This window comes from Phyllostomus discolor, chromosome 6, assembly GCF_004126475.2.
Source record: "Phyllostomus discolor isolate MPI-MPIP mPhyDis1 chromosome 6, mPhyDis1.pri.v3, whole genome shotgun sequence".
Taxonomy (NCBI): domain Eukaryota; kingdom Metazoa; phylum Chordata; class Mammalia; order Chiroptera; family Phyllostomidae; genus Phyllostomus; species Phyllostomus discolor.
This window is the reverse complement of record NC_040908.2, coordinates 19,509,320-19,581,408: the sequence shown is the minus strand read 5'-3', so window position 1 is coordinate 19,581,408 and position 72,089 is coordinate 19,509,320.

The window sequence follows — 72,089 nt, the reverse complement described above, 5'->3', positions numbered from 1 at the left end:
GCCTCTCTGAAGCCCGGCTGTAAGCGTGGAAACCACCATCTCAAACGCGGCCTGTTGTCAGTACATCTGTGACTTCCTCCGAAACTGTCTCCTTCTGTGTCTCCTCTTTCTGCTAACGACACATTCATTCTCGCAGCCTCCCAGGTCGTAAGAACCGTTTGTCAGCACCGCCCCCCGACCCCCACCCCTCAGTCTACATATTTTTCAAAAAGAACTAGGATATGATTTACCTCCTCTTAAATAATTCAACAGAAAACACACCCCAACTGTAAATCCCCTGAAGTCATTTCTATCTTCACTTTATGATCACCCCAACATGGTAACCTCTTGGTCTAGCAAAACTGGGGGTAGAGAGGTTCACATCTGGAAAAGATCTATTCACTCAACACCAGCGCAGGGTTTGGCTCAAACTCTGCTTAAAACTTTTTTATATACCTAGTCAAATCATTCTTATTTAACATACATGAATAAATGTGATCATATCATGCATTTCTTTCATTCATTTTAAATTGTACTTTACATTTTACTTTTCCCTTTGTTCCCCAGTCCACCTATATAACTTCCTGCCTGCCTCTTTCCCAAGGTAACAACCTTAGATATGTCCTTTCATTCTTTTCTCCACGTTCATGTACTCATATACATATTCACATATGTGTGTGTATGTATATGTATATACACACATGCCCATATATAGTCTTTAGTAATATATTACAAAAATGGGATAACACATAATATTTTAGCTATTATTTTTTCTGTGCAACTTCACAGAAGTCTTCCAAAGCACCTAGTATAGTTGTCACTCATTGTTTTTAGCGGTTTGGAAGCACAATAATTTATTTATCCATTTTATTATTGGTGATTCTTTCCTATCCTGAATGATGCTGATGTAAACAACCTTGCAGATAATCCTTACAGACTTAAATAAAGTTTCCTTTATTTACAATAGATTATCAGGAAAGGGATGACTAGCCACAAGGGTATGTGTGCTTTTTTTTATAGATGTTGAGGGATTGCTTTCATGTTTCTCTTAGCAATTTATAAACATGCCATTTTTCTCACTCCCAGATGGCAAGATTTATGTTCATCTCAATATCTGCCAGTCTGAAAAGTAAAAAGTGAAATCTATCACTATAATTTATCACTTCCTGACTACTAATGTGTTTGTGTACCTTTCAGGTATTTTTGACCATGCAGAATTTTACAGCTATAAATATTTGTTTCATATCTGTTGTTGCTTTTCTATCATTTAGATTTTTCTTGTCAATTTTTGAGTCTTTTGTATAGCATAGATATTAGCTTTTTTCTTCTGCTTTACCTGTTTTTTTTTTTCCATATTTATTATTGGGTTATTTACTTCATTCATGATATTTCTGCCATGATGAAAACTTTAAAATTGTATATTTTTAATTAGTTTTCAGATTTCTTCTAGAGCTCTGATTGTTAGAATCTGCTGCTTGTCTTTAAAAGGTTTACACCATTTCCTAGAATTTTCTTACAAAACTTTTTATTTCCTACATTTAAATATCCTAAAGTAACTGAAGATTATTTTTACATGGAATAAGAAAGAGGCCCATTTTTTAAGTTTTTTTCTCAGGGGGCAGTTAGTTCTGCTCTAGTAAACAATCCATTGTTTTTATTTACCAAATAAGTATGTTTTAAATAACCCATTATTTTATTCTATGTTGAAATATGGCTCTTTTTCATACGTTAAATACTTATATCAGGATCTGCTTGTGGGTCCTTTAAGCCTTCCAAGGTTTCCACTTTGTCTGTTCTGTGGTCATACTATGATGATTTATGAGACAGGCTTTCTGGTTAGTAATACATTCCGAATCTAAGGCAAGTACTTCTCCGTATCCCCCCCTTGGGTATTCTCGAAGATTTACCCTTATACATGAGCTTAAAAACCATTTTATTAAACAAAAAACTTTAGATGCTAACTATAAACATATTAGATATATATTAAGTTTGGTTAGACTTACATTTTTATGATATTAAATCTTCTAAGGCAAGATCTCTTCTTCTATTAAATCTTCTAAGGCGAGAATAAATCTCGTTTACTATCCTTAGATTTTATAATGCCCTTCATGTAGTATTATGCTTTTCTTGTTAAATTGATTACTATATAATGTGTTGATATGTTGCTATCAAAATTAGACTGTTTACCCTCTTTCTCTTTTTGTGCTGAACTCAATCAACCTATTTTAGACTTGGCTTTCCAAAACCGCTCTTCCTTGTATAGTTTACAGATTGGAGTTGGCCAAAAATGATGCTGCATAAAATTTTGGAGGCAGGAACAAAATAGCAGCCGTTAGATATAAGCAGTTTCCAGTTTATATTGCTCTTACCCTGCTCTCCCTCCTGACCACGGGTCCTTCTGACAGACAGTGAAGCCTCCAGCACATCACTAGGACTCACAGAGGCAGTGGCCATGGAGAGCCAACAGTCATCCACTGGCATCTACACAATCTCCTATGAACTTCCACACCAGGCTCCTGCACGATTCCAACAAAAGTGAACAAACACACTTATTCTTCCAGGTGTGCAAGCTATGGAATACCCACACCAGTGTTACAGAGCAACGGGGGTAGGGGGGCCTCAAAGGGCAAAATACTATTCCCCTAAAGGAACCCCCCAGGTTTGTTCTGTCCACCGCCAAAGGAAAGATATCTCTCAATGCCTGAGATTCAGTGAAAAGGAAAGGAATTTATTATTCACCTGAAATAACACAAACTAAAGTTCCCCACAAATGCACACAGTCCTCCCAGCACCCTCCATGTGGTAAAAGGGAGCACTTCCAAAGCCTCGTGGTCCTGACTCTCACCCAAGCCGCATGGTCCCAACCAAGATGCCAAAGCTGCGTGGTCCTAAACAGACTCGTGGTCCCAAAACAGGGAGATGCAGTTCCAAAGAGAGACGCCAAATGGCTGCCTTGCTGGGTTTAAACCCCAGCGCCAATCTTCTTCTGCAGCCCCATTTCCGGCTCCTCCCACAATTGGCCACAGCTGCCAGCATTCTGGGCAGGTGTGTCCTGTGATGTGGAGCCAATTATCTCCAAGCTCTTCTGGATCCTATTACAAATCCCTATTTGGGGCTCCCCTCTTGGCTGCACCCTGTTACACCAGGGCTGGTCTGTCATTTTTCTCTGCTCCTTCAACTCTCCTTTTGGGACCTTTACTCTCTCAGCTCTGTCCACTGCATAATGTTTAATTTATTTAATCAATTTCCCCTTTCATAATACTCAGTACAGTTGACTCTTGAGCAACACCATTTCGAACTGTGCAGTTCCACTCACACATGGGTTATTTCAATAAACACCTGTACTCTCTTCGATCTGCAGTCAGGGGTATGCACATGCACAGGGCCAACTGCAGGCACTGATATATGCCGTTTTATGTAGGGGGCTTGAGAATTCAAGGACTCTCGGGACTGTGGGGTCCTGAAACCAGTGCCCTGCTGATACCAAAGGTAGTTTAGTTTAGGGGGAGTTAAAAGTTGCATGTGGATATTTGACTACATGGGGGTCAGTGCCCCTACCCCCCATGTCATTCAAAGGTCAACTGTAGTTTCACTTCTCTGATCGAAAAACAACAAATACAATAGGAAAATTATTGTTTTTGTATGTTTATATTCTACCCAGCCACTTTACCAAATTATCTTACCAGTTATATTCATTTTTTTGAAAAATGTCTTCTTTTCCAGTGTCCAATATAATTAAGAAAAAGAGATAGTTTCTTTTTTACAATGTATATATCAACTATTTTCTTTGTTAATTTGTTTGTTTGTGTTGATGACATTTGTTAGAATGTTCAGGTCCATGTCGAATAAGGAAAAAAACAAACTGTAGGCGGGTGGTACAGTAGCATGCAGATTACAATCTCCTGATACAGTCTTAGGAGGAATGCATTATGCTCCTTAGTCTCCTACACGCTCTGAGTCTCATTGGGAAGGAGGACTTGGCCCACCAGTGCAGCCCCTTGATTTCCTGGGTTAGAGTCTGACACATGCGTGTGGGTGTGTATAGGTATGTGTCTATGATGGCGGTAGTGGTGGTGGTGGTGGTGGTCTGTTCTTTGGGAGTGAAGAACCAGAGCATGTGATCCTTTAACTACCTTATACTGCTAACAGAATGAAGAATTTCTGCTAATTGGTAAAAACTGGGGCTTCCAAGAAGTCCTGTCTACCAGTAAGCATGATGACAGATACAGAATCAATCTCAGCCTGGAGATCAGGAGTCTCCACTGCAGGACATTCACACTCTTTTGAGAATCCCTTCGGGACAGCCTACTCTCAGGGGCATACACAATTTTCTCTAGACAAATAAATTCTTATTTCCTTGGAAATGGTATCTCCAATCTCTGGTTTCAACAACTCTTCCAACCTAATAATGCTTAACAACATGTTGCCTTCTGTTCCTAAATGACACAAGATTCTCCTGAATAAAGTAGCATATGGACCTCCCTATTTTTCTTAATCCCTCTACATAATCAGCATATAATTCTAATTCAATACTTTGTAATCAGTCCTTCATCTTATTTTTAAGTGGCCACAGACTATAATTATAACCATCAAAAAAATCTTTTCAGTCAATTAACAATCTACTGTACAGGGAAATTTAATCTCAAGAGACTGAGATAGCATAGGAAGAGGCTTTGTAGGTGCACTTGGACATCTGAAATAGATATGGAGTCTTGTCACTTAAGTGAGAAGTTCCTTCTATGTAAAAGCAAAGAAGGAAGAAGGAGGAAAAGGAGGAGGAGAAACAGAAGGAGGAAAATGAGGAGGAAGAGGAGGGGAAAGGGAAATAGGATAAAGGGAAGGAGGATGAAAAGAAGTAGTGAGGTATGACAGTGAGACTTCAACCAGAAAGACAGAAAACATTTCAAGTATTTATATCAGAGGGAATTTAATTCAAGAGATTGGTTACATGGGTAATGGAGGAGCTGAGAAATCAAGATAATCTCCCAAATTAGCAACAGCAAAGAGCCACTATACCCTAGAGCTGGGCAGACAAAGGGAAAAAGAGACAGCATCACCCGAACACTCAGGCCAGTGACTGAAACAGGAACGTGATGGTCCTCCAAGGGGAAGCTAGAGTCACGGAGGGTCCCAGCCCCATGAGAGATGCCACTGGAAGCAGAATGGCAAGAGTAGTTCTTCCTCTCCAAGTTCCATATTTCCACCAGTACTTATTTCAGCTGAATACAGTTGAAAGGCAACTTACATGGAGCCTGGGTTATGGAGCCTATAGGTGTCAGCTTCCCTGCCCCACAGAGAAGTGCCTGAGAAGAGCGGAAACTGCGTCTGAGGAGTAACACATCTGAGCAGCTCAGTCACAGTAGTAGGCAAAGTCAGAGCCCCAGCTGGATGGGAGCCAGTCACGTTTCCCTCACACCTGGGGCACATAATTGACAGCTATGGTCCAGACAGGGAACGAGAAGGTAACAAATTAGTTACTGATGAGAAAATTCTGCTTGTAAATGTACATTCACTAAATACAAAGGAGGGGAAATGATTCAGTAGTACCTACCAAGGGGCATTGTCATAGCAAGAATGAAATACAAATAAATAATTAAGCACAAGTACCTGGGACTTGGTTAATCACAGGTGGATGCTGCACACAGACAAGTACAAGAACTCAGCTGGCGATGACGCCCAGGATGCAAAGGGGACAAGATAAAAACTTGCTGTGCAAGAACAATTAGCTGCCTTCCAAGTTGGCCAAATTATTGGGGGATAAGAAAAGGCTAAGCTCCCTAGAGAAAATAAGAAATAAAAGTGCTTTGCTTTGTTTTGTGTTCAGCTCTCAGCTGTTCCACGATCACAAACATGCCCCACGAACGCCAAGTTGAAAGAGCAACGAGTAGAAGGGTTTAACCGGTCGTGACGTCTAATGAAACCACTAAAACCTCACTCCATGTTTATTTGTAACTGGCTTGCACTTGGTGCCTTTTATAAGCTTATCTGTCCCAGATTCCCAACCTTTCGGTCAGGCTGAGAACAAAAAGGCAATTTGTCTCTATGCTTCCTGGGTCCCCACGGTGTGGAGCATCAGCATCCCTCAAGACACTCGTGTTCTCTTTCATTTTGTTTGCGATGAGAGTCTCCAGTGGTGATGCACAAGATTTTTCATTTTTAAAATGCCACTCATACTTTAATTTGAGAACAACTGTATTTGTGGCCCGCTGGAGGTCTCCTTGGGGCCACCATAGAAGGAAGAAGAAGCAAGAAATAGGGCACGAAGAACAGAAAGTTCCAAGTCTCTACTCCTCTCTGTAACAATTTTGTATGTTAGTCTCTAAGATTTCAGTGAAAGAATTGTGGCAAAAGTAAAATATATATATTCTGTATATCCTCGAGTTTGAATTGAATTGCACGGTCCACTCATACACAGATTTTTTTCAACTAATACATGGAGTACCACAAATGTATTTTCGCTTCCTTGTGATTTTCTTAATAGTATTTTCTTTTGTTTAACTTTCTTTATTGTAAGAATACAGTATATAATACACATAACATACAAAGTACGCGTTTATGTTATTGGTAGAGCTTCTGGTCAACTGTAGGCTGCTGGTAGTTAAGTTTTGGAGAAGTCAAAAGTCATGTGTGAATTTTTGACTGCCAATGGAATTCTCTACTTTGTTTCTTATGGTCCATGACTTTTCTCTTTTTGGAGAATTAAACAACCTTTTAAAAATGCCTCACTGTTTTCCGATGTCTTTTTTAGCTTAAAATATATAAAAGTAATAAATTTTTGACAGCATGATTATATATTGGTTTAGAAAGTTGGGAAGTGGTGGTGTCCCTGTGTTGTTCAGGGGTCAACTATACAAGCAAATTATATGTAAGAATTAAATATGAAGTCATGGGTCTATAGAAAATTTTACTCTAGCATGGGCCCTTGTCAATGACTCCCACACTCTCACCTTGCTGTTTGCCTGAGGTCCCCTCTCCATCATGCTAGGTCAGAATCAGTCTTTCATTCCCTAGGGGTTCCCAGTCCATCCTGGCAAGTTCTAGATACCTTGGGGGAAATGATATTTTTGTACTTTTCTCAATTCCTATTTTCTCTGCTTCAGTGTTCTGGAGCTTCCCATGATTACTCTGTTACTTTCCACGGTTCTTCTAAGATTGTTGACAGTGATGACATCCATTCATTCTGTTCACATTTGTGAGCCCCTGCATTAGGCCCAGTATGGAGCTACACATTGTCTAGCCTCTAGAGATTCAATTAGTCAGTAATGTAATAGGTTGTTTAATACCTGTGATAATCTATGTGCGCATAAAAACTTGAACACATTTCCTCTTTTGCTTTGGCTTCTATTTCTTCAAAGGCATTATGGCAAGTCTCTTTCAGGGAAAAAGATTAGAAGAATAGAGGTTTAAATTTAATAATTGGCCCTTTTCTTCATGATTTGTAAACATTACATCACTTCTCTACACAGTTGATATAGGCTGTTCTTATTAATCTTCTTATTGCAAATATATCTTTAAATTTTTATACTGATTTTGGTATTATTTTGCATATTAAATTTTTGAAAACAGTCCTTGTATTCTTTGGTATCCCAGATTGGTTATATGCCACTCATTCCATATTTTGCACATGGCTGTGAATCAGTGTGTGCACTCACGTATTAATAAATGTATATTTGTGCCAGATTATCATCTGCTTGTATTGCCAATTCAGTAATGAAAAAGAGACTACCATTTCTCAACTTGCTAAAGCAATATATAATAATGTTGTCAAAAGTTTATTACTTTAATGTATTTTAAGCTAAAAAAGACATCAGAAAATAGTGAGGCATTTTTAAAAGATTGTTTAATCCTCCAAGGAGAGAAAAGCTACGGCTGTAAGAAACAAAGTGGAGACTTCCATTTGCAGAAGTGAGCCATGTGAGAACATAATAGGAAGAAACAAAAGAAAGGGAATTGGAACTGAATTTAAAAAAAGGAAATAAAACAAAGAAAAGGAATCTATATAGCATGGGTCACAGAAATTTTCTTTAAAAAGAGGTCAGTAGTGGGTTTAAGAGAGAAAGATAGGGGAACGTGCAACCCTCTAATTAAAAAGCAGGAATTAAATAAGACACAGTGTTAGATCTGTCTCAAGAGCAAAGAATGTCATAGGAAAAGATAAGAATGTGAGCTGGTGCCAGTTTGCCAATTCAAAGATAAAGAGACAATCGCGGCACAGAGTCAGAAGGCTTGGGTTCAGTCCAAACTTCACCCCTTATTAGCTGTGTGTGGCCTTGGGCCAGTTGTTCGAAGTATTCTCGGTTAAGAATCTCCTGCATTTAGACAGTGGAAGTTATACCTGCCTTAATGTGTGGAGAGGATTAAATAAAGCCAATATACATGAAGTTGCTTTGTAAACTTTAAAGACCCTCCCCAGCATGAGGATACACAACTCCTAAGCCCCATTATTTTAAAATCAGACCTTGCCTGCTTCAAACATTAGTGGATTGTTCATGAGTGTAATTCAAGAAGCACAGATTCAAGCAACATCAATAGAGCGCATGCGTACATCTGCAAGTGTGCTGAGTGCTGAGTATACAAAGACGAGCCATGCATGACTCTGTTCTGATCAATGAAAGCTCTGAGAAAAGAACAAAGAATTACAGAGTAGGATCAGGCTAGTTTCAGGGAGAAAGTGGCACTTCAAACTGATTTGTTGGATTTTGATTACTGTTATCAGTGGAGTTTGTAAAAAGCTGAAATAACTCAGGTAGAAGTCAGATGTGGTAACAGTGGTAAGAAGTGTTAACAGTGTGAGTCATATTTTAAAATTTAGATAAGGAGTTTAAACCACTGATATTTCTAAATATGCATTATAAGCTTGTTTGTTTGTTTGGTTGGTTGGGTGGTTGGTTGGTTGGCTGGCTGGCTGGCTGGCTGGCTGGCTGGCTGGTTGTTTAATCTTGTTCCAAAGCCTCTTTGGAACTGCACAGAACATGATGCATACACAGAAAGGGATGGTCATATATTGTAGTTGACAACTTAAGAACTTAAGAGGAACCATACACTGACTGAAGGAAAACAGGTACATATTATGACATTTTTTAAACATGTGTTTGTAAACCAAATGGTATTTTCTTTAAAATCATATAGACACTGAAAGAAACACAAGCACTATTTAAATAGGAGTATATATTCTTATATAGGAAATAAACTCTCCCATCATGCCAATAATGTAAGATTGGGACTGAAATTAAGTCGACAAAAGGAATGAATCAGGATTGTTCATCTGTCTCCTTAAAGCATGTGATCTATGGAAAACACATTCATTTCAGGAGTTGCCTCAGGTTCAGTTGGAAAAAGATGCCATTTGTACATACTGCATCACTCGGAAGTCAATAGAAGAGACCCTAAATACCTCAGGAGTGCCTTCCAATAAGCTGGATTCTGAATCAGCCAATGAAAGTCAAAACATGAAAGCAGATAGTGAGGAGAGGACTGTATTAACAACTGGTGAGAATTGTTACAGCACACTTCATAGAGAAAATGTTTGCTCCAGAAAAAAAGAATTGAAAGAAGTAATAAAAGAAGGGAACTTGCATTGATTTGGATGTTACCCCTACTAGAATCTTATTGTTTTAAAATACCAGCCTTGCTTCCCCACCCAGTAATTAATTGCATGTTCATGATCCTTGGGTCTCCCTCCTTTTCCAACTCTGAATCTTTATTATTTTAGACACTTGCATTCAAGGATATTTTCTTAAGTCCTCCTTAAAGTTCTCCTAGAAGCCCATCCCAGGCCAAGAATCAGAGTGCAAGTAATTCATTAAGGAATTGGTTGTCCAAATAAACTGGCAAAAAAACTCGGAGAGGGAAGATAGGACAGGGAAGGAAGTCAAGTGTATAATTTCAGGTGAAGTTCCAGTGTCGGTGTGATACCAGAGAGAACTATGGATCACTGGAGTCTGCTTTCCTTCATGGCAACGGAGCTGGGCTTTTCTTTCCCATAGCAGTCCAGTCAGTGGTTATGGGCTACTTGGGGGCTGATACAGACTCCAAGACATCAGCCTCCCCACAATCTGTCTCTTCTATGGACCAAGACATCCCAGGAGCTCCTCTGAAGACTGCAGCTGCAAGGCAATAGCAGCAAAGACAGAGAGATGAAGGAGGAGCTAAAGTAAACCTGATGGCACCTTTTCAGGGTACCACCAGGCTCCACTTACAGCGATCACAGGAAGTAAATCTGGCCCATAGCATATTCCTTGCCCCTGGACACATGCATGCTTTTGTAATAGCATGTGGCCAGAAGCTGTCTAAACAGACAGTTGAGAAGTTCCAAAAAAGGATGCAGAGAGGTTAAATATAAGTCTGGAGCTTTTGGAAGTCATCTTTCCACCATGGAAAGAACATGTGCTTAAAAGTGGAATGAACTGAGAGGGAATCAAACACTATCGAAGATGGTGAGGACAAAACTGTGTCTGGTGACATTATGTGACCCACTCTATCATGTGGTTGACAGCTACACCATATTTATCCTGATAAGGCTATTAATAAATTTCCTTTTTATGCTTCATCTAGTTTAAGTTGATTTCTCTTACTTAGAATGAAAACAGTCATATTTTAAAAAGTCATTAACAAGGTAACACCATTGAATCATTTTCTGAAGTCTGAATCAGCACACATTTACTGTATGAACTCAGTTAGTCTGATGTAAAATATCGACACATGCATTCCTATTGAAGGAAGCGATCCTCACAGCCCCGTGAAAGAAAAGTAACAACTTAAAAGGTAGACCATGTATCTTTCACAGGCAGAATGACTAGCTATGATCAATAAGCAACTGTTTTACAATTTAATGTTTTTGTTTTATACACAGATGGTCAGGAAGAGCTTCAGAAAAGACAGTGAAATTCATACCATGAAGAAAAAAGGGTGAGCACCCAAAAGACAAAAGAAAAAAAAAGAATGAGAAAACAAATAGACAGTGAAATTGGAAGCTCATTAGGAGAATTTTAAAGACAAAAATGTAGATAGAAAACAAAGTAGAAATGGCTTGCAGTGTATCTTCTTTTGATCTTATCCTTATTTATGGGTTCATTTAGTAAATATTAATTAGGGTGTTTGACTATGTCCCAGGCATTGTGTGAGGCAGTAGGGATTCAGAAAATGTTCCTGCCGCCATGAAACAATTATCATTCTTCCTCTTTCTCTCCTTCTTTCTCTCCCCCCCACACTCTCCTTCTCCTCCTCCTCCTCCTTCTTCTTACTTGTTATCATCATTATTCTTTTCATTATGTGACACTCTAAGGTAAAAAACAAAACAAAACAAAAAAGCACATGTACCCAAAGAAATGATGGAAAGGAAAGATAGCAATGTACTCCAACAGAGTCAATAAAAATGTTTGGGAATTACAATCTAGCATCGTGAGAGGAGAAGGCCAACATGTGGAATTTAAAGGAGTAGCTGAGAGTCACCAAAGGGAAAGAGTGAGAAGCAATTTTCCTTCCACCAACAAAGAAATCCATACTTCCCAAGGATGGGAGAGTACCACCAACTCAGGCTGCCCCATCAGAGGGACAGTCACATGGTTCCCCTGCAATTTTCTGCCTGAGCAACTGTTTTCTTAGCTATCCTCTATGATTCAAAGGCAAAATGCTCATAATGAATAAAAGGATATAGTATCTCAAAAGAGACACAGAAACTATAAAATGGAATCAAATGAAAAACAGTAGACTACTCTTTTTACAAATAGATCTTAACACAGCATGTTAACAAATGGCAGTGAAAATATGTAACATTTACTCTAAGAATCCATTTCCTGCCTATATAATGAAGATAATGGCCCTACATTGCTTATTTATAATCTATTCTCAGCTATAATCATCATCACCATCATAACCATTATCTATTTTTAATAAACTGTTCCCAGCACAGCATCTGGCACATAATAACTGCTGTATGTATGTTTGAAAGAGAAATCATGATCTTAGAGCTAAAAACTCTTAAAACAATAAAAATTTTAAACAAATAAGTGAAAAGAATAAAAAGTAAAACTCAATAAATAGGTAAGTAAAAAATGAAAAGTGCTATTTTTAAATTTGACAAACATTTTTTATGTACTCTGTAACCACCAAGTTAAAGGCTATTCATAAGAATTACGTTTTGGTTCTCTCTCTTTTTTTCCTTTTTTAATTGTTCTTCAAGTACAGTTGTCTCCATTTCTCCCCACCACTACCCACCACTCCCCACCACCCACCCTCGATTCTACCCCCCTTTGACTTTGTCCATGTGTCCTTCATACATGTTTCTTGATGACCCTTGCCCTTTTGCCCCATTATCCCCTCCTCCCTCCCCTCTGGTTACTGTCAGTTTGTTCTTAATTTCAATGTCTCTGGTTATATTTTGCTTGTTTGTTTTGTTGATTAGGTTCTACTTATAGGTGAGATCATATGGTATTTGTCTTTCACCACCTGGCTTATTTCACTCAGCATAATGCTTTCTAGTTCCATCCATGCTATTGTGAAGGGTAAGAGCTCCTTCTTTCTTTCTGCTGCATAGTGTTCCATTGTGTAAATGTACCAGAGTTTTTTGATCCACTCATTTACTGATGGGCACTCAGGCTGTTTCTAGCAGTTGACTATTGTAAATAGCACTGCCATGAACTTTGGGGTGCATAGGTTCTTTTGAATTGGTGTTTCAGGATTTGTAGGGTATAATCCCAGCAGTGGAATTGCTGAGTCAGAAGGCAGTTCCATTTTTAGTTTTCTATTTTGGTTCTCTTTTAAAGTTTCTATTTATCTTGTGACATGTAACTTTGTATACACTATGAACATTTTTTTTACATTATTGAGCATAGTCATAAAAACTGTTTTAAAATACTTGTCTAGTTCTAACATTTTTGCCATTTTGAGTCAGTCTCTACTGATTTAGCTTTTCTATCAAGAATGCATCCTGTTTTCCTGGCTATCAAATGTTAAATAATTTTGGATTGTGTCATTAACCTTATTGTGGAGAGTTGTTCTATTATATCCTTCTAAAGAGTGTTTTTGTTAGTTTTCTGTTTGTTTTAACCAGCAATTAATTTGTTTGGACGCTAGCTGCAAGCTGTGTCTTTGGAGAGATAGTTCAAATCTCAGTTCAGTTATTTGGTCTTTTACCTCATAGATTGTCCCATTCATGCATTTCTGGTCAAAGGGTCGGCCAGAGATCTGGACAATGTTTTCACTCAGAGTTTAAAGCTTTGCACTTCTGCTTTCTCTTTTCTGGGATTCCTTTTTCATTTTCTGGCAGCTGTGGTTGTCCCAAACTGTGTCCTTAGGACAGCAAAATTATAGAATGTTCTATCTGATTTCTACTCCTTCTGTAAACCCCTAAAACCACTGAGCACAGCTTACGTTCAGGCTAAAACTTATAAAAGTGGAAAACTCAGTGTGTTTTTCCTCTTCATCTGTGCTGTTCCTCTCCACAGTCTGCTTGCTTTTATCTCAGCTTCCAGTGTCTTCTGGTAGTTTCTGGCTTTGTTTTCCAGTAAATCTGTTAGGAGCTTCATCAGTCATATTAGAAATGGGAGTCCCCAGTATATTTATAAAGCTTATAGTAAAATAAAGGTATTTAAAATGTGAATATATATTCTTTATTATAACCTGTAAGAATCAAATGAGTAGAAATGTGGATGTGTAGATGTGAAAAATATCAAATCACTGAACATAAGAAACATGCCCATTTATTATACAGTGAGTCCAATGATGAGTTCAAGCACGCTGACAATGACTTCTGAGGTCATTAAAATTATTGTTTCCATGCCAACACACTTTGGAAATAAAATAAAAGCAAGAGTTTGAAGTGTTTAGAGGAATCAGTATTAGTATATACTGAGTTGTCTTGAAAGGATTTATTTGATTAGATTTGGGAGTTTTCTGACAGATTTGAAAGGCAAAGGGAATTAGGTATTTCTTCACAACCACTCTTGAATCATTTCCTAAAAACAAATTTACAGTTTCCTTAGCATGAGCCACTAAGTCCACTTCAAACGTATCTTCAGGGTGACAGATCTCTATAGCCATTTTATTGATCTATATCCCAAGCTGTACAGACCTTTAAACTGAAAATGATATCATCTGACTTTACAGTGTCTTAAAGAGAAGTCAGGTGTAGGCCTGCTCATGAACAGCAGAAAAGAAAGCATGACTGGTTTTATTATTTTTTAATAGTTGAGCAGAAAACTTATTTAGTGAAACTTCATACAAAATTTTTCTCTACTATTCTTTCTTAACAGCCACAAACTAAGTACACATTTTTAAATTTTTTTTCACATTACTGATCAAGAAGTGAGAAATTCACCAAATACCTAGAAAGGGATTTGTAAACATTAGTGTTAGGTCTCTCCTTGGTAACTGAGGTAACTGTGCCTGTAAATTCTCTTTCAGACAGTGGCGATCTTCCCTTCTACAGACTGAAGCTTCAGAGTCACGTGCCAAGCCTGATCAAGACAGCCCAGAACGGGCAGCCTCAGTCCGGGGAAGATCACCGTCCGCTGACCACTGCGCTGGTGGCTGTGATAGCGCAAGGTTTCCCCCAGGGCCTCCCGCAGCCGTACGACCACATGAGCCGTGGAAAGAATGGGAAACCTAGATGCAGAGTGCCTATTCTAATATTGCCACCTGGAAAAATTAGATCTTTAAGGACATCTTCTTAGGTAAAGCCAATGAGGTCTAGCTCTTGTATCACAGAAATGTCCCCCAAGGATCTTCATTCAAGAAAGTAGTGCGACTTTCTTGCACTTTTTCTTCTCTCCTCTTTTTGAAGAATTCACCCCCAAATCCATCAGGTGGAGCAGGATAAGGTAGATGTCCACACTGGTGGTGGGGATGGAGGACAGCTGCAGTGGTACAAAATGAGACGTCAGAGGCCCTGAGCAGAGAGCAAGGTGGCTGCCACCAGGAAATGGCTTGTTGCTAGAGGTGGGTGTCAGAGCCCAAATGTAGTGAAGCGGGTGCCGTGCAGAACATTCCAAGCAGGGTGACCTGAGCAGCAACACATAGGGACAGCCCAGAGCAGTAAAAGCAACATTCTAACAGAGGGGGGACCTGGTATGTGATGTCAGAGTTGAAGTAGAACAGAGAAGACAACCTCCAAAGGTGGGGACAGCCCAAGAAGGGGGGTCAGATTCTGAATGGGGGAGGATGGTATTCAGGAGAAGTCAGGAAGCCAGCCTGCTGAGGGCTGTCAGAGCCCAGGCAGGGAGAAGAGCAGCATGATTGGGGAATAAGAACCTAGAGGGAAAAGGGCACCCATGCCTGGGGGTGGCCTAGCACAAGGTATTGCAGAACAAGCAGGGTCAGGAGTAACGCATGCTGGGGAGCATCTTGGCATGGACAGGCAGAGCCCAATAGGGATGTTGAAGATGTCTGTGGTGGACAGAAATATGCCCTAGGTGGTAGATTAGTGTATAAAGTGGGGTGAGAAGAGAAACACAAGAGGAAGGAGTGGGCAGAGACAGACAGACTGCTTAACATGTAGTGAGATAAATAAAATAACTAAACATATTAAAAATAATGGATTTGGGTATCTTGCTATCACAGGAATAAGTTACAAATAAATGCAGAAAGGGGAAAACTAGAATAGACTCTGTGCTGTTAGACTGGAATTTGAGGTGTCTGTACAAACTCATGGTTTTTATTCCAGACAGATAGACAAGTATGGTTGCCAGTATGTGCCTATGTGTAAACAGTATATAGTTTCACACAGTCCATAGTGCTGTTTACTGCAAGGACCTGGGAGCAGTGTCACCCCAGTAATAATGAGCACATCTAGCACCTAAATTTTGGCTTCTAAATACCATTCTCCATTAAAATCACTTAGATCTTCTCATAGAAATAGCAGATTTTAGGTGTGGGGCAGGCTAAATACAAGCCTAGGATATATTATTATGCCAACAAGTAAGAAGATACTCCAAGAAGATGGAGACATGTCGAAAAGACAAAGAAACCAGATATAAAGGGTTCAGCTTGGCCAAAGCAGGGGCAAACTCGGCATCAAAGTAAATAATGACAACAATGGATAATCCCTCAAATAGATTTTTTTAAATGTGGAATGTGTCCATACCACTAAAAGTAAATAATAAATGGCTAGATTGCAAGTTTGATGAGGAGCAGGATATTTGCATAGTTCAAAGTGCCTTCACACAATACATTTATTATCTACAGAGAGGGGAAAAGTTAACACCACTAATTTTGAGGAAATTAAACTTGGATGACATTTAATAGGATATAATGAGGAAAATAAATCATGATTTCTATGATATTCAAAGATGCATGACCTGAATCTGGTCACAGTGGAAAACCTAAATTAAGGGGCTCTCAACTAAAAAGGAAAAGTGGCCTGTCTTCAAAAAGTATCAAGGTCGGGAAAATCCAGAAAACACTGTTCTCAAATTAAGGATAATAAAGTTATGACAATCAAATATAACATGTGATTTTGACCTGAATCACCCCCCTCTAACGAACATTATGGGGACAACCGACAGAACTTGAACAGGGTCTGAGGGCTAGGTGACGCAATGGCTGCGTCACAGGCCACCCCAGATACTAAGTGCACACTCAGATATCAAGCAGTGATCAGACAACAAGTCACAAGCAGGTAGACAAATGGTTTAGGAAAAAAACAGATATTTATGCTGTACTTAGAACTTATTTGTAAATTTGTGATTGTTTCAAAACATAAGTGCATATACTGAGAAAACTTTAAAACTTTTCTGAAAAGTCTTGTGAGGCACAAGAAAGGTATATAAACTGACTCCACTGGGCTGCCCTCCCCTGTGTCCTCTGCAGAGATCAGGCTGACAGACTCATGATAAAAAATGACGAGTCACCTAGAAATGTTTTCTCTGCCCTCCTACAAAACCCGCTGTCTGCGGCGCAGGTTCTTCCTTGTGTGTGCATGTGACACAATATATTAAGAAACCCTCCACAAACTCAATTAAAAAATACAATAAAGAAATATGCATACTTTCACTGAATAGCTAATGACTTAGTTGCTAGCACCAATGTATGCATCAGAAAATAAAGTTCCTGCATTTGCATCTGTAATAATGAAAAAAAAATACTCCACCCCAACAAAGTTATCTAAAGAAAATAAAAGCCAGAATGTGAAGTAAAATCTTCAAAGAACCACAAGAAAGCAAAATGCATTACACACTTGGGTGCCTTTCTACTTAGGTTAATGTGGCAAAGCTGGCTTGCTGTTCACACACCCTTCTCCTTTCCTTCCCCCTGGGCTCACTGGCAGGCTTCATTTCTCACAACACTCGTCTAGATTTCTCCATGACTACGTGGAGCAGAGCCCTCCTCCCCATCACCATTTTATCTTTGAATAAGAAAACATAAGTTTCTACATTTTAAGCCACTGACATTTTTTTTCTTGCCTTAGCAGCTACTAGTATCACCTAAAGCATCACACTTATTTACTCTCTCAGATCCCGTGTGGGGGCTACCGCTGATAAGTCCCTTGGTTTCTTTAGTGTGAAACACGTACAGGATAACCCAGCCATTCTCTTGCTAATGTTAGCTCTTTCTTAAAGGATGAAACTTCTCCTTGTTGTGTTAACCAAATCATTCCTTTTTCTCCATCTATCAAAAGCCAGCTTCCAGGAAGGGAGTGAGGAAAAAGAAAAACAAGCCACCTGCCACATTTGTCATTATCTGTCCACCCATCTGCTAATGTCTATATACAGAAGCCTGCTTTTTTCTCATTTTTTAAATTGTATTGTTGTTCAAGTACTGTTGCCTACCTTTTCCCCATCTCTCCCTCTGACCCCAGCCACCACCACCACCCTCCCCTGATTCCACCCCCTTGGTTTTATCCATGTGTCTTTTATAGTTGTTCCTGTTATATTTACTAAGTACAGAATATCAAATCTAGTGCATGAAAAAATGTGCACGAAGTATCATTTTACTACTGCAACTAATTCTAGTGAAGTATGGCGAGTGTTAGAGCAGAGGACCCAGAGAGCTAACAGCAGAAGACTTAACCGGTCTAGGAAGGAGGCGGGGCTTCCCAGAGGACGCCAGGACTGATCTCTGAATCCCTCTGTGTAAAGGATGCCTTCCTGGTTTCAGGCTTTTGCAGATCAGTCCTTCACCCTGAGTGGGATTCTCCCAAGCACCTAAACACAAGCCATTCTACCTCTACTTTGATTTTTTTCCTTAGTTCAAACCACCTTAAGTTTTCTAAACTGTAAAAGAGAGTAAGGGATAGAAATACGTATTTCACAGGTATATAATATGAGGTTAAAGGCATAGATGCATCAGGAAGTGCCTAGCATCCAAATTGACACATAATAGGAAAACAATAGTAGGCAATTTGATATCTTGAGGCCACATTTCTTCGATGTGATACTCTAATCTATTTACCAAACAAATGAATCCTATTCTTCATCCACTTTTGGGGTTATGTTGCTCTTTTTTTCATGTACCTGAAGAAAAATAAATATCTGAGTATTAAATTTGTGGTTTCCCTGAATCTTACCCTTCTGGTTTCAATTTACTTTTTAGCTGAACTTGACTATCTCTTTGCTCTCCCCTGTTAGTGACAAATACAGCATCTTGGCTCAGGTTAAAGCTTGTGCTCACATCTTTGTGTACAAAGTAATGACCTTGTCAACACAGACTGCCACCGTCATATAAACATCATCACCACCATCATCATCTTCTTCATCATCATATCTTTTATTGACTCTTTACCATATATCAAGCATATTGCACATATGTAGTAATGTTACTTTTATCTCATAAAACTTTAAAAGAGTTTGCAATATTCATAGTTTAAAAATGAATGTACTGCCCTGGCTGGCATAGCTCAGTGGATTGAGTGCGGGCTGTGAACCAGGGCATCACAGGTTCGATTCCCAGTCAGGGCACATGCCTGGGTTGCAGGCCACAGCCCCCAGCTACCGCACATTGATGTTTCTCTCTCTCTCTCTTTCTCCTTCTCTTCCCTCTCTAAAAAATAAATAAATAAAATCTTTAAAAAAATAAAAAATAAAAATAAATGAATGTACTGAAGCTTATAGTGCTTGAGTAATTTGCCCAAGGTCACACAACCAGTTGGTACTAAAGCAGATAGAAATTCTATTTGCCTCTAAAATCTATGTTTTCCACTATACGTAATGCTTTCTCACATAAACTTTCAAACTGGTTTCTTGTAACTTTCCTAATGCCACATTTTTTGAGCCATAGTCATGGTGGCATTTGATGCCCCCATTAAACCTAACGGTGGATCATCAAAATGCCATGAACTGCGAACCTGAGGATAAAGTCAAGAAAAAGCAATATGAACACCTAAAAAAGAATGGTTGAATGAAAGTATACTGTTTTAGAATTTGTAATATAACATCGTGTAATGAAAGATTTGGGTGATTAAAAAAAGTGAGTAGTCAAAAATGTTGCCTGTGAGTAACCAGGGTAAAGGACATTTGACTAACACATATTTTCTGGTTTGTTTACCAGGTTATAGCTCTAATAAGAGTACATTGTGCACCCTGGCTGGGTGTAGCTCAGTGAATTGAGCACGGGCTATGAACCAAATGGTCACCAGCTCGATTCCCAGTCAGGGTGCATGCCTGGGTTGAGGGCCAGATCCCCAGTGAGGGCCACGTGAGAGTCAACCACACACTGATATTTCTCTCCCTCTCTTTCTCCCTCTCTTCCCTGTTCTCTAAAAATAAATAAATAAAATCTTTAAAATAAAAGATTGCATTGTGCTACAGTGACTGATCATACTATTCCTCAAAATTAGTTTGCTTTTAGTATTATTGCTTTTGTTCCTAGTCTGAACTTGGCAGTCAGCTGGATTCTCCTATGGTACGAGAAAGGGCTCAGCAGTTGAATCAGTCTGCTTAACTCGGATTGAACCTTCTAATCCATTTGAGAGGGTGCTGTGTGAAAGGCAGTTTAGAGAGAATTCTATTTCTGGGCATTAGCAGTTGACCTTCTTGTTGAAAAATTTGTCTCTTACTTTTGGCTCAGTCCCCACAAATTGCACCCCAAGGAAGGAGTAAAACGGATTCCTCAAGCTGCAAAGCTGAGGACCAGGCCGTAGGTGAAGAAAACCCCATCTGCCTGCATCAATCCACCAACTATTGGTCTTCCCAGAGAGGAATGCTGAATTAGATATAAAACCGCTTTCCACCCGGGGAGGAGGGTGAGGAATACATTGGGCAACCAGATGTTCCCTAACGTCTCGATGTCTCTCTTCACGGCTTTCTTGATTGTATCATCCAAGAATTTTCCCCAGCAGTCCCTAGGGTTGACCTCGTGTTGCAGAGTATTTCCTATTATCAGTCCTTCTGGCTTCATCCTTATTTTTGGGGGGAGGGAAAAGTTGCTTCTGTGTATTGATTTTGACAGCAGTCTCCGCAAGACTTCTGGACACTTTGTGATCTTCCTGAGGAAAAGCAGTGTAACACTCCTCACAAGCTGACTTTATCAGTGTGGCCTCTGCTGAAATACTTGAGCACACATGGCCTTAACTCCTCCAACCCCAGGGAATAGAATAATTGTACGAATTACTACTCTCCAGCTGGCTCATTGTGGCCAAATTTGCTGCAGCTTGGACTCTAGGGAGCCAAGTCTTTCAGATAACAACTGAAGATAATCAGAGAAACGTAGCAAGTAGGCACAAGGATAATGATAAAATACTACTGCATTTTATAAAATTTCCATTAGGATAAATTACCCAGAGATTACCCTCTGGCAGAAATTTATTGAAATTACATGATAAATCTAATTCTCTTGACATTCAGGAAATAATTAGAGAAAATACAAACATTCCTTTTTTGTTCATCTATATATTTCCCTGCTATCAGACAAAATTCCATAAATTGTGGACTCAAACATATTTTTTCTTATACCATTATTTATATATAATATTCCCATATGGATAGGAAAGGAGCCTATCAGTGATTCCTATGCCCATTATTTATAATATTTCCTTATTTTCTCAGCCCATCTGTTAATACAGTTGTGTTGCTGGCATTCATAATGGGGATGAAGTGAACACAGTTAATGAGATGCAATCACCACTCTGAAGATATTTGATATCTATGATGTCTCTCTCTCTCTCTCTCTCTCAAATTATAATAAAATCTGGCAGAATAAGAAATTCTATGATCCAGAATATCTCATACTACAGTTCAGAATGTTACTTGATGTACAATATACAAGGATTCCCATTTTCAAAACATCCAATTCCCTCTCCCAATAAGTATTTGACATTAAAATGCTAACATAATTTTTGATGGTGTGAATTCCTTATACCCTTTCTATGTCTCAATGTCAGTCAGCAAATACGTATTGAACCTTCCCTACATGTAAGGCTCAGGCATGGGTGCTAGAAAATGGACAAAAGTGCGTAGTCAGGTTTTCGTCCTCAACCACCTCTGATTTGTTTTGCACATCAGCTTTAACTACTGTAGGTGTTAGAAAGCTCACGGCTTTAGACATGTCCAACTAACTGCATACCAGAAGGCCGGGTCTTTAGTCTGCTAAGAAATACAAGGATATTATGGGGAAAATTTCATAACATTCTAGATTCCTCCTGAATATTTATGCCCTCTGTCATGATAGACAATTATTTGAAACTCATAGGCCCCTTTATCCTCTCTGCAAATATCTACAATATAAAGTTCAAGTGCTTTTCTATAACACACATTGCCCCACCATCTGGACTTGCCTACATTTTTAACTCCAATTACTTCAACTCAGGGGTGACAGCAAAAACTGGAAAGCCCTGAGCACCAACAAATCAGAAGCAAACGGGAGGATCCGTGGGGCTGGCAGTTGCAGGCTTCCCTCAGTGTTGGGCAGCCGCCCAGGTGGTCCTTCGGTGGGGGAACGATGTGGGAAAGGGGTGGCTGGAGGATCCCACGGGGGGATCTGGAGCAGCGGCAGTTTACTCATCGGACAGAAGTATCTCAGCCTTAGTCACAAGTTCCCATGTGGGCCAGGGGCCATCAGCTCTGCTCCCGCTGCTCCTCAGTGAATAAATGCCCTTCGCTCCTGTCACACCAAACTAGTTCGTGTTCCTGCACTGCTTCACCTCAAACTGGCTAATATTCTCCAAATACTCTACACCCAACTAGTTAACATTCCTTAACTATTTTCACACCACTGGTTCCATCAAACATTCTACAGAGTTTCATTGCCAAGAAGTAACCCTCTGCCTGAAATCTTTCCCTCTCACCCTTGACCGAACAGATGCGTTCTTTTCAAGACCCTGCTCAGGTTTCACAGAGGAGACAATGCTTAAGCTGAGCCCCCCAAGGCTCCTTTCTGAGCCCTTTGGTTCCTGACCGCGTCCTCAATCACAAAGTTCCCAGTATTTTTTTTCAACCTGCTTACACCATTCAATAGACTTCCATCTGAAAATCAGTTTCTTCCTGGAAAGTGCTGTAACTTGTAACACACTCCTTGCTTTTTGTTACAGTGGCTCAGACCCTGGAGTCTTCCACCAGGAAAGCTGGCTGAGAAACCAGATTTGTTCATGAAAAAACAGAATTAGACTTTAAATGGTACTTTTTACAAACCTCACATTCTTAGTGAGTGACCTATAGCATTTCCTAATATTTGCTTTAAGAAAGGAGTTCAATTCTTTAATAATTGCATATTGTCAGACAAACTTTGAAATTATTGTCCAATTAGTCCCATAAATTAAACTGGCTGGCTCAGCGTCATCACAGATGTGTTGTGATGATACTGTAGATAATGTAGGTGTTTTTATTTGTACTACTTTCATTGCTCTTTTCTAAAGTTGTGGGGAATATAATTGGTCTTTTTCTTTGCTCAGAAAAGGATTTTCTTCTAAATTGTGCCTTCCAATGATGCTTAGTAATTATTATAGCTTCAGTTTGTTTGTTTGAAATGCTTTTCAATAAAGGTTTCTCAGTAATTAAATTCCGCTTCCCTGGTCTGCAATCTATTTCAGCTTTGATATCCATAATAAGTAATTACACACATAAATGGGGAAAAATGGCAAAAAAAAAGAGAGTAGGAAAAAAACACCGCAAGGCATCCAAATAAATCACATGCTGGATCAGCATTCATAGGATAGCTAAAGAGATGGCTGTAACTCAATCAAGGGACACTCTAAATGCACTTACAATTCTACCAGATACCAACATTTCCTGCTTCTTAGTACACACTAATCCTTCGTGTACTAGTCCTAGTCCTTTGTGGAGACACCGTGTGGTCTTTCACATTCAAAGCTTCCCTTTGAAATATACTCACTAACGAGATTCAATGGGTTGTTACATTTCTCCAAAATACATTTCAAAACTTGGTTGTGCTGCTAATGAAGAGTGCTGTTGCAATTTTAAAAATACAGTATTGTATCTATTGTTTAGAGCGATCATTCTTGATTGCCCAGTTCTCTCCCTAGCTACAAATGTTGTCAAGAGCCTTGTCGGAAAAGAAACAAGAAAAAAACAGCAACTATGCATTGAATGTTTATTGAACCCCAGGCACAGTGCTAGGTACTTGGCACAAAGTAGTAAACAAGGCCCAGGTAGTCTCTCTCTGCCCACATGGGATTCCTCCAAAGTTGTACGTCTAACATGAGGACCACTAGCCCCATGTGAGTGTTGGGTATGTGACATATGACTTTTCCAAACCGAGATGTGCTGTAAGTGAAAACACATCATATTTTGAAGACTTGCTACCACATATAAATATAAAATATCTCCTTATTTCCTATATTGCATATTAAAATTATAATATGTTGGGTTAAATAAAATATAGTATTAAAATTAATGTCAACTGTTTTTATTTGCTCTTGTTCACATGGCTACTAGAAAATTTAAAATTATATACGAAGCTAATATTTGTGCCTTGAATTATATTTCTATTACATGGTGCCTTTCTAAAGTCTTCATGGAGACAAACCATTAAACGAGTAACGGCAACAAAAGGTAATGAGGAAATAGATAAGAAAAATATTAGAACGGATAGGTAGCAGAAGCCTTGAGTCAGGGTCAGAAATCAAGATCTTTCTGGTGGCCAGATTCATATCCAGGGAGTCCCAGGGTTGAGTGGCTACCTTGGCTAATTTAATAGAGTCTACTTTTGCTATCCCAGACACATTGCAGGTACCATGCTAGCACTTTAGACATCATATTTCAGGTACTGTAATCCAACAACAAACAGTAATTCAGTGAAACCCTCCCTTATTCATCTTGCTAGCCACAGCACATCTCAATGTTCCCGATACACGGTAGGTGTGCATCAAATGATGGAAAATGTCCTCTGGGCAACTGTGAGCCAAAGTTAACAACCTGGGATGTCTCTGCATACAAGTAACACTATCAGTCTCCACGGTACACTGCCCTTCCTGCCCAGGAACTGAGATGTTTTGTTATCCCTCCCTGCAGATGTCCACTGTGCTGGAACTAATTTTTAATGATACCGTGGCCAACACCTGATGATCAACTGCTTGCTAGATCCTTGCGCTTGGAAACAGCCTGCCATGTGATGTGAAACATGACATGACAGTGGTGTTGCTGGGAGTTATGCACCAGTAACACAACCCGTCTCACATCCATAAAGAAAATTGGACATCAATCCTGCATGGTAGACTTTCGCTGCAATCCGAGGGTTGATGTATCTTTGACTGACAGGCTACCAGAGGGTGCACTGGCTTTCGGAATGTGGTTTATGCCCTTGCCTAATATTGTATCACCTTGTGTGCTGCTGAGGTGGAAAAAAATCAATCACTGCAGCTAGTCTGTATTTCAGACACTCCGAGTTTGTCTGGCAGAAGTGTGCAGGAGGCCTCTTTCTTCCCCCAGGTGTGTGCTTTTCCAGTTTTATAAAAGGGTACACGACCCTCTTTGAATGCTCCTGGGCAAGCCCCTAGAAAGCAGTGAGCAATGAAAACACTTCAGTCTGATAATTTCAAAGTGTTTGCTGGTCTTTTTCAGGTTATATCTGTACAAGCCCTGGGAGTAATTTTGTTTTATTTTTTTTAATTAACTCATGAGGAAAACTGGTCCCTGAAAAAAAGCTACTAACCCAAATACCCAATTTGAATAGTTTCAGTACTAAATTGACAGAGCCTACTGGTTACTTTGTATCAAATGAACAGTGTCTCAATTAATGAGTAAATTCATCAATTAACATTTAATCATTGAAACTTTATGCTGGATCAACACTTTGTAAATACTAAAGTGCACATAAAAGATTAAAAAGACGGTTTTTGCCCTTAGTGAAGTCAAAAGATAAGACAAATTAAATACGGGATATCAAAAGTTATGCAATAAAGTGATACTTTCTGTGATCTTTTGTGTTATCAGAAATCGGAGAAGAAAGTAGCCTGGGGAAATACACAGAGTGCAGTCCCCGAAGATGTCCTTTGTTCCAGGGGTGCCTCTGCGGGGTTTCAGTGCCTCCCTCTCCAAAATGATGAACGAGTCTCATATTCAGAATTCAATGTGAAGCAGCATTTCTTCTTCTTGGCAGACACATTTGGCACATCCCTCTGTTAGATATCTAGATGCTAAATAAATTGCAGCAGATATGATTCTACATGATTGCTAAGCTTGCAAGGAACTAACCAACATCTCCAACAGGCAGGGGTGGGTAAGGAAAGCGGATTTCAGAAACTCCCCAAGCCTCAGGATGTAGGTTACCTGTAAATAAGCCATAAAGAATTGTACTTGAGGCTGGGTGTTAGGGACAAGCCGCAGGAATGAACAATTCAGGGTTCTAGCTGCATAACGTTGTAATGAAGGTGAAGGCGCAGGTGGAGTGGCGCCTTGGGTCAGAAAACAAAAGGCCAGGCACCCAGGAAATTAAGGTTCATGACCAGATATGTGCCTTTCTGAGGTCTGAGTACTCTGCCAAGAGGGATGGCGGGATGGCCATTGCCAAGTACCCTTTTGTATAATTGCTTCTGTCTTACTAGTGGTGTGGTGAGCCAAAGCCCTCATTTTCCACCGAACTGAAATCATTAACCAATCTCCAGACTGGCCACAATTGGGCCTACAGTGCCTCTATTCTGCGAATGAGTTTGTCTGGTAGTAGGGCCATCTACTCCTCTAAACCGTTAAAGAACTTTCCTGTAAAAGCAAAAAACAAAAAACCTAGGCCTGAAGTTTTCTTTGTGAAAATATTTTCATCTATCCTTTAATTTCTTTACTTAGGCCTATTCAGGTATGCCCTTTGTCTCTGAGCCAGTTTTCCTACATTAAATTTTTTTCTAAGAACATACCAATTTTTAAGTCTTTAGCATAAAGCTGCTCATGGTGTTTTATATTATCTTTTATATCTCTGCTCTGTCTGTAGTTATGGCACCGATTTATTAGTGTTATTTCTCTGCGCTCTCATTTCTCATAATTATTCTTACCAGACACTGGTTCACTTCACTAGCCGTTACAAAAGACTAATGTTTGATATTTTTATCCTTTTAATTTTTTTATTTTATTCACTTTTTTTAAATCTCTCTTATTCTTTTTGGATTTATTCTGTATATATCAGACTATAAAAAACAATCCTGAACAATTGAGAAAATGTTAATATCACACAAATTATGTTCGTTGACTACAAATAGTTAAAAATCAGTAGCAAAAAGATAACAAAGAAAACACACTTCGGAATGTTACATTTACAAAAATTCATAGTTCAAAGAAGAAGCAATATTATATATTTTAGTATTTTCAGGACTGAATAGCTATAAAAATACCTCATTAATAAATTATTAAGTGGTTTATTTTCAGCTAGATAGTGGGCACCAAGTTGTTTATTTTATCATTCTTTATATTTTATATGTGTTTGTGTATAGGCATACACACATAAAAATATGTACATTCATATTACATTTTCTCATTCAGATGTTCCATAGTCTTAATTATATATTCTTTTGTATTCCTATATTTCCTAACCTATAAAAAAGAATACACTCCAAGTTCCTTAAAAATATCCATCACTAATGGATTTCTTCAGTACCATCAGAGCACGTCAGTACTACAACCACAGAGTCCCTCTGGTTCATATTTTTAGTTTCACAGCTGAGAAACTTAAGGCCCACTAAGGTGAATGTCTTATCTAAGGTCACAAGCTAGTTAGGAACAGTCCTGAAATTAGAAACTTGAACTTGTGAATGCAAGACCAGTTCTCTATCCAAAGAAATACTGCTCCAATGTGTGTGTCCCTTCACAAAGATGTCTGCCTTGAGATGAACATGTAACTGTGACCAGATTTTAATAATATATTTAACAATTATCAATATTTTATACTTTGTTGTATACCTTCCCCAAGTTTATTTTCAGATACAATGATTATAAAAGGTACTTCCATAAAATAAGTTACTATACCAAGGTAAGTTTGAGGAATAGCGAACATTTGATGTATTACTTGGGGATTCATTGCTTACTAAAGTCTCTGCTACACTAAAGATACATTTTGTGACCAAACAGTTCTCAAATGTGTTGGGTTATGGCCCTAATTTATCACACAATACTCAACAGCATCCCAAGTTTTGGAGACAGATGATGCAAAGCCAGGTTCCAATTCCAAATCTACCACATATAGACTTAGTGGCCTCATGGCCTCATCTGTATATGTCAAACTATAAAACCTACCTAGGAGAGTTACCGTAAAGACCAAATGACATGGAGATGTTTCTGATATTGTTGGTTCCCAAACACTGACAGTTTCTACCTCAAGCCACACCTCACTCACACGTGTACACATATCACAACCATTTCCAATCATATTAGATCATTATTTACCTGTTTTCAAAAGGAGGAAAGTAGGAGATAGGAAACTCCATTTTTCTGGGTTTTTTTTTTTAATTTTTGTTGCTGTTGTTGTTCAAGTATACTTGTCTCCTCAAAATGATAAAACAACCAAGATGAGAATCATCTGATATTACACAAGAGATAGATGCGCTATAGCCTTTGCCTTCTTTTTGGGCAAATACCTGGCCTTACACTTCTTATGCTAACAGTTCTCATCAACAGTTGAGAAGATAATAGCAAATTTCACCTTGGTGCTTTTAGGACCAGCCCCCTCTGGTGTTATTCAGCTTCAGCATTGGTGGTGATATGTCTCAGTTCTTTCCCAGATGGAGCGCAGCAAAGAAAAGATGGAATCAAGAGTTACTTGGTAGTCACATTTCAATAAATTAGGGAGAGTTAGAAAGAACACAGCACTCAACTTATTCCCATATATAATAGGTAATAGATGAGTTCAGACTTTGGAGAAAACTATGGCAATAATGCTCAATCATTCACTTTAAGAAACCATTTTACAAAGCATCAAATTCCATTTTCTTTAATAACATTCCTCTGTGTTAGTGATTAAAAACCAATACCTGCATTTTCCATAACTATGAAACTGTAGACACACTTAGCTGAGCCCTTTCCAGTTTTGACCTTAAGATTCATCAAGTAGGGCAGTATTTTTACAGTAGGGATGGGTGAGGAATTCATAATAACTTCCTTAAGCTAGTATTCCTGATGTTTCTGAAGTGAGCTTTTGAATCCAGGCTACAGTCACCAGTCACCAAGCCATAGTCACCAGTTTACAGTCACCAATCACTAAACCACAGTCACTTACAGTCAAGCCAGTCACTAAGTCACAGCTAGTAGGCAAGCCGGAAAGGGAGCAAGCAAGCTCTTCTTTTAAGGGCACTAATCTCATTAATGAGGATTCCACTCCCATGTGCTAATTACCTCCCAAAAGCCTCACCTGCTTTCATCGCATCGGGAGTTAGGATTTCAACTTACACATTTTCAGGGGATACAAACATTCAGTCTATGATGTTGGGTGATGGATCTGGTTGTTATATGTGATGATAACAAATCCTCTAATCACAGGTGCACATTAGGAACAGAGGGCCACAGAAAATTAGATTATTATTATCCAGCGGACACAGGGCAGAGACTCTGTTGTCCCGGGACAGGGAGTGATCATGGAGGACTCGTGGCAGGTGATGCCTAATGCAGATGATCAGTCAGGCTGTATGAACAACATGACCTCCTGAGCTGCAAGGCTAAACATTTCTATCTAGCTCTTCACAATAGTCTTAGGATTCCTAGTGAGTTGGAAGAAATGTTACTTTGATTGATTTCCATTCATCCGTGTTACAAAGGCTCAGAAAATTGATAAAGGCAATGGGAAAAAAGAAGGGTCTTTGGCTTATGAATGATTTATTTCCACTTTTATACCCTTTGTTTACTGATAACATGATTCCTGATTTTAAATTTGCTATTTTACATGTAAGTTTTATTGAATAGTTTGAGAGTTTTAATATATTTTGATAAGGTTTTTTAAAAGCTAATCTGCAAAAGCAAAATCATAAAGCCCATTTGGCAGCATTCCAAAAATGAAATGGTACTACCAAATATTACTTAAACATACCACTGCCATCCCACTACCCTCAGATTCCCTTCAATTCACAAGATACTTTTCCATCTCTGTTCATTGCAAGTGTGAGTTACATATTGCCGTATGATCATGGTTGTAATTAACTCTATCTTTTTATTAGAAAAATATGTAAAACATTTTATGTTTAAAAAAGACTTTCCACACTTATGAGTTAAAATATGAATTTACCTTAATCAGTGTGCCTGAGTTCCAATCTCTTTCTCATCTTAGAAATAAAGAATAGCATAAAACTGCCTTTTAATTAGCTGTGTAGTCTTTGTCTAATCTCTTTCATCTTAAAGATAAATAACATAAAACTGCATTTTAATTAGTTGTGTAGCCCTTGTCGAATCTCTCCCACCATTTCCCAGTCAGATTACTCTTTGTTTGCCTCTTCACAGTCATACTATTATCTCAGAATTCTTATTGTATTCACCAATAGGTTTAACATGTGCTATAAAGTATCAGGATGATAATAGAAACTAGATATATTAAGAAACATAAACACTAGATATATACAGAAAAATAAAACACCAGATATTCCTCAAGGAACTCATAATGTGATAGAAGAGATATTCAAATAAAACATTTTGTACATGAACTTATTTATTTTCTTAACAACTAGTAACTACGTGCCTAATTTGTCATCGTTCTAGAGGCAGGGTAAAAAGAGCAATCACTGACTCTACCATGATGGTGCTTACAGTCTGGTTGGCGGAGGGGTGACAGACCAGAAGTACATAGAAATAATGTGTATTTACAATTCAGTAAAGTTTTATTAAGGTAAATAGGATGCTCTAAAGGCAATGAAGTGAGACACCCACTCAAAGATGGACATCAAAGGAGATCAAGAAGAGACAGAAAACTCAAAATCAGGTGAGCCAAGAGGGGAGAGTTTCAATGAAGAAGAAAAATCAATTCTAGCAAACAGTCCTCTGCATAATGAGGAATATGCCTTCACATATCTGTGTGAAAGCCTTCTCGGACAAGGTTACTCTCGCACAGAATCTTAATGCATTATATAGGAGTCTGCCAACGTACAAAGTGGAGAAGACATACTGGATATCCAGCGAAAGGGATAAATACACAAAAGCATGAAAGTATGAAGGAGTAGGACACGTTAAGCTAAGAAAAATCTTCCCACAGGGCTGAGACATAAGTTCTGGAGTGAAGAGAGGCAGTACCGGCAATAATCACAACAGGTCGTGACAGATTTTGCATGCCATGGTGAGGAGTTTGGACTTTATCTGGTAGCCAATCAAATTCATTTTATGTTAAAAATGATGTGATTGGATTTGCACTTTAATAATGCCACTCTGATTATGAAGCAGTAACTGGAAAGGCGAGAATTTGGGCAGAGGAAAGCAGGAGGACACTGCAAGCATAACCCAGTGACGAAATGTAGAATGCCCAAAGTCTGAGTGTGATCCAGCAGAGCATCTTGCATATGAATTTATGAGTTTAGTTAGGGTGGTGGCGGATAAGCCAGAAGAAAACAAAAGCACTATAGACAAAAATCACGGAACATGCCCAAGGAGTTGAGGACAGATGAATTCTGAGGAAGTAAAGGAGGGGCAGAGCAAGGATGGCTGTAGGATGTATGAGAGGACTCCATTTATCCAGATCACAAATTCTTTTTTTGAAAATGAATAAATCAAATAGAGGTATCAAGGAGACAAGTTACCTCTTCAAAATTACGTCTCAAGAAATTGAAGAAACATAAGAAACTCCAATTTTTTTAGAAGCACCCATTTAGCAAGTTCATTTGAAATGTGAACCGTGTATCAGAGAAAGCCTTTCTAGGTAACAACCATAGAGCCAAAATTACAGAACATTAAAGACCAATCTAAGGCCATAGCCTACATTTGGAGACAGGGAAGATGATACTACTGAAGGGCAAATTGAAGCAACATGTAAGGACAAAGGCGATCTGGAGCTCTAAGGCGCCATGGAAGCCAATAAAAGATTTAAGGCAAGACAATGGATTCAGAGATTAAGTGGTGCTGGTACTTTTAGAGAAAATAGTTATAGTAGATAAATGGAAGCAGAGTCTACTTTGCAAGCAGTGGTGGGTGTTAGTAGTGAGTAAAATAAAAACCTCTTTTGCCTCTATAGCCATTTCCTCTTCCATTTAACAAGGGAGGAAAAGTTACTGCACTAATTGTTCAGATTCAAGATTCTGATCTACCACCTCTGCTGGTCGGCAGACTCGTTTTACTTTAAAATGTCAATCTCTTCTACTCCATAAATTAAGGTTGTTCAACTGAGTCAGGGTATCCTCTTGGGATATGGCTATTTATTTTTCTTTTCTCCTCATAAACAGAAACTACATAGAATAAATTATCACCACCTCAGACTTTTATTAGAGAATGGCCATTTTTTTATTGAGATTTATGGAAGAAAAGAAGGACTGTGCCTCCCTTTGAGCCCAAATTAATTAAATACATAAGAAATTGTGATTAAGAGTGATGGCCCAGGTACTAATTTGCTGTTTTGCAATGTCACTTTTGCAGTATATTGTGCCAATTTAGAAACTTTGAATATCCTATGACAAGATTTGGGCATTCTTCAAATACTGAGCCAAATAAAATCAAAATTCCAACAAAAGTCCTAACAGTGAAATAATAAGCAATTAGAGACTCTAAAAGTATACTATTTCATTATTGAGTATATGGTATTTTTTAGTTCTGGAATATCTATTCATTTTTTAATAGTTTCTGTTTCCCTCCTTAGACTTCTCCATTTTTAATTCATTGTGAGCAGGTTTTCCTTTATGTCTTTGAGGACACTTACCATAGCAGCTTTAAAAATACTTGTCTGTTTATTTTTGGGACATTTCATGGTTGGTCTGTCGGTTTCAGGTGGGTATGCTCTGGAGATTCAGATTCTGCTGTATTCCTCTGGAATGTGTTGCTTTTGTGTTTGTTTGTTTATTTATTTTTTACGTAGTTTACTTGGCTCAACTCAAATTGCAAATTCTGTCTCTTGGTTAATGTTTCAAATCTCAGTTCCATCTCCTGTCCTTAGCTGAGCTATTTGTGAACCCTGCCCTCTTCATGTATGTTTCAGGGGTCAGCCGGAGATTTGAACAGAACTCATAAACAAAACTTTTCCTTTCTGGACCTCTCCTTTCCAGGATTCCACTCTTACTTTCCAGCAGCAGTAATGGCCTTGAACTGTCTTCTGATTCTTCAGGTTAATCTCCTTAAACATCTCCAAAATTAAATGATTTCTAGGTTCCTCATCATGCTAACAGTGATATTTCAAACACAGCATAGTTTAAATGACTTCCTTCAAACACAATTATCAAGAGATTTTCTGATTAGTACAGAACATAATGAGGTATTATCTCTTTTATCCATATAGAATATTTTAATTTATACTGCTCAAGATTGCAATCATATTTTCGTAGACATTTCTTCCTTTTCAGCTCCAGATCAATTAAAATATAATATGCTTCTTTGGTTTTTGTTCTTCATAAAGCAGGTCATAAATTAAGACTTAGTTGAAAGAACAGCAACATAAGCTTTCTCTACTTTATATATATGCAACTTATTTGACCTAAAATTCTCTATTTTTAATTTCATTGTTTTTGTTATAGATATATTTATTCATTCATATTTATTCTCTCTGCAAATATTTACTGAAAACCTCTTAGGTACGTGAGAACACAGTGGTGAACATCACTGACAAAATTAGGATATAAATTATAAAATCTATACCCTAATTTGGGGTTGTTAAATTATATACTAGTAAACAAGTAATGGTGTAAACTAATGCATCTACAAAGAAAATAAAACAAAATAATACGATGATACAATAGAGAGTGACCGAGAAGGTGTCATTGGGATGGTGAGTGGTGATCTCCTGTCTGAAGAAGCAGTATTTGAGCTGAAATTCGAGTAATGACAAGAATGCTGCTGAAACAAGTTGAAATCTCAGTGTTGTGTTTATCATTATTTTTCTCACATCGCTAAGCCACCTGCAAATAACAAAATCTTTTTTTTTCCTAATTACTTCTTAGAAATGTTAAAAAGCTTGAAGTTCAATACAAAACTATGTGCTAGTTTAGTAAATTCCTTCCTTCTGGTGAGAATGTTCTATGTCCCTCTCTCTTTTAGTAATTAAATCATGGAATAATCAATCCATTTAATGTTTGTGTAATGCAGCTAATGTGTCTTCATCTGGACACAATTATGTCATTAGAGAATTTGTTCAATAATATTGTCCACTTCTTGAAATATGTTCTCCATTTTTTAACCAAAGCCATTTACACTGGCTTGAATTTTACCTCATTCAAATTCCCTTATTTATTTTTTCTCTCTCCTCTTATTCCAAATGACAAAAGACACACAAATGTATGTGTATGCACATGAATGAAAGTGGATTAAAAAATTCCTGAGGGTGAGGAAAGGAAAATATGCATATTTTCCTCCCATCCCCTAAACTACCAAGTGTTAAAAATTATATTTTACACATAAGTGGCAATAAATAAATTATTAAATATAATAATTATATAGAGGAAAATATTCAAAAATCAAATGACTCTTGAGGAAGGAATTAATTAGATAAAATCAGGTAAATGAAAGGATCTTTATCAAACTGTTAGATCCTGTACAGATAGAGTGTTTTCTCAGGACAGCTCTCAGTGATGTGTTTCATTATACCATAGTTCTATGCCATAATAAGCACAAATCTTTACATATCTGCCTATTAAGTTTTATCTGTGGAAGGGAAATGATCCAGTATAGACCAGAGAGACCTCTCACTAATTCCTTCATTACTCATTCCCAGACACGGAAGAAGTCAATTTTAAGAACAGAACTTCCTAAAATGCTTCTTGATGCCATGTAATATTTTATCTTAGTTTTATCACACTTCACAATAAATTATATGTGGTATCATCTTCCAATGATTAGTTACAGAAATAAACCAGTTAGGAAAAAATACTTCCATTCTGATTTGAACACATCTGTTTCCATACATGTCATTTGTCATTTGTCATTACAAGTGTAACATGCACACAGCTCACCCCAAAAGAGCACCGTCTTCCGTAAGCACAGTGGACGGCTTTTGTGACTACGTACCTCTCCTCCCAGAAACGCACCCTAGGTCCAATTTTGATACAATAAGGAACACACAGGATAATTGTTCTCTAGATAGAGAACTCAGCACACTTCACTCTAAATTTTAGTGAGTTTTACAAGTTAGAAGTGTTTGGATTTGTATATGTTAGGTTGGTTACTTTTCACTTTTTCTCTCAGTCTAAATAATACTTATCCTGTGCCTTTTTTCCACCGTAATATTTCAATCTTCTTAATATACCTCATGCCTAAATTTCTTAAACCTTTAGAATTATGGTGTCAAACTGGGCCCAGAGCTCCAGTAACAGGTGTCTGATAAGCAGAGGGTACCCTGGGAGGATCATAGATAGCACTGTGCTCGTGTGCTATTCTCACGTCTATGAGTCCTAAGGTTATACTCACCTATAAATGAAAAGAATGCAAGGATTTCTACTTCTTCCAGCAGAAAGGAAAAAAATCAATGAAAATATTTCACAATCTCTTTGCTTCTTGAACAGCCTGAAATAAAATGTTTGCCTCAACAATATCTATAAGAAACACTGTCACTTTAGAAAGGACATGTGCAAACATAAATATGCCTAAGCCAGGCCAATGCGCCTACAGCATTAGACATTTGCACATTGATTTTAGGGCACTACATTAAGGACTAATCTGATATTTTGATAATCATAGTTCAACTCATGACAGTTACAGGAGAGGAAAAAAAAAACAGTCCCCAGTTATTCATTCTGGTATCTTCTCAGAAGCATAAGGTTTACTCACAAAAACTGATTTGCTTTTTGTGATCACGATGTATCCACAACTCTATAAATATAAATATCTAAACTCTATGTAAATAAATAAAATATAAAATATTATTTGGAAAACATTGAAAATAAAACCAATCATTTATGTCCAAAATAAGGTTGGAAGATAAGAACATAAAGATGAGAAACGAATGAATACAGGACATCTTTTTGCCTATCATCTCTAAGCTGGGTCTAATGAAAGGTAATGGTCCAATTGAGAAAATAAATCATTATTTTAATAAGGCCTGATTTTTTACTCAGAAGTGGCCAGATTTGACTCTCTATGACCCAGTGTCAGCAGCGATTTAACAAGATGCCTTTCTCTGCTACATGAGAATGTGTTTCTGTGTGACCAGATAAAGGTAAAATGTCAGCTCTGTTACCAGGCAATACTGATTACGGTAAGAATGACCACTGACTAGTAGGTTTCATTTGAACTGGGAAGGACTATAAAGAAATGACGATTCCTGATGGGGACCCTCCGTGGGGGCATTTGATTCAGGCTTCCCTGAGTACGGTGACTATTGTGTTCAGTCCTGTCTCTTTAATAGTCCCTGGAATTAAAGCCTATGGAGATAATGCAAGATATTTTGGCTCTTGTGAACATGAGATTCTAAGTAAAGAAAGCTCTGGCACTTACCCAGTGTGAATCTCATCTTGTACCTGAGTTGTCACCGGAGAACAGAACTCCCAGCTGGCTCCGTGAAATGCTGCAAGGACTGTGAAAAAAGAGAAATATCTAACTTTGCTCTATTGGCAAGATGTGGTTTCTTTCCTATATCCTTTTGATTACATTCATGCCAAATATGATCTCTGGTGGTCTTATGAGTCTGAATGTTTATTTAAGCAACCCTACACAAACACACAATTGTAGTTATTGCACATTGAGCCATATTACAGATATAATTGCTCAAGTCTCCAGCTTTTAAGAAATGTGTCATTTTAAAATATTTCATATGATATCTCTCTTCTCTTTATTTATGTAACTGCTCAGCAGAACTAAAGTGTGCATTGTTTTTATGGAATAAAAATACCAAAACAAAAACCCCAGCAAAAACTGATTTGATTTTTGTGATCACCATGTACCTATAATTCTAAACAATGTCAATGGTAAAATGCTCCTTCCCACAGAGCACACTGCTCCTACTTCTATACTTCCATTACAGGCCATAAAAATGGCATTCAACTTCCAAGGGAATTTATGTAAATCTAAAGTCTTGGGAGTTTATGTAAAATTTTATGTAAAAATCCAAGGCCCTAGGTGGTCTTTAAGGATTACTAAGTGATTAGGAACCAAAAGAACAATTACTAGAGGAGTCATTTTTTTCTTACAATTGCACACTTTTCTCCTTTCATCCCATTGCACAAAGGAGTTTCCAAGGAGTCTAAAATAACTACCAAAACACAATGACATCCCCCACCACAATCACAGCCACCAACACCAGCACTTTACAGGTAAGAGGAGCTACAGGTGAGAGGAGCCAGAGAAGAGAGCGGTCAGTGTGGCTTGGGCAGGTGTCCATGACACCGTGTAAGAGCAAAGGAGGTGAAACAGTTTTGAGTCTCCAAAATGTTTTGTCCTACGCTTAGCACTTAATGAAAAAAATATTGCAAGAAAATTGTACAATGGCTAATCCAAAAGTAGTCTAAAGTCACCTTAGATAGGTGTGCATAGCTGTGGTATAAAGGTAAAGTTCTGAGACCTTTAACTGAGACCTGTCTGTTACCTGCCATTACAGGTCTAACCCAGGAGCTCCCCTCAAGTGTCATGCAGATATAGTAGATAAATAAAAACATAAACTATTCAGGGAAATGGGGGCCACTCGGAAACTCTCCAAAGAGGAAGGAAAAACACAGATACCTGTAATTTAAAACAAAACCTCTCCATGTCTACCCACACCAGGCTAACTCCTGTGCTAGTGAGGGATGGATCCTGTCTTCACTGTCTGCCATGCCAGGCAACTATCTATGAAATGTAATGGTACTTGCTCTAAATAATGTCGAAATCCCTCCTTGTTTCTCAAAGACTATGACCCTTTGACTCATTTAAATTGCTGCCTATAAGCAGGACCTGGAAAAATAAAGAACTCATTTGTAAATTCAACCCTATTCCTGAATCAAATCACAAGATATGCCATAGTTTGAAAATTGTTTTTCTTTCTGTCTTTAAAAAGTCTTTCACATTGTATCTTCACTAAGCTTAGTTACTCTTCTCTTTCATTGATTTTTGTAAAGAAGTCATTGAATTCTCTTAACGCACAAATTAATTGTGCCCCTGTAAGCCATATAAGTATGTTAGAAATTCCCTTTTCCTCCATTTAACTTAGTCAAAAGTTACCTCTCTGGTCACCGTCAGCCTGTTCTCCACTTCAGTGTCTTTGGTTATATTTTGCTTGTTTCTTTAAGTTACCTCTTCAGTAAAGATTCCCAGTGCTATGGTGAGCAGCTTTTTGAATCAGGGAACAGTTGAAAAGAAGAATCCAAGCTCTTGGACAGAATCCACAGAGGACCTTGTCAATAAGTGTCAGGCTAACAGAATTGCTTTAAACCTCAGATAAATTAAGGTAAGACCACATAATTTCAGATCCTACAAATAATTCCCTACTGGATGAAATCTTTTACAGACAAATCGGAGATCTACAGCAACCAGCTACTTTAAATACAGTGCATTAACCTTCCTCATTAAATGGTCCTATAATGCCTTCACAGCCATGGGATGAATTAGTTTCTAGTAGGTACTAATTTTCCATGTGTTTATGTAAAGTATAACACCTTTGATCTACAATTTTTAAAACCTCAAAGAATTTTATATTCCTGGGAGGAAATTTTACCTGGTCTACTGTGCTTTCAGTATTTAAAAAAATATGAGCAACCAGCTCAACTGAAACACAAAATAAAACAAAAGAATCTTAGAAATAGGATTATATATTAGCATATAGTCATCAGAAAAAAATGGCATTTTAACATTGAAGAAAAATATATAATTCTCACACATCAGTAGTGGGACTAAAGTGTATATTATTAAAGACGTATATATATATATACATGTATATGTATGTATATGTGCGTATGTGTATGCATGCTAGGATATTTGTATTACAGGGAACTTGACGGGAAGCAGAAGAAGGAATGGAAATTGTGCCTGGAAAATGATTTTTAAAAATCAGTGCAGAAAATATAATTTGTGTTAAAAAAGAAACTCTGAGATAACATTGAATAGATAAAACAGAAGAACATAGCACAGAGAACAAACTCAGCATTAGCCCTTCCTCTCCTGAATGTTTGGTTCCAGCATACACCGCTAGTCTCCGTGAAGAATGCTTTGCATTAGGAACAAGATCGTTAATTTTAGTTTATTGTTCATCCCTGCCCCGATGTGAACGTGCCTAGAATAGTACAGAGAATATGGGCTTTGGAGTTAAAGAAAAATGAGTTTAAATCAAGTCTCCAGCATTTCCTACACATGAGAACGTGGGGACTCCCTGAACATCTCAGGGATTTTTGTCCTTTTCTTAGTTTTAGAACAAATTTCATCCAGACAGTGTCGAGGCAGGATTAAATGTAACAATGTATTCAAGATATCTGTGAAGAGGCCCATGTCAGATAGTGAGGGCAGCCATACCTGGGTGGCCTAAGCAAGGGAAATGTGTTCTCTCCCTGTTCTGGAGGCCAGAAATCCAAAATCAGGGTGCTGGCTGGCGGCATCCTCTCTGGAGGCTGGAGGCCGCCCAGCTTTCGGTGGCTTCGGGTGTTCCTTGGCTTGTAGCTGCTCTGCCCCTGTTTCTGCCTCCACCCTTACATGCTCTTCCACTCTCTGCATCTTCTGCTCTGGTCCCTTTTGAGGAAACCTGTGATTAGATTTAGGACCCACCTGAATAATCCAGAATGATCTCATCGTGAGATCCTTAACGTCATTACATTAGCAATGACCTTATTTCAAAATAAGGTCACATTCACAAGGTCAACATGGACATATCTTTTGGGGGGCCACCATTAAACCTACCATGATACTAAAATAATACAAACGTTCAATAAATGTCAGATTTTTCCTAAAAGAACATAAAACACATAGATTTACTGAATGCTTGAGAAATATATAAAGGGATAAACAGTGAGGAATGGCACCAATATTAAAATTTGTCGTCAGGTGACTAAGGTCATTTCCCTAAGATTAAAATATTTATATAACAGGTAAAGGCATTAAACAAATATATATATAAATATATATAAATGTATATATAATATGTTTGCATTTATATACCCGTACGTGTATATATATATGACCTATAAGACATGGGTATAGGTATTGCCAAAGGACAGGAGGAGTGGGAAGATGTGGAAGTGGTCAATGATAGAATAAATGGGGACAGAAGTAGACTTGACCTTGGTTGGTAAGCACACCATGCAATATGTATGTCATCCTAATACATTCCATTTTAAAAAATAAAAAATAAATAAACATGACATCTCAGGATCATGACTTTTCTTCCTTTCTTGGAGCTCTGGCACTGAAATGCATCTGCTAATGTGAATTCAGGTTTCTGCCCAGTACCTTTGATAGTAGTTATAGAGGTAGTTAATGTGTGCATGAGAAAACAGCTCATGTCCCAACCTTTAGTGTCAGGTGGTAGTGTCTATTGTTTATACACCCTCCCCAAAATAGAATGCTGAATTCTATGCTACTGTTTCATGTGTACTTTGTTCCCTTGATGTATTATACTTTTGCATATATGTTAAAAATTTTTTACCATGAAAAATAAATACAAATAAAACATAAAATATTTACATAATTTGTATAATTTTCTTATCTTTCTCTATCTAAGTTCACTATTCTACCAGAATAGTTCTAGGAAGAAGGACCCATGCCCTCCCATTTTCTATTACATCTCGAAGCACTAACCCAGTGCCTGGCCTTTAGTGGGAGCTCAATATGTGTTAATTAACAAAATGAATAGATGGAGATTAGTTCCCAAATGTCACAGCTAGTTGGGATAGAGCCAAGTTTATGCACTGATTATTCTGATTACCATTACTACCACTGAGAAACTACTTTTGTAACAATTCGTTTGTTTTTAATACAAGCAAATTGAACCATATATTAGCACAGTAAGAAAGCCCCCAGAGGAATTTATTCTGTGGTCTGACTTGGAGCTATGTGTCTGATCCGTCGTTCAGGGAGACCGATCAGGACAAAGCCATGTGGTTCTGACTAGTCACCCTGAATGAATCAAATGAATTCTTTGTAAAATAATATTGATGTTCAAAATATGTCCTGAGTCACCAAAACCAAGATTCTTGCAAACAGAAGCCTATGTGGTGGGACTCAGAGAACACCTGACATGGTTCCTATCAGAGTGTTTCTCCCACCTTCTATGAGTTTTCTTGGAACTTAGCCCTTTAGACCATAAAGGCATTGAATCTTTTGAAAAATCTCCAATTAAAATGCAAATATTCCTTGAGAAGAAATCATATTTTAAGTTCTCCATCAAGTGATGCACTTATGTGGAACACAAACTCTACGTGGCTCTGGACCACACACTGTGAAGTCTGAGGTGATGGACAGAGTACGAACATTGCCCTCAAGAAGTCTGTGGTACAGTGAGACAGACAAAAATCTGTGCAAAAAAGTCTAATTCAAGGCACAAAGTACTACATTCCAAAATAAAAGTACTAATTCTTATATGAAAATAGAGAAGGAAACTCTTAATTCTGACTGAAAAGACAAGAAAGTTATCAAATTTAACCTGGATTTCAATAAATAGATTGGGTTTCAACAAGGAAAAACAGAAGAGAGATCATTAAGAGGCCGAGCTAAGTAGAAAGAGAAAATATTGTCAACAGTTGAGGAAAACAGGGTCAGGAAGAAATTAGTGAGAGGGACAAGAAGGAAAATGTCAATCATTTGCTAGGTCTTCCTTTCCCAAGTATTTACCACACTTACAGCATTGCCTATAATTCCAGAGAAATTTCAGAGGGTTTCATGAACACGATGATGTTGGATTGGGTAATGGAGGTCCCTGAGGCATAGTCAGAGATAAAACACTTGGAAAAGGTGTTTAGGGATGACCAAGTCAAAGCTAAATATTGTGGCTGGGAAAGAAATCACCTGAACTCATTCCCATCCCTTCTTAGATTTTTAGATTGACTTGGAAAGTTACTAAGGGTATAGGGTGTAGCCAGGAGTGATCAAATCACTCTCAGGTTTCCAGAGCCGTCCTGCTGCACAGTGAAGTGCACTGTCTACTGAATGGCTTATCTTTGGCCAACCAGCTTAGAACACCACCTGGCCTTTTTTCTCTCTGTTCTCATGACTGCCTGTTCTCTTGAGAAATATTCCTCCAAGCCATGCCCCAGCTCTAATACCCTCCCCTCCTATTTTTCTTTCTTTCTCATTTCTTGCCTCTCTTGTGTCATTGCCCAACAACTTTCCCCTAATTCTCCCCAATGCTGTTGTGCTGAGTTGGTATCTTTGCCATTGGTCCTAGATCTAAGAAAACAGGGCTATCAAAAGCGCTTAATAAAAAGACCAGTTAGTTGCTCCCAAATATTTACACAGGAAAAAAACTGCCTATTTAACTGACTTGGTGAGGGGAACATTGTATTTGCTTAAGTAGGGAAATTATTTCTTCAGAGCAATGCATTTCCACTGTCTAATGAAGGATGAACGGCACACCTAGTATGGACGGGCCACTTAAAAGCCTTAGCCTAAGCCTGTAAACTCTAAAATGCTGTTTTCAAGTGTCTACTTCCTGCTGAGCTGCTTTTGCCCCCTTCACGAAGCTTCCCTCACCTATGATGATTGCAGCATGCTTCTGATTTTCCTTGAGCATGCAATCATTTTTAAGGATGACTCCATATATCTTACACAGGGCTTTTAAAATCATTTGTGAAGGAAAACTGAGTATTTAACAGCTAAATGCATTTCTGAGGATCTCCAGCTATGGGGTGAGGTGGGGGGGGGGGACCTCTTAGGCATTTCCTTTGCCATCTGGGATAAGTTTTTTTAAGCCCCACTTTTTAGTTGTTGTTCAAGCTCAAAAATGGAAATTAGTGATTTCCATAGATTCATGTTGCCCTTGTTTAAATAAGAAACTATTTACGGCAAGGCATAATTTGGATGTCTGTCATTTTGGACATCCTTTGGGGAATATGAGGGCATCTATGTAATAATGAGTTCACTTTTTGTAGTTTCTGAAAACCTGAAATAGTTATATATATGGAAAATTATAACTTTACTACCCTGGACTACTTGTTTTTCTTTTACTTTAGATGAATTTTAGGAAACCACCAAAGCTTCTTCAGCTTCACTGTTAGAGTCACTTTTCTCTAACAATGTTCTTGTACTAATAACATCAGAATCATCGTTTATCCCTTACTTTTGTTCAATGATAAAAGATGGCATTTAGAATAGCTTTTATATTTAGTGTTCTTTTGTTTCAAAGATGTAGTAGCTATTAAGTGAAACAAAGAACAGCCTCTGTCATTATATTTTAATGATCTTTGTTAAAGGAGGCAGAAAAAGTTAAGGTACTGGCAGAAAGAATTAAAACAACAAATGCCTGCTCACGTGCAGCATGGGAGGGACTGACACAAAGGAGATCATTTTTCTTCTTTTATATCATAGTCTACATTTCATTCTTTACAATGAAACCCCAAAGTGGCTAGCCAATAGAAATGCCCTTTCCTACTATAAGACTGGGATTAGCCTTATTCAAAATAATGCATTTCTAAGGTAATCGAAATAGAAGCATCCACCTCACTATCTTTCATGATCTGTGTCACTTCACAAATCTGGTCACTTGTTCCATGGATGGATGAATACACTTTGCTCCATCTATAGTCTTAGCTGGAAAAGGCCAAAAGTTATAAATCTGTACGGCACAACCATTTTTGCCCCAGTATGAGACTACAGCAAAGGCTTCTGAGTTTTTATTTCTCCCAAATTAAATAAGTAGAAGAGAAAATACTGCAAGATAATGACACAGGCAATGGAGTCGCCAGGTAATGACCCAGGCCAAACCTGGGGTAAACATTTATTCACTGCCATTCTCACAGAAAATGTGCCTGGTGCCCGAGCTCCCTGAGCCATGTGGGCCGGGCCATCTGAACAAGCCTCACCAGTCATAAGGCGGCACTTAACCTGATTACACCTTTAGGCTAATTTCTTTTTAATACAGTTACAGAGGAGGCTTCTGGGGAAATCAGACCATTTGTTGGCCACTGATTACAAAAGATGTGTATTGGCAGAGCTAGAAGGCGACAGGGGTGTTCCAAGATTGCTTTTGCCGCTAAGTCTGTGACCTTGGGAAAGACAGTTTATAAAGTCACGTGCTGAAGTGATTTCTGTGCACTGCTCAAGATCTCAACTGCTGAACTTCACCCAAGTCATTTAACTATTCAGTGTACCCCAAATATTAATTGCCCAGAGTGTTCATGAGACTCAAATGGGAAAGAATATATGAGCAAGAGACTGGTAAAATACACAAAAACAAGCATGGTTTGCTATGTTCATTATTTTGACCATTAACAAACAAAAATGACACATGAAAACTGATTTTATCCCCCTCTATCATATAACCAGTACAGCCCTAAAATGTGTATTTGGAGACCCACCAGGGAATACTTCTTAAAGCAAATAAATTTTTTACAGCATGGTAAATGCTTTCCTACTGCCCAAGTCATTAAAATGGACATGTGTGGTGTGCCCTTGCCGTGTGACTTTGTGGCACCTCCTACTAGAGTGGCCAGAGTGTATTTCCACCCCAGTGACTTTGAGCTTGGCTATGTTTTCTGCTTTGGCCAGTGGAAGGTTAGTGGACATGATGGGAGCAGAGACTTAGAAGTGCGTGCATCATCTGGCTTGCCTCCTGGGCGCGGCCTTCCCACCTTTACCCATAAGAATGTGTCCTGAATATCCAGGTCCAATAGTCCAATAAGAATGAAACACCACACAGCAGCAGGCTGCAACCTGAAGTGCAGCTTGACATAGAGCCTCTCCAGCTGACCCACAGGCCCTGGAGGTTAGTGATGAAAGCCTCTGAGATATAAAGGTCATTCCCCAGCTAAATTGACATTTAAAAGCTTAGGCCATAATCTAGTGCTCTTTAGAGAACAAGTGGAATATGCATCTTCCTTGCAGAGCTAGTGGATCAAGAGATCCTTGAGAAAGGAGAATGGCTGAGAGAACAAAAGGAACTCCCAAGAGTCTTACCTATTCTGGAGGTAAGGGGAGGGACTCCTTAGTAGATTTGAAACTAAAGCCTCTGTGGTTTTGAAGAAACTGAGACTATTCAGAAAGTTTGGCCCTGCTCATTTCCTTTATTTAAAAAATAACACACAGCCCTGGCTGGCGTAGCTCAGTGGATTGAGTGCGGGCTGCAAACCAAAGTGTCGCAGGTTCGATTCCCAGTCAGGGTACATGCCTGGGTTGCAGGCCATGACCCCAGCAACCGCACATTGATGTTTCTCTCTCACTCTCTTTCTCTCTCTCTCTCTCTCTCTCAAAATAAATAAATAAAATCTTTTAAAAAATAATAACACACAGTAACAATTTATACTCCCTCCAACTGTACAGGAGAGCACTTGATTCCCCATGCCCTCACCAAAACACGCTATATCAAACTCATTAATTCTAACAAGTTTGGTAAGTGGAAAATCATGTTACTTTAATTTGTCTTGATTTTTATATATTTATTGAACATTTAAATTTACACTTCTATAAATTATCTTTTCATATGTTATATTATCTGTATTGTATTATAGATATGCATCCTATGTTATACTGAATGCAATCTTTTTGTCTATATTTACAACAATTACATTTTGAATACTCTTTACTCCAACATCTCAACTGTCAGAAATTCATCCCATAAAAAAATATTCTCAAGAATGTAAAGATACATGTACAAGGAATTTCACAATAGTATAATTTAAAATAATTAACAAAAAAGTCCCTGGTGATGGAGGTAAAGAAGTCCTAAATTTCCTCTTTTTTTTTGTAAAAAATAATTAATGGGATGAAAATATTTATATTGACTAGGTATGTTATGTTTCTTTTACCAGAGTTCTGAGATAGAAAGACAAGTTTTCCATCTGGCCTTAATATAACCTGTGTATATTAATAGAAAATCATTATTTAACTGCTCTATTCAGAGTAATCTTTTATAAACGAGAACAATTTTTTAAATCTAGTTTTTACTTGCACATTAAAGTTACCAAGATAAAGAGCCAGCTCCTTGGGTTTTAACTAAAAGATGGAATGAAAGGAAGGCTCGCAAGGCAATATCACTTGGGCTCCCAAAACGTCACCATGCTGGTGTCATAAAATTCTGAATTTCACCACCAGAGCTCACTGGGGCCCACATGACAACTTCCTGTACCAATGAAGCAGAAACATGGCCCGAAGGCCACGTCCGTGCCAGTGTCTTGCCCATGCTATTCTTGAGGCTAGAGCCTCAGTATTACTTTGTGTTAAAATCAGAGCCCCTCACACTTAACAGAGCATCCAGTTCACCTCACCAGGTGCTTTCTGCTGTCTTGCTTCGTGGCCAGGCTTCCATTACAGGTCCCTATGAATTTGACCAGGTCACAGTAGATCTTCAAGTTGACAGAGATGTCACATCTTGTCATTGTTCTGCTTAGTCAGGGGGAGTCTACTTCAAACTTAACCTGGATTCTAATTACTATGTCAGAGTCCCATAAGATATGAAAGTTAGAACTTAGTGCAATAGCAGAGTGCGAGATGAAAATGATGTAGAGTCAATGCACAAACCTTTGACTACCAATTCTCTCTCCCTGTGGTGAGATGCTCACACTATGGGGGGCGTGTGTAAGTCAAATCCAAAAAGGAAAACAAAAGATGAAGTCTTTCATCTCACTCTGAGGCACATACTCTTTGAAATTCAGTGACAGTGAATCTAGAAAGGTCCATAAAAAATAAATTGTAATCTTGACTGTCTAGTTTCTGCCAGGGACATGTTGAACTTGAGAGTTTTCATGCTTATGTGAAATCCCTGTATGTATGTATTAAAACTTGGTTTTCTTCCATTAATCTGCTTTTTCTTATTTTGATTATTAGCCCAGCCAGAAGAACTTCCTAAGGGTAAAAGGAAAAATTATTTTTCCTCCTCCATACCTATCCCAATCCCCCCCAAAACAAAACAAAATTCCCCCAAGTTATTCTGTTTAATTTAAAAATAATCTATATTAAACTGTTTCAGCTTCTTTGGGGGCTCATTTTAGGTGGTCATAATTTCAAATTAACATTACAAAAGTGATAAAATATTTGAATTATTAGAAGCATTTAGATGGTCTTTTGACAATAGCCATTATTTTGTTCTTTTTTTTTTTTCAGTACCTGAGATTTAATAATTCAATTGCCTTTGGATTGCCCATGATAATAACAATCAGAAAGCCGATTCCCACATGCACTGGGTCATTGTCTCAGTTTTGGGGAATTTGTTGTTTAAAAAATGAAAATAATACCGGGAAATTTGTGCTACAGTTGTATAATCTTCAGCTATTTAAAACTTCAGTTATTCACAAAGTATTAGAATTAAATATTTTTTTGAAATGAGCATTTTATGGATATCTACATGTTTTTATTCTTCAGAAGATTATTCATTAACACAGTCCATGATCATAATCCAAATAACCTTTAGGAAAGCAAGGGGTTGGGAGATCATACTACTACTAAACTAAGATTGTTCATAAGTTAGTTTTTAAATTTAAAAAATCTCAAAGAATATTTAAAAGAATCAATAAAACATAAAGTAGTAGAGCTCTGAAGCTGCACAAAGCAGCCTCACATTAATTTTGGAAGAAGAAAAATGTAAAAGCACTTAGCCAACGGTCAAGTGCCATACTAATCTATAAAATGTATATCATCCCCATGTAGCTAAAGCCCCTTATTTTACAAGTAACAGAATAAAGATTGAGAGATGTGAACGATTTCTTCAAAAACGTGTTCAGTGCTTTCCAAAAGGACTATCACTATCACTAGGACTATCAACACCCACCCTCCCGGCAAATTCCCATTAACTTGAATCCACAATTACTGGTCAGGCTTCAGCAGTTTCGCAGCCATTATCGTTTAACTCAACAGCTGCATGTACCACTGAATCAGCCCAGAGAACACAAGGATGTGCATACGCTAGGCATTTTCCACATTCCCTGCAACCGTGAATTTTCTCAGAAAGGAAATGAAAGAGAATACTTGAGCCATACTTTATATTTCTTTATGTGACTGGCTAACTTCTTTTAGCTCCTAATATATTATTTTTTTATAGCTAATAGCATTTAGTTGTTTAAGCATATATTAGATTAACCCTCACTCTGCAGAGAAGAGAAGCTGGTCAAGGACAAAAAGGAAACCACAATTGCCTTAAGAGTTCACTAAAAGACACTTGAGTAATGAATAAAATTATTACTGTACTCCCTGGTGCAATAGTTTTCAAATGCATTTTATTCATACATTTCTGCTTTCAAAAGAAAGTTTTCCATAAAACCAAGGGAAATAAATGAACAGGAGTGTCTCTGATTGAAATATGAGTGAGAAGTCCAGACAAAACTCTTACTAGTCGGGGTCCCTGACGGGAGCTCCAGTACATACAGTTTGAAATTCATCTTAGAACAGAGATTTTCCACCAGCATGCTGCAAGAAATTTAAAACAGGCCATACCTGACTATTTAGTCAGGGGCACTGACTGCTTTTCCCTTAGATTGATCGTCAAATAAAAAAATAACAACAACTAACACAACACAATAGCCATCTGGTGTGAATGAATCAAAATTACACCTATTTTTTGTCAGATCAGCAAAAAACATATTTTTTGTTGTGCCACAGAATTTCAGTAATTAGTTTATACATGCTGTGAGATGAAAAAGCTTGAAAATCGCTGTCTTAGAGAATATTGCCCATCCTCTCTAAACTAGCATTTTTGTCCCAGTCTAATCTAACCTCAACCTTTATTTTCAACCCTGAGATTCACTAAAGTGTTCTCTGTATGTCCTCTTTGGAGGAATGTCTATTCAGGTCCTTTGTCCATTTTTTCATTGGATTGTTTGTATGTTTGTTGTTGAGTTTTTTAAGTTCTTTATAAATTTTAGATATTAGCCTCTTATCAGATGTATCTACAAATACACTCTCCCATTCAGTGGATTGTCTTTCCATTTTGTCAATGATTTCCTTTGAAGTGTAAAACTTTTCAATTTGATGTAGCCCCATTTGTTGTTGTTGTTGTTTTGCTTGTTTGTTTGTTTTCCTTACCCAAGGAGATATATCAGGAGAAATATTGCTCTAAGAAATATCTGAGATTTTACTGCCGGTGTTTTCTTCTAGGATTTCTATAGTTTTGAATCTAACACTTAGGTCTTTAAGCCATTTTGAGGGTTTTTTGTGTATGGTGTAAGGAGGCAGTCTAGTTTCATTGTTTTTGCATGTATCTGTCCAATTTTCCCACAACTTATTGAATAGGCCAGGAGTGTCCAACCTTTTGGCATCTCTGCACCACACTTGAAGAAGAGTTGTCTTGGGCCACGCATTAAATACACTGCAATACGTAATCACAAAAAAAATCTCATAATGGTTTAAGTAAGTTTACAATTGTGTGTTGGGCTGCATTCACAGCCATCCTGGGCTGTATGCAGCCTGTGGGCCAAAGGTTGGACACCCCTGGAATAGATTAGCTTTACTCCATTGTATGTGTTTGCCTTCTTTGTCAAATATTAATTAACTAGAGGTGTGGTTTTGTTTCTGAGCTCTCTATTCTGTCTGTTCCACTGACCTATATGTCTGTTTGTAAGCCTGTACCATGCTGTTTTTTTAAACTATGGCCTTGTAGTATAGTTCAATATCAGGTAGTGTGATTCCTCCCACTTTGTTCTTCTTTCTCCAGACTACTATGGTTATTCAGGGTCTTTTGTAATTCCATATAAATTTCTAGAAAATTTGTTCTAGTTCTGTAAAATATTCCATTGGTATCTTGTTAAGAATTGTGTTGAATCTACAGATTGCTTCAGGTAGTACAGACATTTTAATGATGTTAATTCTTCCTATCTATGAACACTGTATCAGTTGATGATTGGATTTAAAAATGCTATGGTACATTTACACAATGGAATACTACTCAGCCATAAAAAAGAAGAAAATATTACCATTTGTGACAGCATGAATAGACCTGGAAAGCATTATGCTAAGTGAAACAAGCCAGTCAGAGAAAGACAAGTACCATGTGATTTTTCTCATTTGTGGAATCCCATGAACAAAATGAGCTAACAAGTAAAATAGAGACAGTCTCCCAGTTAGAGAACAGGCTGATGGCTGTGGGCAGTTGGGGGCTGGGTTGGGTGTGGAGGAATTGAGTAAAAAAAGAAAAAAGAGAAAAACTCATGGAAATGAACAACAATGTAATGGTTTTGGGGGGATGGGAGGAAGTGGAAGAGGGTATGGGGGCGATAAATGGGGGTGGGCAGAGACCTGCCCTGCGGTGGTGAGCACACAGTGTACAGGTGATGTGTTGTGAAATTGTGCACCTGAAACCTGTATAATTTTGTTAACCTGTGTCACCCCAATAAATTCAATAAGAATGAAAAGTTAAAAATAATAAAATAAGTAAATAGGTAAAAAAGAGTGGTCTGTAATTAGAATATGACAGCAAGGTTTTTTCCATCTGTATGCAGACAAATTAACATATTAAAAACATACACATGCAATGGGGTGGGAATAAGGGGTGGTAGAAAGAGAACAGATTAGGGAATAGAAGACTTTTTTCTAGTTTATTCTATGTGACCTAGAGTGAGTTGCTAAATTTCTGGACCTCGAGTGACTCACTTATCGAATATAAGTATGGTATTATACCTTTATCAGGGGTCTGGACAAAATCATTTCTTAGTGTTTCTTCATACTCTTGTATGACTCAATTTGACAAATATCTTTGAAGGGATGTTACATGCTAAGGCACAAAAGATATAAATGATAAACAATATAGACTAAGTCCTGACATTCAAAGAGAATAAAGTCTAATGAAGGAGACATAAATGACATTATTTTGTGGGGGGTTTTCTCAACAACCAATCTTGGTAACCCACTTGTGTTAGAATTGCTCATTAAAATAACAATCTGAAATCAGGCCCCTGCTTAGCACTAGGCTTTTCTCCTGCCTTGTGAACCTACTTGGGGGAACCTGAATTTCCATATAATATTCGGGTCTTGGTGTTACTGTGGTCTCTGACCCAGAAAACAATATCTAACCCAGAAGAACAAATATCTTTCGTCTTAGATATTTAAGTAGTCACAAAGCTGCCCCCACAGTGGGAACGGATCAAGTTTAGGGCACTGTATTTGACTGTCCCACCAGGAAAAATGGATGCTAAGCAGTCAGAGCAATATATAATCCATGGGAAACTAATAAAGACTAGGAAGCCTGTCCAGAAGAAGTGACATCTAAACTGAAACCTAAAGTATGAGAAGGAGGTAGCCAAACTGGGGTTGAAGAAAGGAGCAGTTGGTCAAGGGGAAGAGGCCTTCAGACTGGGCAAGAGAAGTAGTGTCAGCAGAGGAAAAGGAGCATGTGGTAAGAGATAAGATAAAAGAAGAAAGCAGAAGAAAGATGATTCAGACGTCTGTGCACCTTGTTAAACACAGAAGAGAGGGAGAGAGACAATGATGAGAAAGGAGATGTTTTAAGCAGTGATGATATTCCCTCTGATTTGCATTTTTAAGTATGGTTTTGTACAATATTTACTGCAGAGAGTAGGAATGTAGAAAGTATTGTACACAGTGAAGCTGTAGCTACAGGGCTACTACAGTAATACAAGATTATGCAGTGGGGTTGGAGAAAAGAGGTAACATTCAAGAGATATATAAGTAGCATTCATAAGACTCAGACTTTGAAGGGACATAGGGGTGGTGAGAGAGGAATTGAGAATGATGCTGAGGTTTCTGGCTTGAGCCACAGGGTGAACATGGTGCCATTTGCAAAGTTAGACAATATCAAGATCATAGTACTTTTGAAAATAATAAACATAATGTTAGCATGGTGTATACTATATGAAGGCACACGAATTAACTCATTCAGCTTCATCCACTCTGAGATAGTCCTTATTTTTATCTACTTTTATACATGAGGAAACTGAGCTACAGAAAGGCTGAGTGACCTGCCCAAGTCCCACACCAGCAAGAGGCCAAGCCTGGATTTGAACAGTTCGAGAGTCGGGATGGGAGGAGTAGAAAATAAACTCAGTTTTAGTCATGCTGAGTTTGAGTGACCAACAGGACATCCCAGTTGGCATCTGAAAATGTAGGTGTGACATTCTGGAGAGATATTTGCAGGATTTGAAAATAACTAAAACCAGGGCAATGGCCAAGAGAGTTTTATGCCAAAAGACCATGAACAGCCCATTTCAGCTGAATGAAATATTAACAATAGGCATTTTGTAGAGGTTAATGAAAGTTACAGAGGCATAAAATTAATCAAGTAAACTTTGAGCCCATGCATAAGCCAAAAATAAAAGCAAGGACTTTGAAATAGGAGTTCAACCCAGATGGCTGGGTCATAACCCTGGGGCAGTATCCCCATATGTTCACAGAGCCGGCTCTCAAGTTCACCCTCTCTGCAATACCTGGGAGAGGACCATGGACTGACAGTCCTCGCCAAGCTCCCAGACAGGAGAAACTGGAAGTGTATACCAAGTCCCAGCATACTGGCAGTACTGCATACTAATGACAGCTAAAGTTCATTATGTACAATTTTCATTTACTCACAACTAATGCTCTTGGTCACTCTCAACTAAATGTTCTTCTGCCTCCCTAAAATTCTAATTAAAGAAATGCTGGTATTTTGATAAGGAGACTACCGCGGATAAGATTCTTGTCCCCAGAGTGGAGAAATCCAGGCTGGTAGCTGCTTTTATTGCTCAGCACTTCCACAATGCCAATTTCAGTTGCATATTCTATGCAACTAATTAGCACTGTTTTGTGCACTAAACAAGTTTTCAATAACTGCTCAGTCACAGCAGAACAACTAGTAACCGCTGCCGAGGGTTCACCAATCAGAATGCCAAGCATTTTACGGTCTCAGTTTGCAAAGATTGAAACCCTATCGGCACACAAAAAAAGAAAAAGTGATTTTAAAAAGGTAGTAAGCAGAAGGAGTCAAATTAATCAGCTATATTTGCGTTCTTTTTTCACATATTTTTGTCCCTGTAAAATGTGTTAGAGTTCTCTCCCCCCAGAAAATGTCATTATCAATCAAAGTCAGACAAGGAATTGAAAAGGTGTCATGGGAAGAGAACATAAAGGAAAGAAAAACCTAGCTTTGCTGCGTCTTCAATGACTCCTGCTGGACTTTGTCTCGAGTCCCCAGGTGGCACATGAATTGATCCTTGACATTTGTGAGCACAGGCACAGCGTGGCTGATGCGCACTTACAGAAAGGGGTGATTCCTACCGCCCACACTCCAGCAGAGCAGGGGAAGGCAAACAGCATTCATGGAGCTCCTCCCCTGTGTGTCTGTACTTTCAGTATCTCAGGCGATCTTCCAGTTCATCAATTTATCAACACATCTTTTCGGAGGGTCATATGGCAGGCACTCACTCTGCAGTAGGGATACTGTGCTGACCCGGAAGACACGCCCCCTCTGAGTACAATCTGAGTTTTTCCCAGCCAGGAAGTGGGGAAGGGGGGAAACTAATCAAACTCAAGTATTTGACCCTGAAATCCCTCCCTTTCTACTATTTTGCCTTTCCTCCTGGACATTTCTACTCATTCTGAGTCACACAGCCACAGTGTATATCCCTAACAGGTTTTAAGAATCAGAGACAGAAGCAAGAAAATATTCTCAGAGTAGTTCTTTTTCATGTTTTAGGTATCTTGTTGTGAGAAAGTAAATTTCTTCTAAGAGGCTCCTTGTTGGGCTGCCATGGTGCAGGGAGCAATGCATGAGGAGTTCCCCAAGATGACTGCAGAGAATAATGTGAGGTAAACAGAACGCATGCCTCCTCCAGGCTGAGGAGCAGACCTGACATTGCCGAACCACGAACAGAGATGTGGGACCTGTTCTCTAAGTTTGCTACAAATCCATAAGCCCAAGTGACAATCTAATGCCTAATGAGAAAATGGGACAACCCCTTATGTTCCCATTTTTTCCTTTGTTCAAGAAAGTAGCCATGTAAGAAATAAGTCAGCAATGAGTTGCCACCAAGTGTTGTACCAGGTCAGTCCACCCCTTGATAAAAATTACTATAATATGACAATCACAGCCCAAGTGACTGAAACGGAGAGACTGTTGAGTATAATTTGCTGAATCACTGCATCAGAAAATGAAGGCATTTCTTCCTTCAGACAAAATCACTAGTTATCTTCCAATTTAACTAAAAGGTATACAAGGCGCACTGCTGTGAAAAGCACCTTGGAAAGTTTCGTAGAGGATGAGTCCACCACTCACCTCGGTTGTGAAGACAGGATCCTCACCCCGATGCCTGTTTCTTCCTTTAACTCATTTCAGCTCCTAACCAGCCATGTGTGGGGATTCCTTCCTGTGCTGAATGCAAACACACAATCAGCTTAATGCCACGTGCAGGAATCTGCTCCTTACTACTTTCCATGTTCTTAAACTTATTATATAACACTAAAAGTATGTGCAATGTTTACTTTACTAATTGACCTACAACAATTTTTATCTTTGTTACAAAATCCTTTTAAAAAAGCATAGGCTGCTGAGATGATATTATTATTTTCAAGGCAAATAGGCTTCTCTCCATGGCAAGATGGCATAATGGACATTATTCTCTTATGTATCAGATTAGGACTTCTCCTTTAGGGAGGAACCATCTACCAGAAATATTACTCGCTAACATTCCCCAGCTTGAAGTAAATATCCTCGCAACTATCAGCTATGGTGGGACTTTGGAGAGAGAAAGTGACAGAAAAAAATAGGGTAGGGAGAAGTAGGAATTACTTAAAAGATATAAGAATAGCTTCCTTGGCTTTAAAATGGTCTATCATAGAAAGAAGCAATTTCACTTAAGTACGGTCCCATTTCAAAATGCAGAACAGCCCTGGCCAGTGTGATGCGGGTGGTTGGAGCATTATCTTGTAAACTGAAGGGTAGCCAGTTTGATTACTGGTCAGGTACCTAGGTTGCAGGTTCAATCCCTGGTTGGGGCACATACAGGAAGCAGCCCATTGATGTTTCTCTCCCTCTCTCTCTCCCTCCCTTCCCCTCTTTCTATAATCAATAAGCACGTCCTCTGTTGAGGATGAAAAACAAAAGAAAAGGAAAACACAGAACAGATGGAGGGCTTGTGCTCTCAGAGGAGAGGTGAGCCTTCTCCAAGGTGCTGAATTCAAGGGGTGTAGGAAAAACTTAGTCCTGTAGTTTTTATTTCATTTCATTTTATTTTACTTTATTTTAACATTCTTTCTCCTACAGTTTGTTTTCTTTTTCTTTATTCTTATTGTTGACACTATTACAGATATTCCCATTTCCCCCCTTTGCCCCTTCCTTCCAGCCCCACTCCCCCTTTCCTCCTGCCATCACCACACTGTCGGTATCCATGGGTTATTCATATACATTCTTTAACTAATCCCTTCACCTCCTTTCATCCAGCCTCCCCTTCCCCTCTCCTGTCATCTGGCAGTCTGTTCCATGTATCCATGCCTCTATTTCTCTTTTGTTTGTCAGTTTATTTTGTTCGTTCAAGTCCACACAGTTCTTGTGACTGGTGCTATATTCTTATGTTGATCAACATACCATAAAGAGGGCAACTCAAAACTTATTGATGAACCAGTGTTTGGACTGAACAGAAAGCAAGCTAGAGAAAGCCCTAAAGAACTTCACACCAGAACTTCCTCAAGCAATGAGACCCAGCTTCCTTTACCTCTTCCTAGAGTCAGGGGAAGCAGCAAGTGATGATTTAGCCACGGACCATGAAGCAAAGATGATTGTTCTCAGTTGGTTCAGATCCCACCTACAGAGGTTCTACTGATATGTCCTTAAGGACAATCTGAGCTAGGGCCATGATTTATAGCCCTTTTCAGGTATGAACTAAAACACCTTTAGTAAACTGTCTACCCCACAAAATGACTGAGCTAAAAAATTACATCAGCATGTCTCAAACATTACTTAAATACAAGACCCATTAAATGAAATAAAGATTCATGCCTGGATTGTCCTTTAATAAAGTTTCATTATTTTTTCATATTTATGGGGATCACAGTTACAGTGAGGGTTGACAGCTCTGGAGTTTTAACAAACTACTGCTCAACTCCTGAGGAAAATGAGGAGCTCAGAGTCCTTTCCCCAGTCTCAGAGTGAATTATGAATCTGCTGACCTACACTGGTACAGCCTTCAACTTAAAAAAAAAAGAAAATTAAAAAGGCAGGAGAACTTGGGAATAAATCAGCTGTCCCCTGAGGACGTAGGACAGAGATGAAAACTCGCTGGCTTCTTTGAGTTCTCCCTGTGTAACAAGGAAGCTAAAAAGAACAGAGGCCATGTGACATAGTAAAAAAAAAAATGTCCGCTCTGAATTTCAGGCCATCACACCACAAAGCAAAATGGAGATATGAAAGATGTCTGGTGTGATTTTTGTCATCCCAAAGGTTCTGAGTTGCCAGGCAAGCCCTGTAGAGCAATTGTTTTTAACCAGTGGTGTGCATCCAAATCACCTTGGGATCTTTTTAAAAAGTGATTTCTTGCACCCATATTACTAAAGGGTTAGTGATTCTGATGTTGAACTGGGCTGATTTTTCAGAGCTCCTTAGAGGAGCTGGAGGCATTCCATTGATTAAGAACCACTGTTATGGAGGCCAGTTAACCTCCAGGAGGACAGAGCTTCTCAAACTCTAATGTTTTTGAGAATCCTCCCACCGCCACCCCTCAGCCTCAGGACCTCACTAAAAATGCAGATTCTGACTTGGTGGGTTAGAGGTGGGGCTGAGTAGCCTACATTTCTAACAAGCTCCCTGGTGAAGACTACACTGCTCCTGGGGACCCTCTGTTCCATGGGGCAAGTCAGGAGTAGGCTTTATCACCCAAATTCAGAAGGCTGCCTGCAGGGCGTGGGATGGAGGCAGAGAGCCTGGTACTGGCTTATGTGTGCTTTATGGAATAACTCCCACAAAATCACCTGAGGTGCTTATTAAAATTAAGATTCCAGGCTCTTCTCGCCCCCAACACACCCAATTAGAGCCAGTTAAACAAGTTCTATATGTAATACATTTACACACACCAACATTTGAGAACCACTAAAAGTTAGAGAATCATCAGAAATAGATAATTATAGGAATTAGTAGCCCTGTAATCATTCAATGATAAATTATATATTTAAGCTCATTATTAATTTAACACATTGTGATCCTTGTCTATTTTCTAGTTAAAATTTTGAGATGTAAGAATTGGAAGACAATATAGTCACCCTGAAACACAACTTTAAACATGCTCTTTCCCCTTTCCCCCGCCTCTTTCCCCACCCGCTTGGCTAGCCGCTTCTGGGCCACAAGTGAAGATGACGGGAGGCTGCAGGCATGGCTATGGCAGAGCTGGTGACCGGCTGGTGCATATTCGGCCTCTTATTACTGGCTATTTTGACATTCTCCTGGATATATGTTCATAAATATCAAAGTCATCGGAAAACCGAAGTTGTCTCCACCATAACAGCAATAATGCAAAAGAACAAATGAAATCTCAAATAGGTATAATTAAGCTTGTTTATCAACTGCATTGATTATGCTCACACCCAAGAGATTCTCTGCAGAATTCTTATTCTTTGGGGTGGCTTAGTTGCTCTAGCCTGGTTTCCCAGCTGCTTTGCTTTAACCATGTACTATTCATGTACACCTTCTTTGTCTTGGTAGGACAAATGTCTTAAACTGTTAGTTAAATTATGAGTTAGGGGTTTCTAACAGCAACGGGCTTGGCTGTGAGTCATGGGAGACTCAGAAAATAGAAAATTAAATAAGACAGAAGGCTCTCCCTCAAGTAAAAGCTGTCCACATCTGCGTAGACCAGAGTTGGTGTTTTGGCTTCACACATCTATCAAGGACCCTGGCTCTTCCATTTCGGCCTCATCTGGATGGTTCCAGTGCCCCCAGCAATCAGGTTTAAGTTCCAGCCAGCAGGCAGAAGAGAGGGAACAAAGACAAAGAGGGCATCCCCTGCTTTCTAAAGTGTGTTTCTGGGAAACTCACCCAACACTTTTGCTTAAATCGCACTGGTCAGCCTGGCCAGGTGACTCAGCTGGTTGGAGCATTGTTCTGTGCATCGAAAGGCTGCAGGTTCAATTCCCAGTTGAGGCACAACAGATCAAATTTTCTCTCCCACATCGATGTCTCTCTCTCTCCCTCCCACCTCCACTTTCTCTCTCCAAAATCTAAAACACATCCCTAGGTGAGGATTCTAAAAACAATTCAGTGGCTTTGCCTTATACATACACCTGCAATCTAACTACCAGAAGTGCTGAGAAATGGAAGCATCTGCTCACACATATGGACACCCCAACATATCAGACTTCAATTAATTAAGACATCAGGAGAGAATGGATGTTGGGACATGCAGCTGGCAATCTCTGCCTGAGAGTCGAAGCACGTCTAGACCCAGCCCCTAACTCAAAACATCTGACCTGTAAAAGAACCTGTCTTTACAAGTGACCTGCTCTGTGGTCTGAGGAGACATTGTGATATGTAATGTTTTGGAGAAATCTATGGAGTGCATTATTGAAAAAGCAAGAAAATGTGTAACAGAGTCCCCTAGTCAGGGCCACTGAGTGACTCGGACCCAGGGGACACCTTGCACATGGTGGCCCTGTCTATAATATAGAGAGCGCAGCTTGCATGCTTTGCAGTGGTCCTAACCCAGGGATCTGCTTATTAGCTCACCTGCACAAAACACATCCTTGATATGGCCAGATATTTTCTTACTTTTCCCCGTTTTTTTTAGCAATAGTGTTTAAAATTCTCTAATTAGCAATTCAAGCATTCTCCTTTAAAAATATGAATAGCTGTGGAATGATTATGGGCCATTAGTCATTCACTAGTGTGAATTAGTTTAATTATATTAATTTTCTAATGGCTGACAAAGATCAGCTGCTTCATGGAAAGGAAACCATAGTTTGGGGCCAGGGGAGGTCAACAAGTTATTTAGAAGACCAAACCTTTGCTCTGCACCTCGGTTGAAATGGTAAAAGGTATAACCTGAAGTCATAGAGGCCAGAAGGAAAGGGGCATGAGGGTGTTGGAGAGGAATGCAGAAAGGAGAGGTTGACTGGTGGAAAATTAAAACCTAACTATTTCCAGAATTTGCCTGAAATTACCAGGAATTGCTAAAACAAAATTTAAAAATTCCCACCTCTCTTCGGCAACGTATCACTCTTTGCCACCAGGACGGACAACATACAATGCTCAGGTTAGTATTAGGAGCACATAATGTGGGCCCATTGTGGATTCAGTATATCTAGAAGGTTAGCATAGAGATGAACAGACATGTGTTGGTAGAAAATGCACTGAAGGGGAAATAAAATTTTGCTTCATAGTGTGTGGGAATTAGGGATTGCAAAATACAGGGCATTTCTAAACCAGTTTGTTGTTGTTGTTGTTGAGGAACTTCTTTGCATCTACAATCATCGGCAGAAGAACAAAGGAAAAACATAGACAAAAGCAGTGCTGGTGAAATTAGGACCCAAATGGCTTGACCTCCAGTCCCTCCCACTCCCCACCCCTGGCCCACAAAGCACAGGGCAGACTTTTTGAACCATCGTTCTGGACCAAGAGAAAAGTGTCTCAAAATAATGCAAGAGCTCACATTTCCTTAGGAAGAAACGTAAGTACCACTCTCACCTCTGCAATGTTCCTACCACACCTTGTACGTGCATCAATGGCATGGTTACTGCTGCCAGCAGTGTTCATTTAAGAATGAACTACTAATGCACAAACTGTGCAGAATTTTACATTTTCAAAGAATTTTCGCATACATGAATCTTGTATAAATACATCAGTTCTATCAGGAAGGCAGTACAGATATTAATGTGATCATTTTATTGATAAAGAAATTGAAGTTCAAGTCACTTAAGTGACTTTTAAAAGTGACAATGCCAGAAAGTGATGGAGATAGAGCAAAGATTCAGAGCTCCTAAGTTCTCAACTCTGGTTACACTTTAAAACGACCTGAGAAACTTGTTAAAAAGAAGTATCAAGAATCTGGGGAGGTGGGAGTGGGATACTTGATTTTTAAATATCCCAGAAACCCCTTCCCTCCAACCAAATCTGATGGAACAAATCCAGATGCCCACAAGCAACAGGTACAACAAACCCAGCAGTATAATGAACCCCAAAATATGAACAGGAAAATGAGGGAACCCAGCTGCAGCACATAGACATATACACCCCCATCTGTGTGGAAGACAGAGCAAGACGGCTAAGCAGCTTCAATCGGCTCTGAAAACCAGGGAGCCCCAGAAAGCAAAAACACTCACTGCAGCGATGTGCAACATCAGTGCTGATCTGGAAACTGCCTCAGAAACCGGGAGGGCTTCACTGGCATCATGCAAACGTAAGGGGGTGGAGCCATTATACTATTATATATGTCTTGGGCCACCCGAGTCGGTGAGTTTTCAAAATGAATAAAAGGAAAGCCCTCACACAAGGCAATAGCCCATGCTGAGGAGAACAGTAATAGAGCAGGACAAGTACAACAGAGCAAAAGAAAATCCAGATGAAAGTCGGGGAAGGGTATAGAGGAGTCAGACCTCAGAAACCACTCTGCTTTAAAAAAATCATGTCATGAAAACAACAGGAAGGGTAGTTCTAAAGCCCTGGGTCTAGAAGAGCTATGCGGGCTCACACTTCCTATCTAAAATATAGGGAAAATTACTTTTCTTAAACATATGCAAAGAGGAGTATGGTTAAATTCCATATAAAGTTTTTATTAAAAATATAAATAAAAAGTAGAATATAATGGAGGTTCTCTAGAAATATACATCCGCAAAACTCTAGTCTGATCATTTCAGGGGCAGGAAAGTGAAAATACATATAAGAAAGTGATAGAAGCAATGAAAGAAAATCATGAAACAGAATTAGACACACCCAGACATGGGGTTATTGAAAAATTAAAGCTATGAAATGATAGGGACAAAACTCAAGGATGAACATGAGTAGAAGACAAAATCATTTAGAAATGAAGTCTAAACCTAAAATCAATCAAGAGTAAATGGACACAATGAATAATGTCTTAAGGGAAATATACAATGGAAAGAAGGAAAGTTTTAAAATCACAAAGAAATGTAGGAAAAGTTTAAAAATATTCTTGAGAAACAGAAAGCTGTGGAAGATAAACAAGGAAGATTGAACACACTGTTACAGAAGTCCCCGGAGTAAACCAAAGCAAATGAAGACAACAGATACTAAAGTCTATCAATCAAGAAAACCTCCCTGAGACTTAAAAATACCTAAAATAAAAAGACTTGACACTTCGTATTGAAAGGATATGTCACACATATGGCAAAGTCATCACAGGACAGCCATGTTATAATCTAGTAAAATAAGTGGACAATAAAAAGATTCCAGTAGATATCAAATAGTACCCTTTCCCCAAAGTCACTCATAAGAAAAAGAAAATCAGGTTTTCACCAGATGTTATGACTTTATGTCAGAAGAAAATGAAATGACATGAGTAAGATACCTAAAAATGAAAATGTGAACCACCAGGTATTATCCAGCCAAACATAACGCTACCTACAAAGGATGCAACTGTTATTAACCCACCAAGCAAACAAGCAAAGAGCAACTACAACAACCCCTCAAAAAACAGAGAATGCTGTTGCTCTACTAAAGAAAGCTTTGGACAACCAAAATGACTAGAGAAACATTGATGTAAGACCTGGCAGTGAATATGAAGCATATTTTCATCTGTAGAACTAAAAAAATTATGATTATAATAGAAAAGGTATAATGTGTGATGGTTAGAGTTTCTAACTATAATACAACAGGGGGATTAAAAACAGGGATCCAAGTGAAAAGGAGAATGAGCTCCTCGCTAACCGATCACCTTTTGGTACTATCTGGGAGTAAAAAAAGACACCATTTCAAACAGATGCTGGAGAAGAGGGAGGAGAGAGGGAAGAAATTACTAGTCAATTTCAAGACTTCTGATAGTAGGGAGCAAATAGAAAGTAGCCAGAAAGAAAGGAATAAGAAGGAATGAAGTATTGGTAGACACTACAATATGGATGAATCTTGAAATAAGATCTTATTCCAATCTTAGTGAGGGAAAGACATTAGGAAAAAAGGAATACAGAATGTATGATTCAATTAATATAAAAGTCAACTAATGTCTAATAACAGGGAGCCAATGAGTGGCTGTCTGGAGACAGAGGGGTGGGGGCAGGGAGGGGCAGCGGGGAGGAGTTACATGGATCACAATGGGACAAAAGGAAAGTCCTAGGGTGGTAGATAGGCCCATTCTAGCGATTGTGCCGACAGGTCCACAGTGTATGCCTATGCCAAAACATACTGAATTGAACACTTTAATCATACATATACATTTTTATAGGAGATCATTCTGCGTGGCATGGGCCTAGCTCCCACTCGAAGTTACACAGGACCCACATCCACAGATAGGTTCTCCCATGGGGAATCAGGCCTGCATTGTACATACACTGCTATGAGACTTGCTTTTGCTAAAACTCCCTCACCCTGAATTAAGACAGCAAGTGCTTATTGTGACTTTCTAAAATCCACACTAAACCTTCCATGGATGAGTGTAACCAGTTCAACCACTTTTCCCTTTGCATTTGTAAATATCCTTCTTCTGTGATGTGATTAGCAGCATCCTTTCCTTTGTTTTCTGTAAAAGGTAACCACCTAAAGCAAACCTGGGCACAGTAAATGCGGACCATCATGGAATGTGCCCAGAAAAGAAATAAAGGCCGGTCAAGGCAAGGGCCAAGGCTTTTTCTCCTTTTGAGAGAGAAGCCATGCCACCCCTTTTCCTCCACAGGACTCGGTAGTCCGTGTGAATGTCTCACACCTCATCCACAATGTGGCGGATCCCAGGAGCCGGGGTCCGCATCACATTTTTATATGTCAATTATACCCCCATCAAACTATTTCAAAAAGATAAAGGGTTGTACTTAAAAGTAACAAGGCACGGGTACTTTCATAAAAACAAAATGTCATGTAAATATTTTGCTCCTGAATTGAGCATCGAGGCAGCTTTTGATGAGCAATGACTGATCACTGCTCCAATCCATGGCAGTTGGGGGAATGGAACCATCTGCGGGCTCCGTCACAGGTCCGGGGGCGCTGCTGTCTGTTGGCTGAGACCATGCCTGGTAGTATTGGCCAGAACACCAACAGGTGACTTCTGTCTGGAACTTGTGATTCTTTACAATATGGTGCTGGTTCCAAGGGTGAGCATCCTGATAGGAATTTCAACAGAAGCTTTTAAGACCTCTTAGAACCTGCCTCCCAGCATCATGCAATGTCATTTCTGTCTTATTCTAGTTGTTGAGATGGACACAAAGGCCTGCCCAGTTTTGATAGAAGGAAAACAGACTCCTCCTGATGAGAAGCGACAAGGTTCTGGGAGCACACAAGGGATTGGCAACATTTTTGTGGCCATTTTCAAGAAACACAATGTGCCATAAGGGTAAATAAATGAGTGTTGATATTAGTGTAATTAGAACTGGGGTTATTGGCATGGAAAAAGGAAATTCAGCTGTAAAAGTGATGAAATTTAAAAAAACAATACTGTACTCCTGAATTTTAAAGTATATACATTTTCCCTGGCTCTATCTATTGGAAAGGCCCAGGAAATGAACAATGGAGTAACAATGAACATGCCTAGCAGTCAAATTTCTGTCTCTTAATACGTTTCTCTGTAAAGAAACAAGGACTGTTTGGAGAAATGACTGTTACCAAGAGTGTCTGAGATGAGCTTTTCTACCAAAAAGTAAGAATGCTATTAGAGACTGACATGATTGTGCCCGAGGGTCTCTGCATGCAAAATGAAGAGGCTGCTCTGGCCATTATTAAGAAAATTCAAGCATAAAGAAAATAATTGTGAGTAATTAAAATACATCAAATATTTTTAAATTCACACATTCACAGTAATACCATAAATGCACCTTATTAGAATGAGTTAGGGAACCACCTCATTATCTTAAAGCTGATAAATAAAGGGAAATAATCAAAACATTTTTCTTCACAGTACAAATGGTATTTCAGTGTAATCAAATGGCTGATCAGGGAAAGCTTCTCATTATAGAACTATTCCAGCCAGTAGGCAAGGAAGAATAATTGAATTCAAATATCACCATTTTGCAAACCTTAATTTTAAATAAATGAATCTAAGCATTGATCATCATAGGCAGTTAATATCATGGAAAGAAAAAAAACACAGAAATGCTTTGCCTAATGATAAATGCACCCAACAACATCTACAAATTAGCCTTTCCAAAGTTATCCAACCTAAATTCCATCAGTCTTATAGCTTTATCTACAAATTTAAAGGAGATATGGAGAAAAGAAGAATGCATTAAATGACATCACAGAAATTCAATCCCTCACAACTTTTTGGAAAACTCCCCAGTACAAATGCCCTAGTCTTTGGTTTCAATTGCAGGAAAGAAAAAAGATGGAGATAATCTTCAGATGGGAAGAGATGTAAAAGACTCATGGATGAATCTCAATGAATTTCCCTTATTTGAATCTGGTGTTGAGCCAACAAACTATATATTAAAAATATGAGACAATTGGGGAAGTGTGACCATTTACAGGATATTTGATTATTTAAAGGAATGAAGTTAAGCTTTTACTGTTCTGATGGTATTATGATTGATTTTTTCATGTCTTCTTTTGGTCACATACATACATACTAGAATATGTACAATAAAAGTTATATGCTAATCGCCCTGGCTGGCGTAGTTCAGTGGATTGAGCGCGGGCTGGGAACCAAAGTGTCCCAGGTTCGATTCCCAGCCAGGGTACATTCCTGGGTTGCAGGCCATAACCCCCAGCAACCACACATTGATGTTTCTCTCCCTCTCTCTCTCTCTCTCCCTCCCCTATCTAAAAAAAATAAATAAATAAAATCTTTAAAAAAAAAAGTTATATGCTAATCGAAACTTCTGTCCAAATAACCCAGGAGAAGGAGGCAGTGAGCGTGGGGCTGATTGGGGTGGAGCTGAAACAAGTTTGGCAAAGAGTCGGTGGGAGCTGGGGCATCATTCCAATGTCTTTTGGGTCCATTACATTATTTTTCCACTACTTAAATGTCAAAAGTTTTCCATACTAAAAAGTTAAAAAATAAATAAATAGTGAAGTAAATAACTACACCATCATCCCACCTCCGCCCCAGACATTCTGATTTAATTGTTCTCTTAATACCAGGCTTCTTTCTCTCCTTTATACATTCCCAGGGAATTTTAATGAGGGACAATGAATGAGAACCACTCACTGAACCATATCCATAGATACACTCATACCTCATTATAACATGGGAGAAAACTCATAGAGTCTGTCACCTAGGCGACCAAAACAAATTGATTCCCAAAGCCACAAGTCTTCATAGAAACTAACACAGCCTTCATGTATATGATTTCAGTATATACACAAATATAAATATCCTAATATAGTATACATTTCTGCTCGATGGGAAGAATGTCCAGAGCGCCATGGATTGTTTTCTGCAAGATTTTCCTTCTCCAGGTGGCTGTCTACAGAGCTGGCTGGAGCAGCATGGATTAGTGTGAAGTTCAGGTGCAAGGTCACTCAGTGACAAGGTAGCAGAGGCATTTGCCTAAAGAAAGTAAATGCTCAATGAGCTTGTGTCTGGGGCGACTTTGGTTGCAAATAATTCAGCTAAAGTACTCATAATCACTTTCTATTGTACTAGCATTTGGCTAATGCCACAGTGCGCTGTTTTAAAGTTCATCTTCATTAAATGCCTTGCATGACGGTTGAAACTGAGAAACCCTTGGGATGTGGAACAACTGAATACATCACACTCATGGAAAAAATAAATGCACCCTCATCTTCTTATTGTTCAATTTTTAGACATATCAGCAAAATGAATAAAACCCTGATTTTCAACAAACCACCTTTTAACACCATTGTTCAAAATCACTCCAGCAGGTTATAATACAAGAGTGATATTTCTAAAAAAGTTCTAAGATACACTACTAAGACGACAGTCCTCAAAATACAGAATACCAGTATACACTGGAGTCCTCAGTTAGCTAGCTATAAGGGTTTTCCCCCCAGGGCCTTATTTTTGTATATTGTTCTACATGCAGGGCAAACCCTTGAAGTATTTATCCACTATTGCTGATGCATGTGGCAAAGGTCGATTACTTACTTTTTCTGTATAGAGAAAATTTAAGTTGGCACAAATTCAATCAAAATCCTACAAGAAGGCACATGTTCAGCCAGGAGCTAAGTGAGAGAGTCAGAGCCCTAGCAACTCCTGGGACCCACATCTTTCGGGAACAGGGAGTGGACATCTCATCCCAGGAGGCCGATGGTACTCAGGTCTGATGCCTGGTCCAGCTGGTGCACCGCATCCGCACCCCAACCTCAGCACCCCCGAACAACAGCAACACTCCTGCGTCTCTGCCCACATAGGACATTCAAAGCCTCATGCAGAGACATAAACGGACTCCTAATGTTCTACCAAGGACCACTCTAGAGCCCTTTCATGAAAGTTGTACATTTTAAGTGAAAAACACCAAGTGTGTTGTCAGCAGTTTTGGTTTTCAGGTTTCTATACAGGAAAGTGCAGGTGAATTCTCTCCCAGAGCCCAGGGTTGGACAGGGTAGCTGGGTGCCTATGAATATGACTGCCTTGAACTCCAGTATCCGCAACTGTAAAATAGCAGTTTACCTGCTTTATGGGGGTAATTAAGATTAAAAAGATATCTCATGCAGTGCCTTATAAATAACACGTGCTCACTCAATGTTCATTCCCCACCAGACCCACTCCCGATAGGACTGGGCCTAGAGGGCTCTAACACAGCCTTTGCTGTCAAGTGCTTTGTCCGCCTGGACAGTGCGCCTCCACGTGCCTCCCAGGCACGTTACTTTCTTGGATACTAGCAGGTGATCCGTGGAGTCCCTGAGCGGGGGAATTAGTGTCTGCGGTCAAATCCACTCAGGAAATTCTGGGTTAAGTGCCTGTCTTTGTGAATGCTTAGACATTTTCAACTGCTAAGGTAAACTGTGATTCTTCCATGGGAGGGCAAAATGTGCTAACTTACCAGTTTGGGGCGGTAGGAATCCCTTTTGTCAGGGGCAGTCATTAACCAGAAAGAACTACTACTCTGTGGAGCGCAGTGTAGCAAATACGGCCCCGGGGGAGCTGGGCTGACAAGAGCAGGGAGCAGGCACAGGAGCCTCAAAGGATAACAAAGATTTTCTTGTATCTTTCTGTGCCAGGGACAACTCATATGCACCCTGAGAGTGAAACGCACTCGGCGATTCACTGCAGAGCTGCTGGACATTTTTTTTTTCTGTGTGACTAAAAGTAAGTTGTTCACTCTTGTGAATACTACAGTGAATAATTAATCATAGAACCTGCTGCTTAAAAAAATATGCATGATTTCCAAGAGTGCAGGGGTCACGTTAGTCAGAATATAATTAGCTGCACAAAAAAAGAATGTAATGTTTTTATACCTTTAATACAGTGCTTAAAAACAGGTTTGGAGGAGCTTGGGGTCATGGAAATTCAAACTTTGTATACACAGTTTCAGATACATAATAAATAGCCATTTGAAAGGGCAACATTAATGAATATCTGCTGAATACCTGACTTTATAAACAATATCTGCTGAATACCTAATATATATATATATATATATATATATATATAGCCTGATAGATAGATAGATAGATAGATAGATAGATAGATAAAATCAGGTTAGTAAACCAGTAATGGTGATAGAAAGCATGCATGCCTTTGAACCACTAATCATAGTGAGTCTATACTGTGAACATGTATTTAGTACAATACAAAGGCTTGTGCTGGCTCTTCAGATGGTCACTGGCTTTGAGTGTCTGCATGTCTGGGACTTTGGCATGCTGCAGCATTTTAGTTTCAACTCTGCTTAGCAATGCTGTTGCAGAAACCACTTTAACTAGGGCTCAAATGGGACAGAATACGTGTCGGTTGCCAAAGCAACTGCTCAGCGTGTGGTCTTGTAGGTCAGTTCCAGAGCAGCTGTGGTCTACTTTGGAGGAGGGTGAAAAGAAGGTCACTTGGATTGACTTAGCTTCCAGTCTATCTATCAAATGAGAGACATTCAAATTAACCATGGTGATCCTGTGCACTCAGGAGGCTGAAGTTACCCCTTTTTGGTAGGTAACTCCAATCCTATGGCAGGCAGACTTCTAAGGTAGTCCCCAGGGTTCTCTCCCCTTGCCCACTCTCAGTGTAATCTCCTTCTCTCAGATATTGACTACGAACATGATCAGTTTCACTCCCATGACTAGGTTATATCATATAACAAAGGTAGAGGGATTTTGCAGGTGTAATTAAGGTAAGAAATAAGTAGACAATGAGTTAATAAAAAGAGAGTTTCCTGGGTAGGCCTGACATAAGTAGGTGAGCCCATAGAAGGGACTGGATCCTTCCCGAAGGAAGAGATTGGGAGTAAAAGAGATCACCCCACCAGGAGAGAAGCAAACTCGTGTTGTGGAAAATGCCTAGTAGCAGGGGATGGCAGGCAGCTGCTACAATCTGAGACTGACTGGAGTCCCGGAGCCGCGAGGAGCTGAATGCTCCCAACAGCCAGTGACCTTGGAAGAGGACTTGGAGTGTCAGGAGAGACCCCGATAGCACGGATACCTTGACTGTGGCCTGGCAAGTTCCTGACCAAACCAGAGGACACACGACCAACTGTGCCTGGACTCCTGACCCCAGAACCTGTGAAGTCATAAATGGGTATTGCTTTTAGGGGGTGCTCGTTACACAGCAATGGAAAACGAATGAGTCATTCATCAACAACTGTCTCCTCAAACACACTTCTTGAATATTTCTGCAATTACTGAGAAAGCAATCATACAATGTTAGACCTATATGAAACCATCAAAATTTTCTCCTCACACTTTTACATCAGGAAAAGGAATCTGAGATGTAAAAAAGTTAATGTAACCTGTTAAGGGTCACATGTCCAGCTAACAATAGAACCAAGATTAGATAAAGGTCACCTGGCTTTCAGTCTTCTGTTTTGTAAGCAAATGCCACCTAAGAAGTACAAAGTAGCCCAAAGAGAACCCAGTGTGTACTTTAGACACCTCCATTAGGTGGTTTTAATTGTCCATGTTTTCCCGTGGAAAAATAACTCCTCCAATAGGTTTGCTCAGAGCAGGGAGCCCGGTTCCATGGTGCACAAATTAAGACAGGTGTGTTGGACATATCAAACAGGAAGTCAGCTCTGGGGTTACGATAATGGCATTCCATACACAAGCATTTCTGGCAGTGTCCTCCTGCCCAGGTGTTTTACATGCTCCTGTAAACACACATCAGGGTCGGGTTATCTAAACAGAGGGCATTTCATGTAATGGTGTGTTAACTGGGTAAACAGCTATTAGCTAGGTAACGGGGAGGACAAGAAGAGATTTCTACAGGACAATAAGGGTACTGCCTGCAATAGGTGGCTGTCATTCCAACAGGGAGGGAGCAAAGAGAAACAGTGGAAAGTACTAAAACTTACAGAGGAATACTATGAAGCTGAAGCTCAGATATCTGAGGAGGTCTGCTGGTACAGGGTGGAGGGCTAGGGAGTGGGCATGTGAGCTTGGAGGAAGGCCCCGTGAAACTGGGGTCCAGGTTTTACAGGAGGCACTCTGGCTCAATGGGGCGAAGAAGCTTATTCTCCAAATGCTCAGAAATTTCTAACTCAATTTAGCTGCTGCTACAGGAAGGTCCTGCTGTTGCGGGATGAACAGTGGAGGCTGGGGCAACACCTCCAAGAACAGCAAGCAGACAGGGAGTCTGTGGGAAACACACACAAAAGAGCAAGTTTCTACTCTCCATAAGCTTTGCGTCTCCCTCTAGTGTCTCTTATTAGCAGAACCTAGCAAGGTGCCAGCCAGAGGCTAACATGTGGTTCCAGAGTCCCTCCCTCCCTGACCAGCATCAGACACAAAGGGTGAATTTGGAACCAAGAAAAAAATTAATAGTTGACACTCATGGTTTATACATAATTTTCCCTCTCCCTAGTTCCATTTCCCAAATCACCTGCCAATCCTGAAAATCCATGATGAGGTTTCCCCAAAAATGAGATGAGGCTGGCAGAGATCCCATGAAGCTGCTACAAAACATAGACTGCCATCAGGAAAGCAGCTGTCTCCATGACCTGCCACCTCTAAACTTCCGAAGCATGCCAGGCCTGAACGCCTTCACCTCTGGCACAGCCACCGTGTCCTGGGCCCTCCAGGGTGGGGCTGAGATTCCCAGGCCAGGAAACCACACTGGAACCTCCCCAGGAATGAGGAGACGCAGTCCTCTGCGTGACCCTTGGTTGCACGTGCTCTCTAAGCCATGTACCTTGGGCTCCCGTTGCCTCGGAGAGAGCATAGAGGAACTGGCCCATTTTGGGGTGAGTCTGCCCCTCTCCGTCACCAGGACTGCAGTCCTGGGCACTGGTCATAAAATTATCAGAAGAAGAACAGATAATGCTGTGAGACTTCATCTTTCCACCACACTTGTGCATTCCGACTTTTTCCCCACAGGGGGAATTGTATCTCACTCATCAGGACAAGCAGGGCCAAGGCAGACTTAGGGGTAAGTCACGAGCACCTTTGAACTTAGCCTGAATCCATAACACTTTCCATTTAGGATAGCACCCTCTCCTGTATGTGAAGAGTACTTTAGGAGGTAAAATGGCATCATAGCAACGTGCAGGCTCTGGAGTCTGATTGCTTGGCTTTGAGGCTTTCCTGCGTGTGTGACCTTGGGGCAGGGCTGATACCCTCTCCGAGCCTCAGGTTCTCCCTATAAAACAGGGCAATGACAGCAGTGCCTGCCACACTAGATTGTTAGGAGAATTAAACGTGTGATGTCGGCAGAGCCTTTGTAAGAATGGCTGGCACAGTAAGTGCTTTATAAATGAAACTGTTATTTTGTATTCCTCAATGTCACCTGAAAATGTAGTTGGATATTATGTCACCCTGTCAGGTGAATTCTTGCTTCAGCCACAAGATCTTTTTTTTTCATTCACCTAGAATCTAAATTTTGAAGTTCCTCCGGACTCTGTAAAGGGCTTGCTTTCCTTTTCCCTGGTTATTTTCTTGCCTAAATGATCTTATCCTTTATCATTTATGTGTCATCAACTCCAAAATGTATTCCTGCTACACAGATCATTGGCCCCATCTTTAAACATACACATGTCCCATCACTTACCTGAAATACCCATTTTGATGGCTCATAGGCGTCTTAAACGTAGCGTGCCCACAATTGAGTCCCTAGAAGCCCCTCCATCCCTGAATCTCTCTTTCTATACCTTCTTCCCCTTCTTAGCACATGGTACCATACATAGTCCATTCAGGTTCTCAACGCAGAAATCTGGGACTCATCCAGGATTTATTTCTTTCCACAACATTCTATATTTGATTCATGAATATTTTCTCATCTTTTTTAAGATTTTATTTTTATTTATTTTTAGAGAGGGAAGGGAGGGAGACACTTTGGTTCGCAGCTTGTGCTCAACCCACTGAGCTACACCAGCCAGGGCTTATTTTCTCATCTTTTTCTGTTTTCTTTTCCCACCATATCATAATTATTTCTTAATAGAAACTAATGCTTCTACTCCTCACCTTACCATAATTCTTCTTCATAAGTCAGCCAGAAGATAACTTTACAGTATGGGTCAGATCATGAGGCTCTTCCTCTTAAACTCTCTGGCAGTTTCCCATCACACTGAAAATAAAATTCATGTTTCTCTCCATGTGGCTGACAATGGATCCCAAAAATACCACTCCTTCCTTCTGCAATCTTTCCAGTCTTCCTGGGCATCTTCCAGTCCCTGCATCCACTAAGCCCTTTCCTGACTCAGGATTCCTGATTCATGTCATTTCCTCTGCTTGGAATGCTCCTTCCCCCTCCCTCTAGCTGGCTCACACTGACCCTGAGGTCTCGGTCCCAGTCTCAACTCCTCGGACAGGTCTCCTCTGCCGAACATGGGTTCTCACCAACCATCTGCCTCCTTTTCTATTATTCTTTGCTACGGCATCTCTTCCCAGTAAAAATATTTATAATAATATGTAAGCATTAGTTATTACTTTTATGTAACATCATCTCTTCCCCTGCAAGACTGCTCTGAATTCTTTTTTTCTACACATGTGCTCTGCTACTAGCATAGTGCCAATCTCACAATGGATATTTTATTTTATTTTTTAAAGAGTTATTTATTTATTTTTAGAGAGGGAAGGGAGGGAGAAAGAGAGAGAGAGAGAGAAACATCAATGTGTGGTTGCTGGGGGCCATGGCCTGCAACCCAGGCATGTGCCCTGGCTGGGAATTGAACCTGCGATACTTTGGTTTGCAGCCCGCGCTCAATCCACTGAGCTATGCCAGCCAAGGCTCACAATGGATATTTTAAAAATATTACTTGAATGAATGAACGTACAGGTCTTTCTTATAAATGTGTTTCGGTCAGAACGATAGAATTAGCCACCCAGATTGAAAGTGGAAGTAGAAAAATCCCTTCTGATGAAATGGTACAGCAACACATCTAGAATATTAAGTGTCATAAAAAGTTTAAATTTTATATTCCCCCCTCCCAACTCCAGGTATCAGCAGACCATTGATTAGCTGAGCCATGAAGCATCACAGCCGATGTTCCCCCATGCCG